At 39.6% G+C, this 59,887-nt stretch overlaps 1 protein-coding gene across 1 annotated transcript; it reads left to right on the forward strand.

Annotated features, from left to right (window-relative positions):
- The first annotated feature begins 2,503 nt into the window (after positions 1-2,503).
- KIAA1614 (KIAA1614 ortholog) lies at positions 2,504-38,273 on the forward strand. The gene is made up of 9 exons (XM_029283200.1): positions 2,504-3,455; positions 5,534-5,597; positions 13,257-13,400; positions 15,561-17,143; positions 21,678-21,861; positions 27,991-28,249; positions 30,558-30,685; positions 32,261-32,445; positions 38,051-38,273. The coding sequence occupies exons 1-9, from the start codon at positions 2,504-2,506 to the stop codon at positions 38,242-38,244; spliced, it is 3,693 nt and encodes a 1,230-aa protein (XP_029139033.1). The 3' UTR covers positions 38,245-38,273.
- Positions 38,274-59,887: the final 21,614 nt, after the last annotated feature.

Consider the following 59,887-nt stretch of genomic DNA (forward strand, 5'->3'; position numbering starts at 1 on the left):
AGGTTTTTGTAAAAAAAATAATAAAAGGAAGCTAAACTAAAGAGCATTCCTGAATAACACTCAGAGATGGTCTAACTTGCCCTCACCCCTCCTCTTGTCTGCTGTCTCAAAATGCTCCTCAGTAGACTAGGAAAAAGATGTGGCCTTGAAGTATAGAGTTACAGACTGTAAATATGTTAAGAACATTCTTTGGCCAGTCAAGGGGAATTATATTTGAATGAAATTCCCTGGGCCACATTGGTACCTTTTTCCCACCCACCCCCCCCGGCCCTCCTCCTCCTCCTCCTCCTCCTTCCGCTGGACGGCTCCACTGAGCCGTCGCCATGGCAACTCAGAGCCCTGCTAAACAGGCAAGGCTTTGGGAGCAGCCTGTTCTTGTGGTTAGCGGGAATGATTGTTGGTTGGATTGCCTGGTATGCAGCTTCCAGCAGTCCAAACGCCCGTTCTGGCTCCCAAGGCGAAGGCTTTCCTTGTACACAGCTGGCTGGCTGGCTGGAAGAAGCAGAGGGGGGGGAGGAGGAGGGGGGAAAGTGGGAGGAGAGGTCATACTGCTGCTGAGAAGAGTTACTCCAACTCCAGCCAAGGAGGCGGTTCCCCCCCCCCCCCACTTTTGCCTGCCTTCGCATCTCGCTTTCTTTGAGGGAGGCGACGGGCCGAAAGCCCCTGCAGGAAGCAGCGTTTCTCTGCGCGTCGAGACGGGCTGAGGCCTAAAGGGGGCTCGCTTAGTTCACTAACTTTGGCAGAGCCGTAGATCCCCCGCCTGAGGATTGGAGGCTTCGGCTGCTCTGCTCTCTCGCCTGTTCTCGGCTCCAAACGCCGCGTTGAGGCCTCTTGCCAAGGTCCCGGGCACTTTTTCTAATGAGCGATCCGAGCGTGGGCCGTCAGAAAGCGGGAGACAAACACACCTCGCTCGGCAATATTCATTTGAAAAGATGATCCGCATCTCGGAGAGCCGGAAGGAGGAAGCTCGAAGCAAGTCCTCTTTTTCTTGAGAATTAATTTAGTGCCTCCTTTCTTCAGTTAGCCGGTCTCTGAGAAATGGGCAGCCATTCTCACAAACCTTTTTGCCTTGGATGAACTTAGTCTTCCCAAGAAGGTGAGTTTTCGGAGCGGGCGCTGAAGCGCTCCTTCCCCTTTCTTTTCCTAGGAAGGAACTTCCAAAAGCTGGGTGAGTATTTCTGTTGGTCTCCTTAGGAGATGGTAACGTTGTTGCTCTTCCACTGAAACTTTTCATCTCCTGCTCTTTTCTTGCTAAAGTGCATGGAAAAAAGTTTCCCCTAGTTAGAATCTGGGCAAGGATTGGAAGGAGAATGCCCCATAAGTTTATAAATTAAGGATTTATGCTCAGTAAGGTTCCCTAATCAAAAGGTGTTGAGTGTTAAACCAATAATTTTGCAGTCCTTTAGAGAAAAGGGAGTCTGTTTAGTGCTACAGAGTTGATGTTTTGCTTAGTTTGGGTGTAGGCAAATTTCCTCTCTAACTTCTTTGGGAGGTAGCCTGGCCCCAGAGACCGAGTTGCTGAAATTATTACTGGGCCATATCCAATATTTACAAGAGTTCAGCCCTTATTTCTAATCATGAAGTAGAATTCCTATAAAATGTTCCTCTCTTTTGCATTGCTCCTCGGCTTCAATTCCACACTTTCACATCTTGCTCCTGAAATATGCTTGAGAGCACACTTCCTTTAACTGTTTTCCAATAACATCCCTTGTTAAGCTGCTAAATATGTTTCATCCCAAGGCATCTCAAATGTCTTACTTCTGAGCCACTCTACTTTTGAAGGAAGCTATTTTAATTACCTTATTATAAGCTTATAACCTTATAATATGGTGGCCCCCAGGGCATTGTGTCCAATGGCCAGAAGCAAGCTTTTGTGATGCAATAACTTCAGATACACATTTGCTTCAATAACTATAGATATATACTCAGAACCATGCCTGCCTGCTGGGTTGTGGAGTGTAGGAACTGAATAAAGGAAAAGTTTAGGGCCCTGAAAAATAATAGGGCTCTGGTTAGCAGAACCAGAGCAGACTAGGTAAAATATTAATATACAACATAAACCTACAAAATTGGAAGCTTTTAATTTGTATAAAGCTGTACAGGTTGTAAAGTTCAGATTTTCTTGGCAAAAATGTAATGTAACGTTAATGTAGTTATTTAAATATTTTAGCAGGCAATAGAAGCATTGTTGTCAGCAATAATGAGAGAGGTCTTTAGGGCACCAGAGTTTTCCCTTTAAGGAAATTAGAATACAGTGTACATAATTAATGACATGTGAATTTGCTGGAGTTCAGATTATATTGTACAGAACTTTGCATACTTTGGGGAGTATTAGTATTTTTAGTATACAGCTCTGTGCAAAGGTCTTTCCCCAGACAGAAGGTATCAGCCCATTCTAGCAGATATTAACTTTGGAAAATGTTCTCAAGCAAAGCAAGCAGGTTTTGCTCAAACAATTTTTGTTTTTCCCCCAGAAGGTTTGTTATCAGCTGGACACAAGACCATGGAGGAAAATTTCTCTCCTGAAGAAAGAATAGGCAGCCTAAAGCAGTGTGCTAAAAATACTTCTAGACCCAAACAGCCTGACAAGTGCCCTGAACACGTAAATAATTTTTCTCTTAGTGGGCCAACTTGGATTCCAGTGGGACACAAAGGGTCTGTAAGTAAGTCCACCTCTGTTTTGGAGTCCAAGGTTAAAGCTCTTAAAGAGAAAAGGAACCTCATAAACAAGCGAACTGAAGCAACATCCCAGGAAGAGGCTTCTCTAAAGAAGCTTAAAGCATGCGACGGAAAGCCACCAACAGACCCTGCTCTTCAAAATGCAGTAGTGGAGCCACAAGCTCAAATCCGCACTTATTTGACAGATTTGCTGCTGGACAGCACTGAGTACCCACATCAGTTGCAGGAGGAATCTCAGGGAACAGTCCTTCCAGAGCCATACATCAATGATTTTGACCCACAATCTATGGAAACAGGAGAGCCCACAGGCATGAGCTTACCAAAAGAATTCAGGAGGCTGCCCGGAAGAGACATACCAGATAAAAAGTGTTCTTTAGAAAATGCCACAAACAAGACATCTTTAAGTGCCATCTCTGGAATTGGCTCTTTGAAAGACCTTTCCTTTATTCCAAAATCTTTTGAAGAAACAAATGGTAAAGAAAACCATCTAATTCGCCCTAAGGAGTTTGACGGCAGTTCTTTTATGAAAAGGAATGACACGTCTGAGATGGCATCAGCTGGGAGGATATGGAGAACAGAGAGCTGGGACAGTCTTGGCAGTAGCAGCAGCAATGTCAGTACTTTATCTTTAGCAGAGAGAGTGGAAAGAAACCGGTCTAAGTTGCAGGAGATGCTGAGCACATCACAGTTGAACAGCCGTTGCTCACAGGAACCACATACTTTGGATACTTACCGGAAGGAAACCCAAAACCTTGGAAATAATGGGCCTAATAATGGTATGTTGATGTGATGAAAATGGGGTGATAAAAATGGAAGTTTGGATAGGTGATAAAATGTCTCAGAAACTATTACAGCAAGAAAATCTGTAACATAACCAGCTCCCTCTCCTTTTTTTTTTCACAGTTCATCTTTTGGGTTATTCTACTGTTGGGTTTTGATCTAAACTTTGGGGATTTTTTACCTCTTTCTCTGGATCTCCAAGAGAAGTAAAATCTGATGATAAAACCAGAATCCATTTTACCTTGCATTTGACCTTTTCTCGGGTGTTTTATTCTCATTCCTTACATTTATTAATAATAGTCATTGATTTTCTGTGGGATTGTAACAAAGAAGAAAATGTGAAAGTAATTACATGTTCATTGTGGTTCTGACCAATCCCTCCATTTAAAAAAAGACAAAAAAATGTTTGGTTCTAAACTTAATAGGTAGGGAAAGGAAGGGCAACACATAAGACGTTATGAACTTGAATCCTGACATTTCCCTGTGTATCCTTCTCATGCTATATTTGGGGAATACTTAAAAATGTCAACAATTGGTTAAAATCTTTCTATTCTTTCTAATGGACATGGTGACACACACACACACACACACACACACACATGCAAAAGAGTTTTCAGCACCCTTCATATAGGATTATGAGATAAGAAAGTATAACTGTGCAGTTACTTGAGAAAACTTTTAGATTGATGTTAAAAATAAGTGACTAACAGTGTGAACTACTGTTTGAATTTTTATTTATTGACTTGACAATTGACATATAATGTTCTATCTAATTTGATACTTGCATGATGCTTCAATTCATACCATTCGAAAACTATTCAAAATAATTGCTTCTGTCCACGTCCAAGCATTCAAACAGCCGAATGTTTTCCAGGATTTTACCTAAGACTTAAAGAAGGCACGCAGTAGCCTGAAAAAAAATGAGCTGCTTTAAATATCACAGTGTAAATTCTGAAAGATCTGAAGCACTTCTGAATAATTTTCAAAGTATCAACAGCTCTGATAACAATTTCAGTGGGCATATTGGTAGTCTAAAGATTAGTGGCAAGGTAGCTTAGAGGTGAAGACACTCGCCTCCCATTTGGAAGGTTGAGAGTTCAATTCTAGGCAGTGACAGATGTTTCTTTATCAGAGCACAAAGAAATATCTGCTAAGTGAAGGAAGACTGATACAAGATGTTTTACTGGTGGTATGTTACTCCAGAATTGGTTGCTGAAATTGACATTTTATTATTTAAATATTTTTGTAGAGGTAATGGGTTGGATAATTTTATCCAAATTTGATAGCAATATGGTAAAATTCAACAATCTTTGGAAAATTATTTATAATAGATTGACACACATTTTAAAAACTGAATTTCAAATCTTCTATTTTTCTATTACATATTACTAAATCTGACATTCCCACAAAGTATAGTGAATTAGCTCTGTATATAGCAAGTGCTGTAAGGGTACTATTGGAAAGTATGCTAAATTCCTACTGCAGAAGAATGGTTAATTAAGCTGTGAGAGTATGCTTCAATGTTTAAAATAACTTTGTATTTCAGAAGTAAATCTGATATAGACTTTAAGTAAACTTGAACACATTTTGGAGTTATAATGTTATATATCAGCTTGTACTATATGAAATTTAAGTTTCTCTTTACTCTAAAATCTTTTTCTCAGAAAAAATTTACTCTCGCATTTTTTATTTATATTGTATTCTATACTGTTGCTATTAATGAAATATGGACATGGGTAACCTAATTCTAGGAAATTTAGACATTCCCTGTTTATCTATTTTGTACTTTATTTTTCCTTTTTTTCCTTCTTTCTCCTTATCTTAAAATTTTTAATGTAAATAAATAAATGATTTAAATAATTATTGTTGGTGGCAAATACCTCCTTTGTAGGGAAATTATTGAGTGCGGATGGGCAAAAAGATCACTAGGTCCACATTCACATGAAAAAATGGATAAAATATATTGGCATTGAAGAACACTGAAACAAAGAGTATCTTTTGAATATCCTGCTATGTTTCTTCGGATTAAAATTAACAAAATTAATTAAGTACTTCTTTTGTCACATGATTACAGAGATTGTGCCAAACGATGGAGCCTGGGATTCTAATGTCTCCTTACAGGATTCTGAAGACTATCGGTAAGATTCCAGAGCTACTAAACTAAGGTTGTTTGTTTGTTTGATTATATGCCATGAAATCATTTTTGACCATGTAGATTTTTTCTATGAAGATGTGTATCTAACATGGTCTTTCAGGTCTTCTAATAGTGCATCTATTGCACCTAATTTAGTTGTAATTATGTCTATTCTGCTGCTGATCGCCCCTTTTGTTTTATTTCTTCCACCTTTCCCAGCATTAGAGCCTTTTCCAGTATTTGCATAATGTATCGAGAATAGGATAATTTGATTCTGGGGATTTGTGTCTTGAGTGGGTTGATTTGTTCAATGATCCATTTATTTGTTTTTTGGGCTGTCCACAATATTCTCAGGAGCCTTTTCCAATACAACGTTCAAAAACATCAACATTCTTTCTGTCCTGCTTCTTCAAAGTCCAACTTTTAACTAAGCTAAGGTGTTATGGGGTTTTCCAGTTCTCAGTTAGGGAAAAAAGAGTTTTTCTAAATGACAGTGGCCACTATACTAACATATCTTAAAACTCATTAACGAAGGCAAATATACGTATCCCAGGATCCAATCTGAGTCGGGAACCGGGACCAGAGATGTAGTCTTCCAGCTTTCAGACTCATGCTGAAGTCCATCCTCAGGGAATATCTCTCTCACCAGGATGTGTGGTCACCAGGACGCGTCCTGGTGAGAGAGAGAAGTTCCCTGAGGATGGGCTCCAGCACAAGTCTGAAAGCTTGGAAAACTAAACCTCTGGTTCCGGTGACTGATTCAGATTGGATCCTGCAATATTTTAAAAGTTTTTCAGCTTGGCGTTTGCCCTAAATATGCATTTATCAAAATACATGCAGAAAAAAATGTTTAACTTCTTTCAGGCCATATTAGGAATTTTGAAAAAAGAGAGATTGATAGTCCAAAGGGCACAACTTAGTTGTTTTCTAATGTTCCACTCCTCCTTGTTGCTTCTGATTGTTTACCTAATCCTGGGGGGGGGGGGGAATAGAACTCTATGTTTTAATACAGAGCTGAAAGACTTTGTTCCTGCGATTCTGGAGGGATGGAAACCACCTAATATGTCCTTCATCATTGCTCCTTTTACAGAGACGCACAGATTTATCCTCCCTCTGATCAGCAGATACCCTGGTTATTCAGACTTGACCTATGTCCAGATGCTGCTGATAGAATTATTTTATTACAGAGCATGTGGTTAGGTTTTGTACAGCAGCATATAACATCTGCTGGAATCTGCTGTGCCAAGTTCCTGCAACACAGATGCATTTTATGTGGTTTTAGATTTTATCATGTTTTATGTAATTTTACACGTCACATTTTATATGGATTTTAGATACCATCACATTTTTCTAATTTTAGACATTACCACATTTTATATAACTTTAGATACTTCCTTAAAACCTAAAAGTAGATTGCTCCTTTTGGACTTTGCTCAAGGATTCTAGTAGGTTGTTTTATAGATATATTTTAATTTTGTTTTAAAATTTATATATTGTCTCTTAAAATAAATTTATAAGTACTCACAGAACACTCAAGGGCACATTGTACTTCTTTCAGAGTGTAATGAATTGACTAAACTGAAATAATTGAGAAATGAATGGGAGAAAATGTTTGCAAAGTAGCACCATAGAACAGCTATAGGCAAAGCTTTGATACTAGAAAGCATGTACAGAATGTTGAGAGCATGTAGATTTGACTCCAGAAAATGATAGAGGACAGGAAGACCTGGAGGAACGTTGTCCATGGGGTCACGATGGGTCGAACATGACTTCACAACTAACAACAACAACAAGATTTGCTTGCAGATTGGCCTCCACATAAGGTTGGCAGGCCCAAAATACTGGCATCACTATGAACTGTCAAAGTTGCCTTTTCATGAATGGCATCTAGCTCCCTGGGATGTCATTCCAGATTATTTCAGTCATTTTATTCTGGACAGATAGCATCACTTCCAAATTAAGCACTGAATTGCAGCCATCCACTTTTTATGCATATTAGCAATGTTTAAGGAACTTAGGTCGAATCCACAGCCATTCTGTAAATGAAGATGTTGTCCTAGTTGATATTTTGTTTTGTATCATACCTGTTTCCCATTTAATATTTTTGAACTAAGAAACAGCAACAATAAAAAATCAGGATAAGGAGGGGAAAGAGTTAGAAACACTTAAGGTGTTTATGGACTCATTTTCTGAATTTGGGAGACAAGGGAACATTGGTGTAGATATTTGTTTATTGAGTTTAATGTACTATCTCAAGATGACACTTCTGTAACTGACGTTCATATCAAATTTATGAAAATGATAAGAGGTTTGTGTGGAATATAAACAATTGCAAAATGAGCAAAGGGTAGTATTCTAGAAATAAAGGACATGCAATGCTGCAAATACTTAGCATTCATTTCTAGGAAATGTATGTAGAATATATGAATTGAAATATTTTTTAATATATAATCAAATGTTAAATCAAATATACTGTAGCTCTAAAATTATATAATTCATGCATAGCTGTCTGTCTATCCAAGCACCCTTCCATCTTGAATTTATAAATATCTTCAATTTTTATACTTGAAAAGCAGCAAGGCTTCTAACAAAATATATACATGTGTATCATTTCCCTTTTAAATCTAAAGTGTAACATTGATTAGACTAAGCAATACTTGGACTTTGAACATTTTATTTAAGATTTTACAAAGTACTTTAAATGCAATTTTAGTATGACTTCATATGATAATCCAACAAAAAGAAAATTGCATTGTGTTGATAGACTAGACACAGTAAAATTACAGATATTAGTATCCAATTTTATCCAAATTGTAGATAAAGAGAAATATTAGTATCCAATTTTACCCAAATAGTTACCTAATATATCCAGATTACTCATCCGGTCATAAAATGGTTACCTTCTGATGGCATGTCCTTATCTGTTTTTAACATTTTATTAAATTTCAAAAAAGTATAACATACAACAAAGCAAAGAAAAAAGAATTAAAAAGAAAGAGGGAGGGATAGAGAAAAAACAAAATTGGGGTGTGTTTTTTATAATATGTTATATTATCTAAAGACAGTACTTCTATTATCATAAACAAGTCAAATCATTAAAACCCAGGGTTTAATGGGATATCCTTATCAATAAGTAGCAGAATTTGATAACTTGATAGGTAGCTTTCATATTTTGTCTCATATAAAGTAAAATGTACACTGTAAAATATCTTGGGCAATTTTTAAAAAGTTACTGAAGTAATATTTCTTTTGGTTAGAATAAAATATGCAGCATAGAAAATGCTCCTAAAGCTCCTAATTCAGTTTTGCTTGAGTCAAATGGGCATAATCCCCATATAAAGGATTTTTTCTGAATACACATTCCAAGATTGTTGAGGGTTGGCTTAACTCATTTTGAAACTCAGTAGTGTCGATTCATTGCTTAATTATTTCTTTGGCTTTATCCAGCTCAAATATTAGGAAAAACAGGTGACAAAAGAACATAGTTTACTTGTAATGTTCACCCACCATTTAGGTATATAATTGTCCCTTGTGCCTACTGTAAACAGCTCAATGGAATCCTCTCTAGCAAACAATGTTACCTTGTTGGACTCAGGAATCATGCCTGCTCTGTGGCAACACCATTCCTGTAGAACACCATCCTCCCTGAGACCTTGAGGCTGTGAGGATGGCCACCTATTTATTAGCTCCATGTCTCTCCTGGTTGGTTAAAGCATCTTGGGAGACAGGTAATTGTTTGGTTCCAAGTGGTTGTGAATTCAGCCTTGAGTGAAGGGGTCATTCCACTGTCTCTTAAAGAGGCAGCGGTCCCTTTGGTAAGAAGGTTCAAGAGAATGGGATTGGGCTGCAGCTTCAGAGGACCCTGGAGTAAATGATTTATGTGCACTATAATAAATTATACTGTAATCTGCAGCTGACAATTTATCATCTGAGTAGGATGAGAATTGGCCAGAGTGGTCACTCAGAATAACTTCATTAAGAATAAATAAATCTAGTCTGAATGACATTTGCACAATCCATATGGTAGATTATTCCTATTGTCTAGGGAGGACTTTGAAGACAGAGTAGGCCCTTTGCCAGCTCTGGGGACCAATTTTGAAAATGCATAAATGACCTCATTTGAAAGGCCCATTTTAGTCTTTAAATCGCCTCTGATAATCATGTAAGTTTGCAGGTGCAGATCTTTTCAGTGTGTAATATTATGTATCACTCTAGGTCAGCATTATCCAAAAATTATTGCTGTGAAGAGCTGAGGCTAGAAGCAGTGGCTTGCCAAATGCCACAATAGCTGGTTTATGGCCAAAGCAAAATTTCAATCAAGACTTCTTGAATTATTATGTAACATCAACTCCAATGATAAATCATTCTGTAGGCCTAAAGGAAACAAACATTTTGTGTGAAGAGTCATGTATAATTGTCCATTCCTAAATTCAATGATGCAGAAATAACAAGATCTTTGTTGTGTTATTACAATACAAGCTTCGCCCTTTTGTACTTGTGTTGTGACATTGCAAAATAGATTTAATCACTTGCCCCATTCCTGTAATGTTAGTAGTAGTCACATTCTATGATCACTAGTCACTGGCTGCGTTCTATTTTGCATAGCATTCCATGGGCCCTAATCAAAAATCAGCAGGGCAGAGTTGGACTGGGGGAGGAAATAATAAGGCGACGAGTACAGGTTAGAAATTACTATGTAATAAATCTAAACATATTTATTTTTGATGCTCCCAAATCATCCAGAAGAAATGAATAACATTCTTAGCACAGAAATCGACATGTTTCCATGTATTAATGTATATTCAAGTATTATATATAATTGAAGTTGCAATATATATTTGAAATAAAAATCAAACATAGCCACTATCCATCAAATAGGGCATTTGAAAAACTAGAAAATGTCCAACTTGAAAGGCAGAAAGGTCAGTTCTAAAATATTTCTGAAATTTGACTTTATATGAAGTTCATCCTAAGTGTTTGATCAGAGCTAGTTTGATGTACTGGTTAAGACAACAGGTAAGAAATTGGGAAACTGAGTTCTATTCCTGTTTAGGTATGAAGTGAGCTGAATTTCTCTCAGCCTTAGGAAGTAGATAAGGGCAAACCACTTCTGAAAAAATTGCCAAGTAAACTGCAAGGACTGGCAGTTGCCAGGAGTCAACACTAACTTTAGAGCAGGAGGTCCCAACCAGGGGTGCTCACACCCCTTGGGGTTGGAGACGATATTCCAGGGGGTGCGAAAACTTGGGTTTTCAAAATTATAGTGTATATGCATAATTCGTTGCTGTTATTTCGAACTTTTGTAAGGGGTGCAAGAATATATAAGAAGCGTTCTAAGGATGCGGGGTATAGAAAAGGTTGGGAGCCACTGCTTTAGAGGTATTTTATTGTCCCAAACTAAATAAAGAGAGCTAAGCAGAGCTAATAAAATAATATCCATATATTCATTTCATATAAAGAACAATTCCAAAAATCTGACTCAATTGTTTCTTCTTCCTCTTATCTCTAAACCAGACACCTACTCAGAGTTAATAAAGTATACATAGCAGCAGTGCAGTGCTGCAGAGATTGGGTGTCTCTCTGGAGAGATGTTTGATTGTTTCTTTCTCTCTTTGTGAATCCCTATAAGGAAGTAATCTACAGTACACCATGAGTTCAATTCCTGGCAGAGATTTGAGCCCCTTAGAAGGATCCCTGGCTACGTATGCCTGATGAGTCCCAAGTAAGGACAACAGCTGTCATATGCTGCCTCCTGGTGATCAGTATAAGTAAACCACCTCACAGGGTCCACTGTGTTTGAAACTGGAGAAATTCCTCCCCAAGAAGGAAAGTGGAAGTCACATAAAATCTCATAAAACAAGGGCATGATATATGTGTCTTCTGTATGGTCTGAGAGAGTACAAAAAAGGCAAGTAGATTGTACATGTAATTCTAAAGATGAACTCTACGAAAAGAAGCTTTCTAAAACTATACATTGAAGAAGATTGGAGATCTGGATAGTACAAATGACGCTAGAAATTAAGTCATAATATGATCTAGACTAGAGCCTTGTGTGTGTGTGAGAGAGAGGGGGGGGTATTTGAAACAAAGTGTTTTGAGGGAAAATGTATCATCATAGTGTTATTTGGGATGATAAGGCTAAGTCTCCCATCTAGTTAGACTTCTGGAAGACACCAGAATGGCTTTCGGACATTCTTTCTCTCAGCATGACCTACATCCTAGAAGAGCTATCCATTCTACCTTGAGCTGCTGAATAAAAGGCTAAATATTAAATAAACATACATAAATAATCAGTCCCTCCTGGATGCATTGGAGGTGTTTCTTTGGGATCAGTGTCTGAAGAATTTAAAGGAAGTATGATATTTCAGATAGGTTGCCAAGCATCATTGGAGACATGCTTTGTCTGTTCATGTCTGAACGAGACCTGCAAAAACAAGCAGTATGCATATTACTAGCCTCCGTGGGCAAACACATTCTAAGCTGAAAGAGTTAAACTTGGATCAACCAAAGTGACTCACTAAGCTGATTAAAGTAATTATAAAGATTATGATCAAGACAAATGGGAAATGTCTGAGTATACTGGTAAGCTTGGTAGGGGAGAAAATGGGTCACATGATAAGATGGCAAATCACTATAGGGCAAATGTTTAAAGAAGCAGCAATATGTTTTAGGAATAATGAAAAGCTGAGGTAATATTGGTAGGGGAGGAATTAATTCCCTGAAGAAAGAAGGATAATATAATAATAAATTTATAATTATAAAAAGACATAGTAAATGAAAATATTGTACTATTCTGTTTATATTTTGCTGGTTAGACAAGCCATACCTTACAAAATGTAGAAATAGGCAATATTCAGAAGTTCTCTTTTACATTTGATCTGTGGGAAAACCATTTGTTTTTCAGTTTTATCCACTATTTTATATTTGTTCTCTTAAGAGATCTCAGCATATTGTGCTTGGTTGTCTCTTTGGCTGTTGTGGGCATATATAGATAGTATTGTCTGCAAAATACCTGCCAAAGAACATTTCTATGCATAATTGAGCCTGCAATAATGGTCGTAAGTCATGACTGCCATTAAGTGGCTTACCATGTGATCAAATTGATCCTAAGGCCTTAACAATGCCACAGTTGTTAAGGTAAGCCATTGTTTGCTATGTGACAATTTTTGCAGGAAACTGGAAGTAAATGTCCGGTTTCCAGTAAATACGTTGTGAATTGCAATCACATCACTGCGGGGCCTACAAACAGCCATAAATATAAATGCAGGCTAAGTGCACATGACTTCAAGAGGAGCCCAAACATTGGAACTTTGAAACTGGCTCATAAGTCCCATTTTTAGAACCCTGGTGACTACAAATGATTGCTAATTTTTATATATATATATCAAATGCCTGCCTTTATGTTTATTTTATTAATGTTTTGCATATATCTTTCTCGAACATTTTAGCATTGCTACTGTCTTCCTACTGTTGATATTCTGGCTAGCCTGCTGTCAGATCATTAATCTGCTTGAGAATATGTTGGCCATTAAAAATACCATCTTCTACAACTATGTTGTCTTTCCACAATGCTGCCACTCTCATCATTAAATCATTCTTAATCTGTATTTTCCTCTCTCCCCACTAATCCACCATTGTTTGTTCCCCATTGCCTTGCCTGCAGGGTCTTTGTTCCTAACCAAAAGCTGGAGCTGAGCCCCAGGCATGAACAGGCCAAGCAGCTGCTACAGAGAGCTCGTATGAAGGCCAGGACAAACCCACTCAGAGCTAGCCATAACATCCTACTTACTGCCCCCCCAGAAAAGAGGTAAGTGTGGTCATTTCCATTTGGTAGCCTTGAAGATCTGGACTGGATTGACATGAAAAGGAAGAGGCCAGTTAAGGCTGTGTGAGTTATTTTTCCAGTATATGCCATTTGGTTCTAGTTGCTTTCCAGTCTCTTTGTTCTTGACATCTATAACCATATTTCAAGTTTTCATCTTACAAATGAAATGCTGCACAAAAATGAAAAAGATAGATTAAAGAAATGTATGTGTGTTGATTCAGAGCTCAAAAATTATGTACCTGAAAGAAACAGTGAAAGTAAACATACAACATTTGATTCAAATATTGCTATAGAATAGAGTGAGATTCAAATGAAATTATTTGTCCTGTGGCTTGATGTCCTTTGCAATATTATTTAATGATGAGGATACATAAGACTTAAATGTTTTCTGAACATCACAGACGTTTTATAAAATTCAGTTTTTCAAAAATAGTGGACAGTTTAAACTTTATAAAAATTGCTATTTGTATTGTGAACCACATGCTTTAGTGCTTCAATTTTCTTTCTGCACAAACCTTCTCATGCATCAAATGCATCAACATTTATTTTAAACACAAATAAAACAAATATTTATTTGCTAATATTTATATCTCATTCAGTTCCAGAGACTCTGGGCAGCTATCATCCAAGTAAACTCATTAAAATAATCATTGTGACATAATCACTGCAATAATATAAAGATAAGGAATTGGCAAAAACAAATATTAGAGATAATCCTTGTTGCATATCTTAACAACTCCAAATGCTAATACTTAAAAGCATCTACAAAAGGAGGAGGCCATATGGATTTCAGGAGATGGTATATTCTACAACAGACATGTCAAATTCGTGATGTCATGTGACATCGCGCAATGTATCAGGATGGTTTTGCCATTGCCGGCAATGGGGTGGGCGCGGCTTCCGGATGAACGCGTCTGGCCCGCAGGCAGCAGTTTGACACCCCCGTTCTACAATGACAAAGCAGCTAGTGAAAAAACTGGTTTCCATGTTTTTTTTCCCCTTTCCCCTTCTTTAAAAATTGACAGAACACTTCAATTCCTGCAAAAAATATTTTGGAGCCCAGCTAATTGTGAAAAACAAATTAATATATAGCTGTAAAATACACGTCTTTAAATGCATTCACAAGCATTGCCCTTTCCTCACTGTAACATATATTCTACCAGAGTCTGATAATTATTTACTTTTGCCTATAAAAGTAAATAGATCTGAATTTGGTTTGCAGCTGAATGTGAGCCCTACTTGAGACTAATTTTTGTCCTCAGATATTACCTGATTATGTCTTATATTATCTCCAAGCAATTTCAACTGTTTGTTTTGTTACTTTCCACAGCATATCCCTGCCATTTTACAATCCTATGTTATTCTTCATTTAGAAGTATACATGCATCTTGCTGATTTGTTACACATTATCAAGACCAGTTTTAGAATGTGAGCAATGCTCCTGACCCAATCAGTTATTTGAGTCAGCAGTTTCCCACATTATTAGGACTGTAACAAAATGCTAGATCTCTTGTTGATCTGATGTATATTTTTTGTTTTATTTTTGTTCACTGGCAAAATGAGTTTAGGTAGTGAAGACCTGAGCAATGTTAGAAAGCTTGGTTTTTCATTAGGCTGCAATGGGTGGCCATTAAGACAAACAGTGCCTTCTGCTAAAGCAGTGGTTCTCAACCTTTTTAATGCCGCGACCCCAACTGGTCGTAAGTCGAGGACTAAACCGGTCGTAAGTCGAGGACTAAACCGGTCGTAAGTCGAGGACTAAACCGGTCGTAAGTCGAGGACTACCCAATCAGTCGTAAGTCGAGGACTTTCCCTGCCTGGGAGCACCGCGCATGCGTGGTTCCACCCCCTGCGCCGGCCGAGGCGTAGCTGGCAAGCGGCAGAGACGGAGCAGGCTGACCACCAGCTGGCCCAGCCCAAGGGAGGTAAGGCACCTGCCAGAAAAGGGGGAAAAATGGCGGACAAAAAAAATGGCGGACAGCCTTGCTTGGTGACCCCCTTGAAATGGTCGATCGACCCCAAATGGGGTCCCGACCCACAGGTTGAGAACCACTGTGCTAAAGGTTTATAGATAGATGAAAAGAGTAACAAAGTGGATAATTTCACCAAGTAATAAAAAAATAATCCTTTTTTGTTCATTAGGGATACCTGTAGATCCTCTGTTGCAGATGCAAAAGATTTTGTTTTGAAGGATGAAAATTTACACACTAGTGGGAACCAGAGTGATTCATCTAGTGGTGAGTCCAGCTATGGGCAGCAGAGGAAGCAAGGACTATCGTCTCGAGTGCGTTTTGAGGATGAATCTGCAAGGGACGCTGAAGTTCGCTATTTGGAACGCCTGCAGCAACGTCAGAAACGGCCCTTAGATTCAGTTCTGTTATCTCTTGGCCAGGGCCCACTGCTCTCCAAACCAGATCTTGCTGGCTATATAAACGGTGACCTCCAGCGTAAAGAGAGTAGCATCAAGAAATCTAGCTGGGAACATCAAAGCATGGGACAGGGAGCAAAAATGCGTACTCACCAGAGCAATGGAGGATGTTTTGAAAAAGTCAATAAAGAAAGGAAGTGTAGTGCCTGTGGGTCTTATATCAACAATTCAGCAGACACTAGAATCAACCAAAATGGGAATGGCAAATATGAAATTGCCAATGTCCTTCCTGGAGGCAGTGATACTGTTCATACTAACGGAAACAAAGAGCTTGGTGCTTCCCAGGAGAACTCACGGACAAAGCCTCTAGGTCCCAAAAGGACTCCATTGTGGATCCTTCCTTCTCGGCAGCGTGTTTTTGCAGAATGCATCAGGGAGACGTATATTGGTGAAATTACTAGTGCTGAAGATGTGGACTCAGCTTTAGGTAGCACCACTGACACATCAGATAGCTACAGGACAGACAGTGAAGAAGCTGGCATCAGCAGTCGGCAATTTGTAATCAAAAATTGCCATGGTGTCCCTAGGCCATTGTGTTCTTCAGAGAAGAAAGCCAACACTGTTAACAGGGACAGGGAATGGGGAAATGGCAGCTGCAAAAATAGTAAAGAAATTATTTGGGGTAATGTTCCTAACGTAAGCAGATTGGAAATTGGGTCAGGTACTGACGAAGCACAAATTTGTAGCTTGCAGGGGGGCTCTGAGGTAAAAGATCAGGAGACTCAAACAGCCATTCCAAGAAGCAACCAGCTACTGAATCTGTGTCAAATGGAGAAAGAAGACAAAGACAAAGCACAAACAAAGGTACATGGTGCCCAGTTGAGAGAATCTGTATCTTCCATCTATTCTCAGCAGTTGCTTTTTCAAGGTGGTATAAAAATTCCTATGAACAGACCAGTCATTAATTTATGCCAAACCAAGCAACATACAAAGCAGATGGCCACTACCAACAATTTAACGAATCTAATACCAGCACCCCCTGCTACTGGAAAAGTCCACTCCTCCCCAATGTCTTACAGGAGAGCTGTTTTAACAGGCAGCCACAAATTGATCAAACAGGATCCTGGGCATATAAATAAAGAACTATCAGTTTCAGCTGCCTCTCCTGGTTTCCAGGATGTGGGTGTATCTGGGCTAGAGGAGCATAATGGCCAGCAGAATCCAGGGATATTCTCTGAACATTTGGCTTCATCCTCCAATAATCACAATAACATATCTACCAAGTCAGAGCCCAAAACCATAATAACTGGCAGAGATGAGCAACTTCAGGAGAGTGAGAAGATGGGAAAAAATCAAGGTAAGAGATCATGTTGACTTGGCTGTAAAAAAGGGAATCTCTCCAACAAGGACATTAAAAATGTGTGCTCAAGTTATTGTTTTATTGAAAGATAGCTATTTGGTCTGAAAGTGAGTATGTATTTGGGATATTTCCACAAATTTGAATAGGACGAAATAGCGAGGGTATATAAGAGGTAAGCAACAGTGAGAAAACGAAGTTAGTAAAACATATTTAGAGTAGTTGGAAGAATATTTAAAAGAATGTAAAGCCCATATCTCATTAGCATCTACTTTCCAAAGTAGATAAACAAAATCTTAAGAATGCCCCAAAGCAAGACATAAGGGCCATAACTTTCTTTTTCTGTTGATTTCCAAGATGCTGAGGCATGCAGCTGGATTCTGAAGATATTACAATGGGTAGCCATTGATAGTCTTCTCCTCCATTAATTTGTGTAATTTGCTGCTAATTCTTGTCGTAACATACCCTGTTTTGTAATTATGCACTACATACACTATGCAAGTACATTAAACAATGCAGTTTTATTGAGTATTTTGATGGTTTCCCAATTTTATTATTACAATCAAAATGATTAGAAAGGTAATCATTCATCATTCATCAAAGAATAAGAGCTAAAATACATATTGCACATCTGTCAGATTATGGAAGATAATTAAATTTTAAGAGTTCAATATCCAAAGAGGTAGTTAGCAGCATCAGTCCGATGTAGCAAAAAGAAAGAATATGATAGGTCCTTAAAGATTAACTGGTTATTAATCTAATAAAATGATTATCTTTTCATGGATTATAAATGCAAATAGTAGTAATGGTATTTTTATTTAGTAGGCATTTAAGCATAGTACAAAGAAGGAAATAATTTGTAATATTTATAAACCAATGTAAACAATAAAACAATATCATAATCAATTTAAAATATCAAATCCCAACACTATCATACTTTAATTAACATCATCTACTGATATTGAAAAGTTCTTTCAATTGCATAAAGGTCCTGAAAAAAGAAGCATTTTAAAGTATTTTTAAGCCTTGGAAGATCAGATCCTAAGTGTAGTAGTTCAAGGGGGAATAACTTCCAAATAGGAGGAGCTAGATGGGAAAAAGCTCAGAAACATGAGATGGCTGTTCTAAGGCAGAAAAGAACTGGACAGCGCTGATTCTATGTGTGAACTGAACACACAGAACCATGATTTCATATTAGGTTAATCAAGAATTGGATGTTCTTGTCAACACAAGCAATTTAAACTGATAATGTTCCTGAGGTCCTAGCCAGTGTAAATGACTGATGAAAAAAAAATAGGGGTGATTTAAAAGAGGTCCATAAACTACACAGACCGTTCTAGACCCAACCAGAGGGCGTGGAGCAATTTCGCGAACAGTAGTAAGAAATAAATGAATTCAGAAGTTGTACATAAAAACCCTTGTAGTTTTATCTTTAAGTAAGTTTCTCATTAACAAGAATTCCCAAGTATTTTCCCACAGAAGATGCCTACAATTGAAAATTCTCAAAAAATTTTAAAAAGAGGAAAAGAAAAAGAATTCAATCGGGAAGAAAAACAATAGTTTGTTTTTAAATCTAATTTAAGGCTGGAGGAACATGTCCATCTGAGTAAAGTAGTTGTAGAGGGAAAATTATAATGCATCATCCTGGACTGGAGCAGAATAATACACTTGGATGTCATTGGCATAAATATGATAATTATTTTTAGTTATTGATGAAAAGAAAGCGGAAAATCTTTATACAAAGGGGTGCCTAGAAAGGAACCATGATGAACACTGTCAAATGAAGGAATGGTTGACAGCAAAGATTCTCCTACTTAAATGAAAATGTATGATGGAAAATGTAAGACTGGAATCATTGAGAAACTGCAAATCATTGATAAGCTAAGTCAGTCCCAATCCAGTGGAAAGATCTGCACAATGCTTTGATTGAAATCGGTTAGTAAAATTATTTGCTGCAGGGATAATCTTAGGCAAAAATAAAAGTGAAGACCCTGACCAAAAATAAATAAATAAATAAATATTCTCCTCCCCTCCCCTCCTCTCACCTCACCTCACCTCACCTTACCTTTCCTCAAAATTAAAAATAATACAAATATTCAAATACAGGTAGTTCTCAACTTAGGAGAGTTATGACCCCTGCCCGAAGTTACAGCCATTGCAATTCTCCTGCAGCCATGTGATCAACATTTGGGTGCTTGGCAGCACGCTGGCTCTTACAGCTGGATGGGTGCTTCAACTCTTCCCTACCGATCTCTACCCCACGTCTCAGCTACCCACCTGGCCCACTAGCACATGCAAAGTTGCTGCTGCCCTGGAGGTCTCAGCCTGCTCCCTGCCTACTTCTCTCTATCCCACCACATTTGGAAGGCCCTGGCCTTCTCCATGCCCCACCATTCCCAAGTCCACATAGCTTTGCCTTTTTGTGTAGCTTCTAACAAACAGCTAATGAACACAATGTTTCTGAAGGCTAGGAAAGCCTGTCTACCCTTCAGAAACATTGCCCCTTCCCTAGCTTTCCAGCCAGAAAATATTTCTGAAGGATAGAAAGCATAGCACACAGAGGAGAGGGGGACTCCTGGAGGGGGGCAGAGAAAGGAAGCTTGGATTCTGAAGATCTGAGCTTCCTTTCTCCAGCCCAGTATAGCGGTTCCTTTCTGCACACAGAGGGAAGAGGAAGGGCCTGTGGTGGGTTGGAGAAACAATGTTTGGATCACAAAGATCTAACTTTCTAGGTTCCCTTCTGTGCTTAGAGGGGAGGGAAACTTCAACACTGGACTGGAGAAACAAAACTTAGATCACAAAGATCTGAGCTCCTTTTCTACAGCCCAGTGCAGGAATTCTCTTCTGTGCATGGAGGGGACTTGCCTGCCCACCCGCTTAATGACTGCAACTGAAAGAGCCAGGATTGTGATTGTTGAGTGAAGCTCTCATCTGGGCATCTCACTTAACAACGACAATGATTAGAACCAAAATTCCAGGTCATAAGTTAAGATTACCTGTATTTGCTTCCCTCACCTACATTCAGTTAACATGTTTTAGTTCAATCCATGTTTAATTTATCAGGGTTATGATTGTTTGCTGCTCGGTGTCATCAGTTTGAGACGGGTGGCTGTAGAAATTGAATCAATCAATAAATCATCCTGCTATTTCTGCTTATTCCATTTGTAGGAGGTTAAAATTTTGCAAAGCAAAACCTTTTCTACTTGAGTGTAGGAATTGTACATATTTTCAAAATTAGATGATCTAAATTGTAAATCAAGAAAAGGGTTTTTTTTCCCACAGAACACCAGCCCCCAGGATACCATATGGGGCCACACAAATGGTAATGGAACTTTCCCCATTCTTCTCCTTATGCTAAGCAGATGCAAAACATGATCTCATTTTTTTAGACATCAATGAAATTTTATATACTAATATTTTCTATATAATATTTTACACTTGCCAAACTGTAAAATTAATTGTCCAGTTTTCTTCAGTCATACATTTCTTGCATTTATGCATCCCTCAGTCTGCAAACTTGAATCAGGATGGACTTACTTATTTCCCAACCTTTTCAGAGAATTTTAAAAAGAAACTTCAGCTGAAAACATTTTAATTGGATTTTTTTATCAACTAATTTTTCTTCAGGCTTATTTACTCCTCTATTCCATGGAAGAGAATGCTTAGAATTAGCTGCCAGAAATTCCTCTATATGCTTATAGGTTGTTTATGTTATCATTCTGAAAGCCACAACTGTTATATATGTTGTGATGATACTGATGGTTATGTAGTTTGCATAAGTTTTATAAGCAGGAGAGTTGTTAAACTATTGTAATATCCTAGTTAAGGTGCTATCTTCAATTATGAAAACTAGCATTATGTCTTAAAGAAATCTTGATATGGAAGATAGGTGAAAATTAAGAATATGATATAATAAAATGACTTCTTTTACCAGTAGAAGAGAATATTTATAGTCCAGGGTTGAACTATGGCGTCCTTAGTGCTCTCTGACCTTGATTGTTTTCTTGCAGATGTTTCATTACCAAACTAGGTAACATCATCAGTGTGACTTCTTTTACTTCTTCTGGACTTCTATATAACAAGTCCATTTTAAGCTTGTTTCTAGAGCAATCTGGAAATCAAAAAGCCAGAAAGTTTTTGTGACAATTTAATGCCATGCCTATATTATTGTCAAATTGGATGAATTATTACTATATTTCTAAAGAATGTAGACAATTCAGAAGGATGTAATGAAATTCTCAGTATCTTCAAAGAACCTCTGTTTCTTAGCATTCTGTGTTGGGGGAAAGAGGTACAGTATGTGTAAATGTAAGATCTCTCCCTAGATTTTCCAATTTGTATCGTGCCACTGTACAAGGCTGGCATCTGATATATGTTAAGAACATTTTCTTTGATAAAAGGATGTATATCAGACATTATTTTATGTGCTAAGCCACAATTACTTGTTATGTCCTGTCATACTAGCTGAAGGTGGAAGTCCACCCCAAAGGTGTTCTAAGAACAGCAATTGGACGTATCTGTATCGTTGCAGTAGGTCCATCATCCTCAACATGTGGTGTTCCCCCTGTTGCTCCCAATGTCATCAGTTCCACTGCTATTAATATCTCCCTGACAACTGAAGAGACCAACTTCACAATCTCCACTCAGTCAATCAGTAGAGAAGCTCCAGTAGCAGCTATGCCGAAGATAAAACCTGGGCAAGCAAATATTATTCAATGGTGAGTAGAAATATATTGTTAGAAAGGTTAAGTGGGGATCTCATAGAACAGGGCTGTTTGTAAGATCAAATGTCATTTTTCTAAAGCTAAAACAAATTAATACATTTCCAAATTAATCCCTCTTTACATGTTGGAATTTCTCAGCCAGCATGGTCAAATGATCTGCTACTGAGAGATGCTCTCCATCAGCCTTCCTAACTTGATATTCTTTAGGTCAGTGATGGCGAACCTTTTAGAGACCGAGTGCCCAAAACCCGTCCCACCCGCTCAGCCCCTGCCCCCATTCCATCCCCCACCCTACCCCCACTACGCCCTCATCCCACCCGCCTACAGGACCACCCACCGCCTCCATAGCCCACTGTAGCAGATCACCCAGGCGGCCCAGCAGCGTCATGGCAGCCATCCCCTCCACCCACACCCCGCAGCATATCTATGCGCGACGGTGCGTGAGGGTGGAGTCTTGTCCCTGCTGCCATGTGCTTGGGTGCACTCCTCCATGCGGACCATGCCCGGGGGTGACTCTCAGCCGGGGGCTGCTGGTAAGGAGGGGGCCATGGGGGGAGGCAGGGCTGGGGCAACGGCGTGCGTGCCCACAGAGAGGGCTCTGAGTGCCGCCTCTGGCACGTGTGCCATAGGTTCGCCACCACTGCTGTAGGTTAACAGAACTTTATCTCCCACAAGTCTGGCAAGTGAGGGGTTATTACTGCCACTTAATAATCTCTTTTGATGAAGGTTAGCCAAAACTGGTTTTTAATGACCAAGACACAGTTTAAGCAAAACTGTTTTTGCTTTGTTCCTACCACAAGCTGTTTCTTTACAATGGCATATACTAAAGAAGAGCCAGTGTTGTAGTGGTTAAGGCACCAGGCTAGAAACCAAGAGACTGGTTTAGTTCTATTCCTGCCTTAGACACAAAGCTGGGTGATTATAGGTGAATCAATCTCAGCCCTAGGAAGAAAACAATGGCAAACCACTTCTGAAAAACCTTGCTAAGAAAACGTGAGGGACTTCTCCAGGCAGTCCTCAAGAATCAGACACAATTAAACAGAGGAAAAATATAAGAAACATACTAAAGAAAATAAACAGCAGCTAGTTAATTTACAGCTCCTCATCTCATCCTCATAGCTCTCTCCCTCTTTTTTGTAAAGGAAAGGCCTCCAGAGTACCAACTTGTTGGAAGTGGAAAAGGTTGCCAGGAAGAAAGTAATTCTATTTGGTGTGGCTAGCAAGCTTAACCAAATGCTTTTTAATTTGTGTTTTCCCAGTTTTTATCCTTGCAACAATTTTGCAAGGTAGAGTTAGGATTTGAGGTACTTCTCCAAGATTACATAGCATCTGAACATTATTTGTGAAAGATATACTTTCCATGCAGGATACACATTTCCTTCAAAAGGAACCTGGACATTTTCAGTTAATTGGTAGAGTGGATTGGTTGAACCTCCCTATGTCTTGCTACACTGTCTCATATGGTGGGAGGTGCTCGTAGGAGGGATGAACAAATAATGCTGGGAATGTATGCCAAGAATAATTAATTACTCCCATCAGGGTCATCCAAGGCTTTTAAACCACTACAGTTAAAGCAAACAGGGACCTATATTGGCAGCAGCAAAACAGGAAGAAGATGAATAGGCAGATGACAGCTTTAGTGACAATAGCAAAGGCATTGTTACACACTGCACATGATAAGGCAATGGTAAATAACTCCTGTAATTTTTTCAAGAAAACCGCATGGATAGACAATATAAAGTGACTCGTAATATAGTGCCAGATGGTGGCCCTTTGGATTGTTCTTGAGCAGGGCTTTTCAGCCTTTTCACCCATTGTACCACTTTTAGGATATGGCAATATCCGAGTACCACCAGTCGCCTAGCAAGGTGTCAAAAACTTGATAACAAAAAAAAAAAAAAAAAAAGGAAAAAAGTGATAAAGTACAGGTAGTCCTTGACTTACAACAGTTCGCTTAGTGACTGTTCGAAGTTACAATGGCACTGAAAAAAGTGCCCCCCAAGGCACAGCCGAGCAAGACACCTGCCTGCCTGCCCGGCCGCGCTCTTCCTCCTGTCCGAGGTTTTCATTGTTGTGAGCACTTCTGTTGAGGATTGGCAGTGGGGGTGGGGTGGGGGGGTGCTTGGTTTTTATTCCCCCCATCTGCTGAGTGGTTGCAGCAGGTTTTGGTCACTTCACATGACCCTGGGACACTGTGACCGTCATAAATATGAATCAGTTGCCAAGCATCTGAATGTAAATCACAAGACCCTGGAGATGCTTCAACATTCCAGCTAATTGGCGCTTCTTCTGGGCTCAGCAGAAGCCCCAGGATCAGCACCGAGCTCCAGCTGGAGCCTGGTGCTGATCCTGGTGCTTCCTCTGAGCCCTGACAGCCCTGCAGCTCCAGCCATCTCTCACTCAGGCTTGTGCGGTGCTGCCACTGGTTCAGCTCATTTCCCTCCCCCGCTACTACTTTTCTAGGATGGTCGTGTACCACCTGCCAGGTGCCAATGTACCACAGGTGGTACCTGTACCACTGGTTGAAAAGCCCTGTTCTTGAGGATCTTTCAGAGTGTTAATAGTGTAGTCATGTTAAATATTTTCTGATATCTTGGTGCTGATATTGTTATGCAGGAAAAGCTCAATCTGAGATCAACAGATTATGCAAGCTTTCTTACTTGAAGTTGGACACTAGAATGTTAGTTCTAGTGTTAGTACTAGTTGGAAATAGTAAAGAGGAAAATGTAGTTGTACTGGCTTAGGAAATGGGTAAGTGGGAGAATGATTTGTCAGTTTCTTCCAATCTAATTATTTCTGAATTACTACACAGTGTTTAAATAACCAAAATTATATCTACGTACCTGGACATCACAGTTAAATAAATCAATTTTAAATTAATCGATTAAAATGACCAGGCTCAATTTATCGTATTTTCAGCACGTTATGCAAAGACCTGGCTCTCTGACGAAGTCTGTGGTAGGGAGAAAAGTTGAAAGAAAGGGAAGAGAGATCAGCAACAAGATAGATGGAGTCATTTGCAGGGGTGATGGGTGCATCATTGAAGGGCCATGTTGGGGAAACATTATCCTGGAGAAAGTCTATTTATGTGTTCACTAAGAGTGAACCTCAAGTTCACATCCAGATTCAGCGATAGTTTCATTCCATACAGCATTAACCTTGTGAACTCTCAAGCTTCCTCCTTCCATTATATATTCAAGTTGGACAGTATTTAATATTTATTTGCTATGTATATGTAGGGGTGTGGGTCTATACATATGTTGTACTTAGTATGTTTAGGTGTTGTGTCATGTATGTGTTTCACTTTGAGAGTGGGCAACTAAATTTCATTTTTGATGTGTGCTGTTGTGCCCACAGTAAAAAAAATGACAATAAAGGTTATCTTATCTTATCTATGTTCATAAGGCTCCCGGGTTCTGTCCTGTAATTCACTGTGCTGGTTTTAACAGAACAGAGTAACAGAGTTGGAAGGGACCTTGGAGGTCTTCTAGTCCAACCCCCTGCACAAGCAGGAGACCCTACCATTCTGGACAAATGGCTGTCCAATCTCTTCCTAGGACCCTTTTTCTCCCAGGGAATGTAGGAGTACAGACTGAATCGCACTTTCAGTTTGTTAGCAACAAATGCTTCCCCCATGTCTGCTTTCAGCTCTCTGTGATACAATCTTTCCTCTGCTGAACTCCACGAGGCCTGCTGCAGTTCTCTCCATGGGTGCTTTCTGCTGTTTTTGGGTTTGGCTTTTCACTCTCACAGCAGGCAAGTACTGCCTTGTTGGTGCTGCCAGCAGGCTTAGAGCCCCAGTTGCCTTCCCTGCTGTTTTTTCCCCTCCCTCTTAGCTCTGAAATCTGCTTTGACCTACTTCTCCCTTCCTGCCCAAATCCTCAGAAAGTTCTTGTTATGGCTAGATATCTCAGTTCACAGAAATTAAGCCGCCTCTTTCTAATCCAGGAATTATATCTAAAATGCTAAAAAGGCATATTATTGGTTTCTTCAATACATCTAATATATATTTTGATAACTCGAGTAGCTGCGTTAATAACATCAACAATGTGATTAATTTGGACTCTACTGCTTTCTTATTAGTTAACCAGATAAATAAAATAATTTGATCTGATGAGATTCTGTCCAGCATTGCCAGAAACAAATTAATCTAAGCCAGCACAAGCTTGATAGATTTACTGAAAAGTAGGTTGAGAATATAGATGAGAGAGAGAGAGAGATTATTTTGTATACACAGGGCACAACATTCTATTTTTTTTTAATTAAAAAGCATAATTTAATATAATGGGCTTATTTCTTTCTGGCCAGTTTGTACAATTTGGTTGAACAGTTGTTATTTCTTTAAAACCAGGAGTGAAAGGGTGAAGTTTGATTCTCAATAGCATCTCTTACTCCAGTGGTGACTCTTAAGTGTTGTCATTCTGGAGGCTAAATGTCTATAATTTAGTCTTATAGAAGGCAAAGAAAATAAACGATTGCCTCTGGGGACAGCGTTACTCTGTTCATCCTTGACATAGTGTCACCTGCCTTGATAGAAGTAGCTATTTTGGAAATATTTTGTAAGACCTGATTTACAAATCTGAGAAATGTATATAGAGGGGGGAGTTATCAAGTCTGAGTTTTCAGGAGTAAAGAAAGAAACACATTTCAAGGCAGGGTGATGTAAAGAAACATATTTATATTTATTATTTGTTCATTTATTTCTTTATTGGATTTGCAAGTCACTTGTTGTGCAACTAACAGCGCAATGTAGCAGTTGGATCTACACAGTGTTCAGCTCCCATTGAATTACATGGGACACTGGATTGTAAGAAAGATGGAAGATTGCTATAATAGGAGCAAATAGGAAGAACAACACATTGAAACTCACAAAGCCTGTCTTTCCTGGGCCATGTGGGATTTCCTTCCTACCTAAAAGATCACAATGATGTACCATTTGCTCTGTTGGCTTGTTTTAAAAAAAGAGCCTCAATTAAAGCTTAAGCTCTTTCAAAATACCTGCTTGATGTTGAACCCCTTTTCTCTGTCTCTCAACCTTCAAATTTCTGAGTGAGACACATGAATTTATTTCTATTGATAATGCCTTGTTTTCTTTCTTCCTTTCTCTTCCTCCTATTTTCAAGCTGCTTATAATTTCTTTGGGGTATACCTCTATCCTTGACCTATGTGAAGTTCCCTACATATTAATGATACTACATGGTGTACGTCAGCCTTTCCCAACCTACTGTTCACCAACTATGTTGGATTTCATTTCCCATAATTCCTAGTCAAAAAGGCTGATTTTGATAAGCAATGTTCTGATCAAAAGCCCACTTGCTGCAATGTATTTTTGAGTATTCACTTTTTTGACAGCACCCCAATATATTACTCTTCTTTGACAATAACCACAAGGTACAGTATATAGCTGTCTATGAAGCATGTTTACCAGAGATATAGTAGAGTATAGCTCTTTTAATTAGTCAAAATATTGATAAGATTGGAGACCAAACCCTTACACTTTTCAATACCGCATATATCTTGCTCTGCAGTTTGAAATGGAAAAATCCTAGTTATAGTAAAATGAAAAACTTAATTACACAAAGAATGAACTTCACAGAAAAATAAGCTCCAATTCTCCAGTTATAGAATTTCTCTCTATAATTTTTTAAGCAAAAACAAAGCAAAAGTGGTACATAAATAAAATAAAAATAAATTAATATTAGCTGGGAAAGGAGTTTTTTAGGTTAGAATTGTGAAATATATTGATAATAGTAATAGTAGTTTCTCTGTTTCTTGGGTATTAATGTCGTTAATTTGAAAGTATAGATAAATATGTCTACTTGGTCTATTAATTGTTTATTTAATATTTGTAAATCCTTTTAAAACCCTTTTATCATTTATTGTCCTTGGGTTTTTTGTGTGCCTTCAAGTCAGGCAAGATTTTTGGAAGTGGTTTGCTGTTGCCTTCTTCCTAAGGCTGAGAGAGAGTGACTGAAACTTAAAATCTCTCCTGGTTTCTAGTGTGATGCCTACTAACCACTACACCAAACTGGTTCATTGGGGCGCTGCAAATTGTAAATAAAGTTGAAGGTACTCTTGCTTTTTAATTTGTAATTCTCTTGGCTGGTTTGTTTTGCCTTCCAGCAAACACTTAGAGGTCTACCCGCAGCCAAAGAAACAGCAATCCACCAAGAAAGAAGTCTCTTCTACATCAGGTTTTAAAAAATTCTTCACCACTCTGAGTCAGAGCACGAAACAAAAATTGGGCAGATTCCGATGTTATAGCATGGAACAGATTTCTATGCTAGAATCAGGAGCTGCCAAGCCCAACATGGAAACTGGTCCAGATAACATTTGTTCTCCGAAAATAAAGAAAGTATCTTCCTTACAATCCTTGCAGATGGTGAGTTGAAATTGTGTTTTTAATTCGGTTTTATAACAAACCTGGGTATTTTACAGCTTGTGTTGAAACTGTGTTTTTATTAGAGTGCGTGACAGACCTGGGTATTTACAGCCTGCAGGCACCGTCTGGCCCATAAGTGGCCCCAGTCCAGCCCATGGCATGGGCAGTAGCAGTGGCAGTGCATTGGCGGCAGGAGCTTTGGGCTGTTGGGCAGCATCAGTGGAAGGGGGCAGGGGGGCTTTAGTGGAGGGCAGAGTGCTGGCGGTGGTGGTCTTCCACAACAATCCCAGTTTCTCATGTGATACTCCTGTTTTATGAGATGAGGTAGCAGTAAACTACGTTAGTTTTTATGGTACAGTTTTAAAACTATTTTCCAGAGGAATATTAGCTTTACAATGATGACTTATTATCAATAAAATATTTTTTGTTATTCAATGCATTTTACATTACACAGCATCATGAATGTTTAAATATTTTAAATCCTGAAGTCCACCTGTAAGCCCAGTGTGCATCTAGAAATCCATTTCATTTTTTACAATATAATGACACCACTGAAATCCATCTTAGACCACCTTAGTTTGTACTGCTCCCAGTTCTTTGAGTGATGAAGTCCAACGGTCCTAGTTATTCACTGATTCAAACACTCTGTATATTGATTCTCTACTTTTCTGTTGTTCCTGCTTTTCAATTATTTTTTTCTACCAAATCAAAGGAATATTACAGAAAACAAGATCATTCCATTATCCAAGTCTAGCTGTCCATGAATAAATATAAGGCACAGCAAGAATCCACTCCGATAGGAAATGATTTAACAAGACCATCTCTGAGGATCATGAAAGTGCTGCTGAAGTTCTATATGTCAAAACAATGATAATAATTGCAGAGTTTCCGGGGTGGGGGAATACTTTTCTTCAGTTGGCAAGTGAGAAGGGAAGAACAAACAACTGTATGGTTGTTTGCCAGATAACATTATGTAATTTGTTAGGATGTTCTAGTGGTATTGTATAATATAAAACTGGTTTATTTGACCAAGATTAAAATAGATTAGTTGCTATTTCTGGAAATTTTAATGGATGTTTATTTTCTGGCCAGGACTGGAAAATGATGTTTTAAGGTTTTGTTTATAATTAAAAGTTATATGGGAAATTTTTTATTATTTTAAATTTATCTGAGTAAGATTAAAACTGTTAGGTTATCTGGTACCTTTAGTGTATTCTAGATTTGAATGATGAGTTTGGAAGAACTGTTTTATTATAGAAAATGAGATATACCTTAAAACAGAGCTTCCCAACCTTTCTGGTTGGCAGCCCGGAGGGAAAGGGAGGAGCAGGGAAATGTAGGTGCATGTGTGTGCATGCACACGTGCCACACTTGCGCAAAATGGGCATGCACATGGTGGCGGCACTAGTGCCCGCACGCATTTGCAAGTGGGTCACGCACACCCACGGCTGGTCATGCTGGTGGTGGCGCTGGTGCCCGCATGCCTATGCAAATGGGCCGCTAGCGTCCATGCGTATGCGCAAATGGGCCCGCTAGCCCGTGTGGCGGCACTAGCGCAAGTGGGGAGAGTATGTGCACATGTGCGCGCACTTGCCAGCCATTCCCGCAGCCTAGTGGCCAATAGGCCACGGACCAGGTTGGGGACCCCTGCCTTAAAAGGAAGAAATTCAAGAGGGTTTATTAGATCAAGTTTATAATAGATAGGCTATTATTTTTGTTAATAGACCGTTGCTGATTAGGATGGATGATGAGGTTATAAAGATTTGATATTAAGAATGAGGTGAAAACATTGTTCTATTTTAACAGACGTTGATAAGTTGTTAAAATTATTTGTACATGCTGGGACAAAGGGGGAAGTTACTTTTCTTTCTCATTCTAGGTTTTTTTTTCCTTCTTCACAGTTTTTTTTTATGCTTTGTGTTAGCTTTTTCTGCGTAATGTAATCTTTGATAAACTTATTATAAAATAGGAAAAAACCACTGAGTTATTGACCCCTACTAAATATCTACTATTTATCAAAAGTAAAAATTTCATAAGTCCGTGTGCATGGTATTTAATTATGTGATTATGTTGTGGCAATACAATACTCTTGAAACATTAGAATTTAGGTCTTTGAAACATATTTAATATGTTACTTAATGAAAACAAATCCAGTAGCACTGCCCCCCTTTTTTGTTTTTGTTTTTATCTCTTTTGGTTTTCAGAAGGATCAAGCTTGCAGTCAGAAAACTTTATTCCTCTTTGTCCAATATATCTGCAGTTTGATTCTTTAATACTCATTCTGATTTGCAGTATTTCCTCCCACTAGGTGTCACCTTTTAGCCAACCAAGAAAAGCCTCTTCTGTTCAAAATCTGCATTCCTTTTTGGGCAAGAATAATCGGTCCAATGTCTACCTGGTAGGGGAACCTAAGGATGAAGAAGCTTCTTCTAACAGGTGGGAATTGGGATACTTTAGGTGAATGTTGTGACCATATCCTAAATGGCTCTTTTTATGTGTTGGATGGTGGATAATCACGTAATCTGTTTTTAGACACTGATTGCAGCAACTCACCTCTGTCTGTAGACCCTGTAGTAGGACCTTCACATATCAGTTCACAGTATCCTGAAGAGTGGCTAGCTTTTCTGTAGTAGACATGAATCGTCCTTCACTGCTGTTTCTCAGGAGAAATGCAGAGTTTTTAAATACATCCATACTGAAGTTAGACTGCTCTGGTCGCATCATTCTGTTTTCTCTCCATGTTTCTGTTATATGTGATTTTTCATCAAGGCAGCTTCATCTTGTTTTCATTTTAGTATGCAGAACTAATCCATACATGGACATTTGTATTTTCCAGGTTCAGCTATAATGCTAATCTACTGCCTAATGTTCTATGCACAGAATGTGGGCTTCTGGGCTTAATTTCTAATACAGATGTAAATAGGTTATGGACGTTGTTGTTTAGTTTTCAAGTTCAAGTTCACATTTAGAGTGACATCTATTTAATAGTAACTTTGTGAATTCAAAGTGAACCTTGAGTTATTAATACTAATTTTGATTTATAGGGAATTATCTGTTTCATAAACAGAGTGGAATTGCTTTATTTTGCTCTATCATAATTATAGCAACCACATCAGACATTATGATTGCTTCAGTATACCTTCCTGCGAAGAAGAAAACTTATAATGCTACATAATTCAGTGTGAACACACAGCATGTTTGAACAAATCCATACAAATGTGTCTGAAAAGGTGTATTTTAATATATATTTTCTCATTCTTGAAATACATATCAGAGTATTTGAGAATGTGAAGTTTGGTGGCTAAATAGTCTGATTTGCTTGCTATTCGTGGTTATGCAACTGAAATCAAATTATATTGGGAATTCAAAAAGATGGACTCTCAGACATCCCTAAGCAGAACGCACAATTGCTAGAATAACATACATATTTTGCTTTTTACAATCAAATGCTTCTAGAATTGACTTCAAGCAATTTTTAAAAAAAAGCCCTGATATAGGTGGATGATGTGGTCAGAATTTTAAACGTAGGATAGCAAAAAGTACATTTGCAGAGTTGAAAAGTTACTAATGAATAATGCTGTAAACTTAGCATATCTCCTTTGTAGAAACTTCCTTTGTGCACATGGGGACATGCGTAGACTTGGTCTCCAAAGCCAAGCAAGATAGTTTCCAAACTACCTTATGCTATAAGTGTCGGCTTCACTTTTTTAGAGTTCCCATCATCATGTGAGCTGTAAATCTGCTTTCATTTAAAACCAAGATGTTATAAAGAAGTTAGATTAGACCAGGGGTAGGCAACCTTGGCTCTTTTATGACTCATGGACTTCAACTCCCAGAATTCCTGAGCCAGCCATGCTGGCTCAGGAATTCTGGGAGTTGAAGTCCATGAGTCATAAAAGAGCCAAAGTTGCCTACCCCTGGATTAGACGATAAGTGAAACAACCACCACCCTGTTCTTTGACTTCAGATTATATATTTGTCTGAGTATGACAATATTTTCCCCATTCTTAGGAAAACAAGGACTCAGCACAGAAGATCCCTCAGTGTGGAGGACATTGGGTCCCCTAACTTGGCGAGAACCGTTGGGCGGGTGGTAGCGGTTTTTCCAGATGGAACTAGTCAATTAGAATTGCAGCGGTCCCAACAAGGCAACTTTGGATTTCGTGTTTCCTCAGGGAATGGTCGTCCTGATACAGGTAGGAGTTTGGTAACCAATGGCCTGAAACCTTGAACAGGTAGACCCCTGGCTTACTTTTTAAAATTATGGTGCTGGAGCATCACTATAGTTTTTTAAATTGTGCATTTCTTTTTCTTTGCTGGCGTGGGGAAGGATGCTGGCTTACATTTGTTTTATTTTACAATTTGTACCCTTAATCTTTCAGCTGAGAAACAAAAACAGACGTAACATTACGAACTTAAAAACTAGCATTATATATTTTTAGTACTAAGAATCCAGGAATAGTCAAAATATTTTGTCTTTATCCACTGTAGCTTTCCAGATAAAGGAAAGGAAGCGGGATATGTAATACTTCATCTATATTAGGCCTTCAGTTGGTTTGGGTGATAGAAGGGAACTCTTATTCTTCCACATTTATTGTATTTATTGTCCTTGATATTTTGATGATCTACAGTCAATTAGGAATGAAATTCCTAATTGGTCACAGGTCACATATAAAATACTTCATTCCTGAAAACATATTGTATCTTAACTGTATCATAAAAGCATATTAGCACAATATTGGTAGATCTGCTATGTATATTTACTGTATTAAATATACATTCTTCCTTTTTATTTTTAAAGTTATATAAAAAAGTACTAGGGCACGATTTTGTCCAATTATACAAATAGGAAGTGCAACTCATGCAGGAAAGGTTCATGTGGAGGCACTACAAGAGATAAAAAGAAAGTTTGGGAATAGATACCGCAGATTTATCAGGCATTATCTATTCCTATTTTAGAACCCCTTACTGTAAAAGATAAAGCAATGGTATTACACCCATGCACGCATGGAAATCAAAGTCATAATTTGAGTGAATGGAACGCCTATGGTGGGCACAGGATGCAACAGAGAAACTGTAGGGCTGTAATAATATCCAAAATGTTCTTTGTATATACCCTGACAAGTTCAGAGAGGCTGTGATTCCTAAATCATAAATGCCAGTGTGTATATGAGAGTGGAATTATAACCTTCCTGAAATTCTTCTGCATGACTTTAATTCCTCTTCTCTTGCATATTCTCATGACATTTATGAACATGCCATGACCCCGCAGAGTAAGAATTGCCTATTTTTCTTTATCAGAATGTCTACCACTTCCTGAATATAGGACTTTGAAATAGGAATTCTACGTCTCATTACAACTACAAGCCAAAGAACCGGTCTACAAGGACTGTTGATAGTCTCTGGAAGCTCAGTTGTTAAAGCAGGTCTTATATATATTATTCCCTGCTCCCTATAACATCTTCCAGAGGGAAATTTGCTCAGTATTCTGAGCAGCAAAGAGATGCTCCTCCTTGTGATAGATTTTTTTTACCCTTCTGCCTTGTCTTCTTCTTTTTCATATTATAGATGGAAAAACAGGAAGGGGCATTCCTCAGAGGCATTCTTAAATAACCAGTTTCAATCTAGCCCTCTTCATTGATCTGTACATTCTAAGTTAACTTAGACTTAAAACATTTTTCTGGACCTGGAAGTTATTTTATTTTATTTTGCACATGGACTTCTGCAGCTAGATCTTATGCCAATTATGATATTGTTGCTTCTTTTACAATTGCTTTGCCCTGAAAGCCAAGGATGGTAATTTCCTAATCCAGTGGTTCTCAACCTTTTTAATGCCGCGACCCCAACCGGTCGTAAGTCGAGGACTAAACCGGTCATAAGTCGAGGACTAAACCAGTCGTAAGTCGAGGACTAAACCGGTCGTAAGTCGAGGGCTACCCAACCGGTCGTAAGTCGAGCACTTTCCCTGCCCGGGAGCGCCGCGCATGCGTGGTTCCGCCCCCTGCGCCGGCCGAGGCGTAGCTGGCAAGCGGCAGAGACGGAGCAGGCCGACCACCAGCTGGCCCAGCCCAAGGGAGGTAAGGCACCCGCCAGAAAAGGGGGAAAAATGGCAGACAAAAAAAATGGCGGACAGCCTTGCTTGGCGAACCCCGTGAAATGGTCGATCGACCCCAAATGGGGTCCCGACCCACAGGTTGAGAACCACTGTCCTAATCACAAATTAGCCACAAGATATATATACCCAAGCGCTGTTTTTGTAATGCTAAAATTATCCTTAGATAACTTGTCTGAGTTACAGCAGCAAAACACAGTGATGTTGCTCTTTCAAATAAAACAGTTATCCCACAACACTCAGAAAACCTAATTCATTTTCTAAAAAAAATTCCAGAACATCAAAAAGCATCCTCTCAAAGCATACCATTTTTTAACGTGGCATCATCTGCGCTGCCATGGCTGCATGAACCCTTGCAATTCTTGCTATTTATGATTTGGTGTAGTATTGAAATTGACAAACCACATGTATATCCAGGAAACCATGCAGCCATACCAAAAAATAGGAATGCTACACAAATGGAAGGTAAAAGCAGCCCTGTCATTCAAAACCAGAGTTGCCTGTATCAGTTATACCAGTGATTCTCAACCTTTTTGTCACCATGGACCTTTTGTGGCCATGGACCACGGCCACGGACCTCCAAGACTTAATTCAAGATTTAAATCATAACATTTCTTCAAGCCTTCATGGACCCCCTAAAAATGACATTGCAGCCCTCTCCAGGGATCCGCCAACCACTGAAATCATTTCCCTGTTATTTTTTGTTTCTGAAGAAATAGATTTGAAATATTCAGCCACATATGTGCTCCTCACTAGGCTACAAATCTACTTTGATATCCTGCTCTACAGCACTAGTTAAAAGTAGGCTCTGGAACACCACCAAGTATTTGGTAGAATCTCACTGTTTTTATGTTTTCTGGTTTTTTTTTCTTAAGAGAAAGACTATCTAAAGTAGGTCAAATGGCGGGAATAATTTGGAACATGTGTTCTTAGGGATTTTTTTTCCCCCAGGCAAGCTCCTGGGAACGTTGCAATGTTTGTGACTGAGTTGACAAATGTTTGTCCTGGTTCCAAGAATACACTGTTTCCATTACACCTCCACCCTAAAAATATTTCAAAATAAATTGGAATATATCTCAATTAAACAATTTCTTGTTCTGAGCTATCCTTTCCCAGGAAGCCTTGACTAACTAATAACTACATTTGACAAGTGGATTTAGACTATTTTTTCTTAGTCATTGTGCTGCTTCTCCGGATGGATTTTTTTTTCCTGTTTGCTTGTGCTAGTACACTTGAGTCCTCATTTATAAATTGCCAGTAACTACCTATAAAATAGCTTCCAGCACAAACAAAAACATAAGTTGTGTATTGATGTCCTGACAAATGTGAAACTCATTTTAATAGCTTGGCAACGTCCATGTTAAGAGAGCAAAACATAATTCCTTTATGTTCTGCTGTATTTGGGGATCTAGGGTTATAAACTTTTTGGATTTTCTAATTTAAAGTATAATAGAAAATCCTGCCTTATTTAAAAAAAAAAGGGCTCATCATTGCAGAAGTATTTTTTTTCATTTATTTAAAAGGTGTGTATTGCTGCCCATCTTGTATAATAGGAACCTCCAGATTTCTAGGAATTTTAATCCAAATTGAAGGCTGGGCACCTTGAATTAAAATGAACAATATTTCTGAATAAAGACACGGAAGTGTACAGTTTTCCAGCAAAGGATCGAAACTGAGTTCTGGCAAGACCAAGTGGTTCTGGGTTTGGGGTTCTTTGGACCCTGAAAAATTGCCACCTTCGGTCTTGGATGGGGGGGGGCACTGCCCCAAACAGATCCTGTGTGTAATCTGGGGGTTCTCCTGGACTCGTGACTCCTGCTCGAAGAGCAGGTGGCAATTGTGGCCAGGAAGGCCTTTGCACAACTGCAGATTGTGCGACAATTATGCCCTTTCCCTACTCACAGTCACTCATGCCCTAGTCACCTCCTGTCTTGACTATTGCAATGTGCTCTACATGGGGCTGTCCCTGAAGAGCATCCGGAAGCTCCAGTTGGTGCAAAATGCAGCGTACATGGTTTTGTGCAGACCTCGGTGTGCACATGTGTCACCTCTCCTGTGGGGAGCTGTATTGGTTGCTGATTTGCTTCCGGGTGAAATTCAAGATGCTGGCTGTCACCTTTGAAGCCCTTCAAGGCTTGGGTCTCTTGCCGGTCACATCTACTTGACCCATTAGAGCAGGGAGGCAAGGAATGTTGTGGGTCCTTTCCCCTAAGGAGATGCATCTGGCGGGACCCAGAAGAAGGGCCTTCTCCATGGTGGCTCCCTCTCTCTGGAACATCATCCCCCAGAGATTAAATTGGCCCCTACTCTGACACTCTTTAGGAAGGCACTGAAAACGTGGTTCTGCCAGTGGGCCTGGGGAACCCAGAGCAGGATGGAGCCCATCAAACGGCTAGTATGAATGTGCCGGGGTGGGTGTGGGTGGGTTATTATTTTATTATTTTTATTCTTGCTATTTTTATTCTTTTTATATGGTGTTTGAGTGGCCATGTGCAAGTAGGCGGCAATATAAATTTTCTAAATAAATAAATAAATAACCCCAGTTTTGGCTGACATTTATACTGTGATGTAGAATCCGTGGCATTATGGTTAGTGTGCATCACTTGACCTTTTAGCATGAATGGGACTTGAAATTTTGCATTTTAAGAACAGATTTAATGTGGCAACTGCATGACAAAACACAGTTTATTTGGTCAGAACTAGCATAATATACCGATTCCCCTTGTTTTAAACAGGTTATGGTCTTCAAAAATCTCACATAAGGTGAGACATTAAACCAGTGGATAGAAATGGCCAGTTGCAAGATATAGTATTAACATTTTGTAACCCAAATGTGCTAATAAGGCACATTTAGAGGCCTGTTCTTAAGCAGTACATCACTCCAACATGTTTTCTAGTGTATGGTGAAAACACTTTTTCCATTTTTTCTAATTGATGAATTTCTAATGCATGGGTTGGAATGCATCACGGCAGTAGAAACAGTAATAGTAATTGCACAGTACAACAGTAAATGCATGAAGGCAGAAAAGGTTTTGATGGCAAAAAGTTTTGGCATGCTTCTAGATTTTTGGTGCAAGTTGATTATGCTGAAACAAACCTAGTGGCAGGTGTTTTTTTTTTTTTGCAATTTCTTGTTGCAAAAGAAATCCAGCAGATTCTTGAATGAAAATGCTCGATTGCATAAAAGCAGATTCACACAAAGCAGGGAAAACTGTGATTTTCTATAACAAGTTCTAAATCTATATAAATAAAAATGTAAATGTCCGTTTGTTCAAAATCTTAAATCTCCGAAAGTTCTTCACCAATTGCTTTGAAATTTTGACACAACGTTGGATTCGAATATGCGCGTGTTTTTATATACCTATATTATATAGATGTCACACCTGTGACAGGTAAAAACATGCTTTTTTTGAAAAACAGCACCATCTGTTGGACATAAAAGCAACACACACTTTTACCAGACTGAGCCACAGCAACGCGTGGCCAGGTACAGCTAGTGATTAATAAAGGTCTAATAAGCTTAGGTTCATTGAAGAAGTGTTATATCTTGTCTCTCAGTTTTCCCTCAAGCTCTTTTCTGGTTTTGCAGAAGGAACGTTTCCCCCGTTCCACAGTTGCAACATTTCAATAAAAGGCTACCGTACTAAAGCACTAAATCCAATTTTATTTTTATTTTATTTTCTTAACAGGTATCTACGTCCAGGAGATGGCAGACACCAGTACAGCTAAACTCTATGCTGGACTCCTAGAAGTTGGGGATGAGATACTTGAAGTAAACGGTGCCAAGGTTGCTGGGCTGGGCCTAGCCCGGATCAATGAACTGCTGCTGTGGGCAGAGACGCTCTCCCTGCGAGTGCTGAAGCAGAGGCCTCTTCGGCAGTAGCAGAAGAGGAGACCCTTGCGAGGGAAGCTGGAAGGGGCAGCTTGCCTTGTGAACAGGGCAAGACACTTCTGGTGCTTATTACGCCTACCTGAGACTTGGGAGTTCGCATCCTTGTCTCAGTGCTTGGATGTGGATGGAGGCACAAACCAACCCCATGGGTTATTCTGTAATGGAAGCTGGCGTCTGTTGAATATTTAATTTATGCAAAGATTGGTCAAGGAATAGGAATTAGTTATCTGGCACCTCCCTATGCAAAGAATCGGGGGAGGGGGAGGAGGATCAGGTAACAATTTGTGGTTAAAGACTGATCTTTTGACCACCAATATCCCCACAAACTCTTGACCTAAAAATTGGAGGATGCTGGATCATCTTAATCCTTTAACTTGTATTAAAGTTAAAGTACCCATAACAAGTTGGGTGTGTTCATAAAAAACTTTTTTAAAACATTCAAGCTGATAGTTTTTCTAGAAATGCAGACGTTATTGACTGAATTGGAGAGCTGCTAAAGCATAAGTAATCCCTATTATGGAAATCTTATCTCTCCCCCCCCCTCTTTATTTACAAGGAAAGATTCTATGACTTGAGAGACTTTAAAGAAGTTAGATCTCTTTACCAGAAAATCTACAGTTCCTTTACAAACCTTAAGAGCCTTACAGGCATCCACAAATTCTGAATCAGTTTATGTGCTACTATATATATATATGCCCAAAACTCACTCATGCCGCAGTATTAGTAGACAATTCTATTTGTTCTATTTTAAGTGTTTTATGTTTGCAGTGAAAGCTATTTGACTTTGGAGTTTTTGCTCCTTCAGCAGTCCGGAGCTGAGAATTCCTGATGTTGGCAGATTCCCATAGCTTCTTAAAAATACTGAGCTTAATTTTTGGAGAAAGATTTCTCAGTTACTACCAGAGAAATTCTCCAGCTTGCCATTTTTCAAGTCAGTCTGAACTTCATATTCCTGTATCACTCATGTTCAGCTCTTTTCAAAACTTGCTTCTCATAAAGCGGTAATCCTGGGCCTGGAATGTACCATTCTAGGATGCACATGGAGTTCACAAGATGAAATGATCTTTGATTTGGTTGTTTGAAGAAATATTCAGTTACATCCATTTCTAGCTGCAATCTGAAATGGTAGAGTTCACAGCCAGGTCTGTCACCACTCATCATCTTTTGTGTCTATCTTAGAGCCATCTTCTAGTCTCTATAGTTGCAAAGACCAGGTTATCTCATGAGCTTTGTACCCAGAACATGATTGTGACAGGAGAGGCTTCTCTTTTTGATGTATTCAGCCCTGACCCACAACCATGGGTTGCTTTTGACAACACTGGAAAGCCTCTCTACCTTGTTTCACTGTATTTCTCTGATTAAATTATTTATTAAAAGCAGTTATGAACTCTTGGCTTGCATCCATGATGGTATAGCTGATTTGTGAAGTGAATGAATCATATAGGGTTATATAAAACCAGGATGGCCTACCTTTAGAGGGTTTCCACCCCAACTAATTTCAAGAATGCCGTGTAAGCAATCAGGAAAGGGAGTGGTGACCTAATCCATTTAGCCTTGGCCTCAGCCCATTGCTGCTTCATGTCCAACTAGGCTATACTTTCCCCATCAGATTAATTCAAGGGGATGTGGCCTTCAACATGATTTAGAGGAAACCAAAGTATTTCTGCATTCTTCCCAAGGGAGATAAGAACTTTCAAACCATGGCCTTTTCTATCAGCTGAGAAAAGGAAGGAATGAGTAAGTAGCAATTACCATGGGCAGGCAAATTCAAAATATTGTTGTGTTTGGGCAGAAAACCTAAAATACATATTTTTAAAATATTCTTTATATTTCAGATAAAGCAAATTTCAGTGGGAACAAAATCAAGCTCACTGAAAAAGAACTGAAACACTATGGTTATAGTGGGAGGACTGTTGATTACAAATCCTGCAGTAGCACCCCAATATTGGGTATGATTAACTTCGGCTTACAACCATCAAGCAGATTCCTAGACAGGAGGCCTTCATACCCTTTCTAGGTCATTATAGCTTCAAATGGTTATGAAATGACAGGTTGTAAAGTGAGGACTATCTGTAGCAGACCATGTGTAGCAAACCAGCAGGTCAAGAACATGAAACGTTGGATAGCACTTGGCAAGGACATGATCCACATCTACTGGCTAAAAAATCTTAACAGTAATACAAAACACCAGTGCCACAGATGAACCAGCCACTAGCTCCAATGCTGGGAAAGGTGGAAAGAAAGAGAAAAAGATGACCAGAAGCAAGGTGGGTGGACTCAGTTGTAGTGGTGATGAGAGCACCATTGAGTGACTTGAAACAACAGATTAGGGATATTACCACCCTGTTTTAGACGTTCCCACCAATCCTTTCCCTAACTTCCTTTTCTGTTCTATTCCTTTCCTTCACGGCCTTTCTTAATTTGTTTTCTAGAAGTTTAATTATTCCTGCTGGTATTTGTTAGACTGTCTCAAGTTCCACGTTGTCACACAACCTGGCTGCATGCCCTCCATTACAGAACAAAGTGATGTGAGTGAGCATTAAGTCCTTTTTTGGCTTCCTGCCGCAAAATCAACTTACGTGCCTAGCTCTAAAGCTGTGCACTCCCCTTGTAATTTGATGAATAAAATGTAGGGCTTTGACAGAAATTATTCTTCAAACACTAGAGGGAGGGATTTGTTAACTTTTTTAGCCATCCCTAAACTATAAACATGCCCCTTGCTTGTAGAAGAGTATTTACAATCTTTATTCTATAGCAACCAACTACGTCTGCAAATTCTATCCAATTCTAAAAAATAACAATAAATATTTATAAAGAAAGGAGCCTTGCATTCCCTGCCCTGCATGTAAATGTATTTGAAATTTGCCAAGATTGTCCTTTCAGAAGGGTTTACTGCCTATGCAGATTTCATCAAGTTCAGTAAGATTATTTGTTTATTTAAAATTACAGATTCATTCTAACTTTTATAGTCAGTAGAAAGCTTGATAGTTCAGATTTTCAAATTGCGTGGGGTGATTACAAATATAAAAAGCCAAGTACTGATGCTATTAATTATATTACAACTCTTGCTCTGTTGTGAGTTGACAAGGGGTTCTTTTGAATAAGAATGGAGTCCTTGTCATATCCAATATAACTCAGGGGGATAAATAGACAATGAACATATTAGAAAAAAAATTCAATTAACTGTTGAACTCACTCAGTGTTGAGCAACTTGGTATAAACACTAAGAGACAGTTTGGTCTAAATCACCCAAAATGTTTCACTGGTGAGTAGGTAATTAATGGGACCATCAGAGCTGCTACTGTAGCTACATAATTGTGAATCCTGGATAATTATGATCTTTCCCTTTGTTGGATCTTTTCAACTCTCGTGGTATCACAATTTGTGGGCCTGGCAAACAAGAACATTGCATAAACATGTCCTGGACCTGAAATATTATTCGTGCATTGAAATAGGCAAACAGGTTCTGTAGTAAGAGGTCATAATGAAGAATTCCTAGATAGGGAGTGTGACTTTAAAGTGTACCTATAATTTTTCATTTTATTATGAAGGAAGGAATAATCTTACATTATACTTCTAATCATTAACTGATGACACTTTCTAGAATGAGAAGCAAAGTTTTTAATACAGAAGTTGTGCTTTAAAGCCAGATTACACCCACCCCCTCCAAAATCTGTTAGATTCTATCTATCATGGTTCCGATAGATGAAACCTTTTAAAAGAACTTCAAGGCAAAAAATTATTCCTCAAAGAACATTTTATTCAGGTAACAAAGTATCAGCACTTACATAGTTGAACCCAAGACTAAATTTCCCTCCCTGATACAAAGTAACAAGTTGCAATTCCCACCCCAGAAAGGCTGTCATAAATCACATTCACCAATTACTCTAAAAGTTGGCTCTCCTTCCAACTTTTCAGCCCGCCAAAACTTTATCTAACACTGGCCTTGGTCCTCACCCAGCTGCAAATGTTATGGCTAACTTAAAAAGCTCAAGCATTCCTCCCCTTCCCCCCTTCTACATCTGAGAATCCCAAATAACAGAAAAAAGCACAAGGAAAGCAAAAGGTAAAATGGCTGCAATTTCTCAATTGTCGCAGGGATGACACTATCATTAGATCTACCTATCCAACCAGAATAACATTTAGTTGCCTTTCAACTGGTATTTGCTACCATCTCTTTCCCTAAGAAAATACTTTTCCTTTTCTTTTAACTGAGAAATATAACCAGACCTTGACCCCACTATCTGGGTAGTCAATCTGGAGAAGCCTAGGCTTTCTGAAGCATGTTGCAATCTCAAGTCACAATTGACACCTCCCCCCTCAAAATAGCTATATAAAATAAGGTTTATTTAGCTGCATAGCATTTATTAAGAATACACCACAGACAATACATTTACTTTTTCAAATTCCAGAAATTCAGCATGTCTTAGGATGGAGTTAGCAGACTTTGCAGAAATGCCAGGTTAAAGTTAACACACAGGGAGAGATACATAACTTTTTAAATATATTGCAATTATAGAAATCCTTTAATATCTAGGCATAAATATTACAGTAACAACAACAACTTTATTTCAGTTTGGAGGAAAAAGAAGAAAGAAAACAAAAAAGATCTAGAATAAGAAATATTTAAATATTGAATTGATTGAATTGCAACAGTTAAATAGGTGACTCTTTCAATGTTATTTTTATTTCAACTTTTCCAATATAAATTATTGATGCTATGACAAAGAAAAATCAAGGTCATTTGCAACAATACTAGAAATGTTAGAGTTAACTGAGTCTTTAAATGCCTGAGAAACAAGAAGGATGCAAGTTTCTAAGTCTAAAATTGTATAATCAAGCAGCACATTTGAGACATAGTCCATTTATATGGGAAGATCCAACAAGACAATGGATATAGATAGAAACCATGTAACAGCTTGATAAATCTAAATATCAAAATCACTTTTCTTGCTAAGGAGTCTATAAAATTAAATAATATAAATAATACATTCACAAAAGTTATGTTTCAGGTTTGAAAAATGTGATATGCAATGCTGAGATTATCTCCCCTCTACATCCTTAATGATCTATCTGGGACTTTAAATTAAATATAGCAATGTTCAGTTAAAGTTTTTAAGAAATCACAGCTTTTACAGAACAAGAGATTTTTTATAATAAAAATATGCAATATAGTAAGGGAGAGATTGAATCATAAATTAGTTGTCAATTATTTTGGTTTGCATTTATCTTGGTTTATATTTAAATATTTTGAATAATGACATAAGATTCCGTTTGGGTCATGGACAAGATAAAATGGAAATAATTCTGGAAATCAGGCTGTTGTTCTATATACGAATTGCAGATTTATATTTTGGCATTTAACTCCAGTAAAACTAGAGCAAACATCACATATTATTCAATAAAAATTTGGACAAGTTGTCAAGAGAAAGGATTTTTTCCCCATATGGATATGTGAAGGATATGTGGAAAAGGTGTACTTTTCTGGAAGAGAATATTTTAAAAAGTAAGAATTATAAATAAAGAGTAGAATGTACCCAGAATTCAATTTTTTTTTACATATTTTCAAGGGATTGAAGGCTGAATCCTCTATTTAAAAAACTTGTTATAAATATAGTTCTGGGAACTGAATAAATAATTGCTCAATAGATAATTTAACTTTATAGATAATATAACAAATTGAAAAATGCCATAATAAGGTATGGTATGGGCCTTGTTATGCAATAGCTGTATACTGTTTTATCAGTCTGTTTCTGGTAGGATCAAGGAACCACTGGTTTTTCTAATCTTTAACTGGGCAGCTTTTCCTTCCTTCCTTCCTTCCTTCCTTCCTTCCTTCCTTCCTTCCTTCCTTCATTCATTCATTCATTCATTCCTTCCTTCATCTTTCCTTCCTTTGCTTCACAGTGGACACACAAATTAGCTGAGGCCAGGAAGATATTAAAATTATCTTTTAACATCCCCCCCATTTAAAACTAAAGTGTTTTTACTATCAGAACAAAGACTGGAATAAGCTTTCTTGCTCTCAAAGTTTATGGCCTAGAGCAGGGCTTTTCAACCTTTTCACCCATTGTACCACTTTTAGGATATGGCAACATCCGAGTACCACCAGTCGCCTAGCAAGGTGTCAAAAACTTGATGACCCAAAAAAAAAAAAAAGGAAAAAAGTGATAAAGTACAGGTAGTCCTTGACTTACAACAGTTCACTTAGTGACTGTTCTAAGTTACAATGGCACTGAAAAAAGAGCCCCCCAAGCCACAGTTGAGCAAGACAGCGCCCGGCGGCGCTCTTCCTCCTGTCCAAGGTTTTCATTGTTGTGAGCATTTCTGTTGAGGATTGGCAGCAGGGGTAGGGTGGGGGGTGTTTGGTTTTTATTCCCCCTGTCTGCTGAGTGGTTGCAGCAGGTTTTGGTCACTTCACATGACCCTGGGACACTGTGACCGTCATAAATATGAATCAGTTGCCAAGCATCTGAATGTAAATCACAAGACCCTGGAGAGGCTGCAACATTCCAGCTGATTGGTGCTTCTTCAGGGCTCAGCAGAAGCCCCAGGATCAGCGTCGATTCCAGCTGGAGCCTGGTGCTGATCCTGGTGTTTCCACTGAGCCCTGACAGCCTCGAAGAAGCGCCGATCAGCTGGAAAGCGGCACTGATCCTGGCGCTTCTGCAGAGCCCTGACAGCCCTGCAGCTCCAGCCATCTCTCACTCAGGCTTGTGCGGTGCTGCCACCGGATCAGCTCATTCCCCTCCCCCACTACCACTTTTCTAGGATGGTCCCGTACCACCTGCCAGGTGCCAATGTACCACAGGTGGTACCCGTACCACTGGTTGAAAAGCCCTGGCCTAGAGATCCAGTTTGATGTAGTGGTTAAGGCACCAGACTAGGAACCAGGAGACTGAATTGTAATCACATTTTTGGCACATGGTTGGGTGCCCCTGGGATCAGTTCCTCTCTCTCAGCCCTAGGAAGGAGGCAACAGCAAGCCACTTCTGAATTCTTGCTGAAAAAACTGCAGGGATTTGCCCAGGCAGTTGTCAGAAGTCAACATTGACTCAAAAGCACATATACAATTGGAGGGAGTGGCAGGGGTCATAAAAACCAAATAGACCAGGTAAAATGAAGGGGGTACTTGAAGTGCCAGTACAAAAAGTTGCCTGGACAGATTTTTTTTTCACAACCTTTCGAATGTAAAGGGTTCCTATTTTTGTGTTCTGCACATAGTATTTTATCATACATTTAATTCTTCTTTTCAGGATTCTCAAAAAGTGATCAAATTTCAATCTGTGCTGACTTAAGCGTGCTATGCATCCAGTCGCTGTGCCTGTTGGAGCGTCTTTTCCATTTTCCCCGTTTTTGGAGAAACTTGTTGCAACACTTCTCTTTGCATCGATTGTGGAGCTTTCTTGGCAACAGCTTCTTCTGAGATGGCTTTATGACTTCTCTTGTGAATGAATTGCACCCAATGACTGCAGGGGATCTCTGGCTCTACAGTCTCTCCCCACTAGCAAGTTCCTTAAATAGTGTCCTTTCTCTCTTGTTGCTCCCTCTGGCAGCACCATTTGAGCTGCTGTTTCTCACATACGTCTTCTCTCTCTCCTTTCCCCACTTTGCCTCGTTTGGCTGGCTTTTTTCAAAGCTCTTCCAGCAGGGCCCAACGGCAGGCGAGCATCTTGCTGCAACTGCCAGAGGCTTCCAATAACACAGAAGAGAGTTGTGATGCAGCCAAGAATATTGGGCCGGCAGCCAAGCCAAGAAGCCACCTGCCCAGCCCCAGTTGTGCTTTAGCTCTTCCAGCTGCCTGCCTCCCCCCCCCCGCCCACCAGTAAGGTTCCTGTTCCCTTGATGAGTAACTTTACCTTTTGTTCTTCCAATGCTAATTACTTCAGTGTGTCTGGACCGGTTGCCCGCAAAGTGTGTGGAGAGGAAGCAGAGCGCAGGACCGCCTTTGGCTTCTTGTGGAGCTTTTCTTCTGGGAGCAGAGCTTGTGAACTGGCACATAATTGCTTCCCACTTTTCCCTTGAATGACATTTGGCTTTTGCCAAGCGAAGCCCTCAGGAGGGCAGAGAACTCGAGCCCTCTAACTACCTTTGGAGAAAGAGTGGGGGTGGAGGACAGGATTGCCATTGTAGAGTTTATTAGCAACTACTGTGGTGGACTTGGCTATCCTATTTCCACTTCAGAGAATGTAAATCGGTGAGCTGAAAGCTAAACAACTTGTCCAAAAACTTGATTGTAAGGCAAAGGTGACAAATAAAGTCCAAAATCCAAAACTGCTCTTTAAACCCACTTTCCTTTCCAACAATTGCTGATCTCACAAACGATGGGTTATTTCCCCCTTGCTCTCCAGCAGCCATCTCCCCCTCAAATTCTCTTTCTTCTTGGATGCACACATAGAAAGGGTAGGATTGACTGACTCATACGGACACCTAGGGAGAGAGGAAAATGCACACCAACTCAAATGATGCCTTGCCTCTTTGTCTGGCATTTCAGATCTGTTGGAGTTTAACAACAAAAGCAGGAATAAGCCAGATTTTGCTGGGAAGACCCTGGATCGGTGCAAATACAGTAATTCTCTCCTTTATCACCTATTCAGGATAGGCTGGTTATCCTGTGGACTTCGTGTTGCCTTGTGCCTCGCATCTATGGCCCTCCAAAGGGCTCCAAGATCACACTACCAAAATTCAGCAGCAACACAGTCAGATATTTTTTTTAAAAAAAGCCTCTTATTTTGCAGAGACCTTTATTAATATATAGGGCTGTGCAAGTAATTTGAAAGAGGTGCTTTGCAAAGCACTTGTGTGTATGAGAAGAGAAGCAGTTCTCCTTGAATCAATAAAGCAGCCCTGTCCTTTTGAAAGCTTGCTTGGCTATTTTGAAGACAATTCTGGTTATCCACGAGTGCTTTGCTGGCAATCCCAGACATGTGAACTGGTCTGTTTTATTGCAATGAGAAACACTGTTCTCCTAGCATTTTTGTGAAGTATCTTCCTCAGATGCTTTGCACAGCCTGCTCCTATGTTCAGTGGACCTAGAGATGTGAGGCATAAAAAAAATAAGAATAACTGCAAAATGAACGGTTGAGGGTCTTTTGAGACATGTTTCCCCCCATTAGTCTTGTAATCAGAAGAAAAGAGTTTCAAATGTCTTATGCCCCAGAATTTCTTCCTCTCCACAAAAACTGCCCCCCACCCCCCTGCTCTCCCCATAACAATCATTCTAATGTTGCTCTTTTTACAATGGCTCTTTTGTTTCTGGGTGGGCGTCCCCCTTGAGATTTCTCCACGGGTCCCTGCCACGTCATTTGCATTACGGAAACAATTCAGCAGCCCAAGCAATGTTCCGCTCACTTAGCTAATTTGCAAAGCACCCGATTGTCATCACTCTGTGGGAGATGTGAGCAAAGGGATTTTTGTCTTCTGGCCTGTGACCCAGTCCAGTCGCAAAGCAATAGATCTGTTTTGGTTTCCCCACACATTCTAGAGCCCTTCACTTGTAGTCACACAGATTTCTTCACAATGTGGAACCAGATTGCCACTGCCATCAGCAAGCAGTGTTATTCAATTTTTCAATCTAGTTTACAGACTGGAATCCATGGTGGGGTTGCATCAAAGCAGTTTAATGCTGCTTAGGTTTCTCTGAGATCAGTCAAGGTCACCTGTTGCCCTGCATGTTGCACCCAGATAGGTTTTTTTTTTTTTTGCTACTTAGATAAGTTTAGTAAGTACCTTTTTGTTGTCTGTTTGCTTAGAGGGCGGATATGTAAATGAAATTATTTACAACGTTCAGATCCATGGATGATGGTGGTGAACAGGCACAAAGGCCAGATTGGTCCATTTAGGGAAGTGGTTCCTTAACTTTTTGTCATTGCTCTTTTTAGAGGAATACACCTCCTCTAAAAACCCAAACACCAAAGCAGCACAAATGAACAATGAAAACAATACAATGGAACCTTGGGAAAGGTGACTTTATTAGATTATTTCACCACAAAATAATTACTCATGAATGGTGAGGGTAGGGACTCTTAGCTGAGGAAAAATGACAAATGGGCGGGAAAGCCAAATGAATGCAGCCTCTGCTTCCGAAAAGCCTGGGAACTTTGAGTGGTCGACTATGGCTTGATAAGTGCTATTTGTCTATTGAATGTTAAGCCTTTCTAGAAGATACAAATAAAGCCCTTCCTCCCACCTCCCCCCCACCCGCAATTCAGTTATCCTTTTCTCATCTCCATTCACTTTTACTCCCCATTTTATATTCCCTTCGCAGGGCAGCTGCCCAGTTCCTCTCCGTATTTCTGTCATGCATATTACAACAGTTTGTGCATACCAGATGGAGAAAATGCGCAGATAACAATTGTAATAATGGGGTACTTTATTTTTCAGGAAATCAATTTTACTCGGTAATGCTTTTTAAATTTTGGCCTGGCTGTACATGCTTTTGGAATGGGATTTCTGACAAGTATATGGGTACACATTAAAAACGTGTCCTAGGCACACACCTTTGATTGCGAGGGGAGCCTCTGGGATTGATTTTCTTTGTAGCTGGCAAGTCAAAATTGACAAGAAGGGGAAGGTGGAATATTGCCCAGGATTTTTGTTTGCATTGTTTTTCTTGTCTGCCTTAGGAAGGTGGCTATCTTGAACTCAGGATTGTAATCCTTTCAGGTAACTAATTTGTGTCAAATGAGTGCACACACCTTGGTTGGCATAAATTGCATTTGGGACCAGATCTGAAGAGAATCCATTTTGTGGTATAATATCCTGGTAAACTGAAGATTCAAATTCCCATTCGATGATGAAGAGGCACAAAATCTCCACCCACCGGATGCAAGAATATCTTTTAAAACAGGAAATTGATGACCTGTGCTCCAAAAGTAATAACAGAGTCATATTAACTTCCAAAATAATGTGACAATATCAGGATTTATTATTTATTATCTATCAACCCCTGAAGTGGTTGGAGCAAATGAAAAAAGCAAACTAAAAGAGACCCTAGCCTATTTTCCAACCAGCTGCAACACGCCTGCCAGTTGAAATCACAAGAAGTCAATCTTTTAAATGTTGGAGTAACATTTTTTTTGGTTTTAATATAGCCCATGACCCAACTGCGCAGCCAGGATAGGAATCAGGGCTTGACCTTTCAAAATTGTGCTATTTATGGAGCAGCTTCTTTGCCTTCACATCAGGATGTTTTCACTTATGCTGCATTCTCTATCTTCACCAGAGATAACAAGGCTGTGTTTATATCTCTCACCCAGATTTTCCCACTAGAAATGTTGGCTACAGTTTAATTCTGTGAATGTTTCTTCTGCCATGTTTGAATTCACTGCTAAGAAATTTAGAATGCAAAGCGGACAAATGGAAGGTTCTTCTCAACTTCTTTTGGGCGAACCTTAAGTAGCAATTAAAAGAAGAAACGTGTTCCCAGTGTAGTAAAGCAAATTAAAACAAACATATGCAAGCCAACACATAAGTTGCACCATCACAGCCTTAATCAGCATACTTGATTAGCTTGCCATATAATGGAGAAATACAACAGTATGATCTACAATACTCCCAGCAAAGATATGTAGGGGGAGATCACAATACTGTTACAAAAACATTAATTAATTTGAAGTTCTTTTATGTGGGACGGAGGAAGAGAAAGATTTTAATCTCCAAATTTTAGCTAACTTCTTCTCCTTTAAAAGGAATTGAAGATAGCTCAGGCTGATGGGTATTGTCTTCCAATATGCCTGTATTCATGATGCAATAGGCTGGTGAAACTCTTCAAGCCACTGATAACTATCTCTTTCTTATGATTCTTGGGGGGATACACGACACTGCCAGAAGAGGTCTTGTATCAATTTCCATAGGCTATGATTTTATGGGCATTAAGAAGAAAGATTGGGAGCAGATAAGTGTCTTGGTGAATTCTTCCAGTTGAGGATCAAGACATAAAAAGAAAAAACAGGATCTTGGATGTGAACAACTGGCTACATAGATAGTGTGGCTGAGAAGGGTTTGGGTTCCATGATTATAGATGGGGCTATTAGATGACAGACTTTTAACAAGGTTATATCTCATAAAGACTGACAAGGATGTTTTCAATAAGCACCACATGGTGCTCATCATTAAGGGTGTTAAAGAGCAGCAAATGGAAGAGGATGGCAGCAGCCCAGAACCTACAATACTGTTACATCCAAGGCCAACAACCACAGGAGAGAAAGGAAAAAGTGCAAGACTGGAGTGGGAGACTTAGAAATTGGCAGGAAACTACAAATGTGAAGCCAGTGGGGAATGATGAAACTTGGTGGGATGCCACATGATTGGAAGAGTCTGGAAAAAGACAGCTTATTCAAAAGGAACAGGCTCAGTAAAAAAAAGGTGTACTGTGCGTGCAACAACTTTTGAATGTACTTTGATTGGTCCAGAACACAGTGGCGAGATTGCTGGCAACATTGCTCCTTTTGAAGTTACTGCATTGATTACCAATCAGCTTGCCCCCCCCCCCAAAAAGGGCTGAATACAACTTACAAAGCTTTAAACAGCGTGCCAACGGGCTAGTTGAAGCACTGCCATGCCAAAATTCTTTCTTTGAGCCTTCAATGATTTAACGGTGTTCATTTTGTACCAACCCATAAAATTATAAAAATTATAAAAAAGCTTATTGTAAACAATCCAGATAGAAGATATGGACGAAGCTTTTCTGAGCCAGATGATCACATTTTCAAAGAGGTACATAATAAGGATGATAGATTTCTAGTGGACTTGATATCTGCTGGAAATCTGTGTCTGTCCTTTTTTGGCCACCTCCTCATTGTCAAAACAAGGAAAGAACAGAGTTGGATGGCATCAAAAATTAAAAATAAATGTTATGTATTTATGCATGTAAACAACAGGGAGGAAAGTGAAAGTTAATGAAACTTTGGAAGAATGTTTCATTGAGTTTCACAATTACAAGGGAAAGACTAGAGCAGTGGTGGCGAACCTATGGCACGCGTGCCAGAGGCAGCACTCGGAGTCTTCTCTGTGGGCACACATGCCATTGCCCCAGCCTCGCCTCCCCCTGTGATCCCCTCCTCACCAGCAGCCCCCTGGGAGGAAAGTCGCCCCCAAGCGTGGCCCACGCGGAGCAGCGCAGCCAAGGACATGGCAGCTAGGCAGCATAGACAAGACTCTCCCTCACGCCCCATTGCCCACAGTTGATGCTGCGGGGCATGGGCAGAGGGCATGGCCGCCATGGCACTGCTGGGCTGCCTGGGTAATCTGCGGTGGGCCCTGGAGGTGGTGAGTGGCCCTGCGAGCAGGCGGGGCAGGGGATGGGTAGGGGTGGAGCAGAGGCGGGGCAAGGGATGAAGCGGGGGCGGGGCCAGTTTGGGGGCACTCTGTCTCTAAAAGGTTCGCCATCACTGGACTAGTGGTTAGTTTTGTGTATTGGATTTCAGAAAAGCAGATTTTAATGAAATCAGATAGAAGGTGGATCAGATTCAGTGGCTGGAGATCCTGAAATAGAAGTGTTCAGGAAAGACGGGAAATCCTGAAAAATAAGCTATGGAATCATGCACAATTCTTACCAGAAGGAAAAGTGGAAGACCAGAGAGGTCACATACTGTCAGTTTTCTAACACGCTAAAAGAAAAAGGGACTTGTATAGAAAATTAGAAGAAGGGCATGTAACCCAAGGAGGATATAAGGCAATTGCAAAAATAGACAACAAAAACAAACTACAGGGACTATGTCAGAAAAGTTAAAATTGAATCTAAGCTAAGCTTGTAAGAAATGCCACCGACAAAGCAACATTTTCAGATACTCAGAAACAAAAGGGATTAAGGTTGTAGGGTTTTTGTAAGGTGAATGGGGTGAACTGGAAATGAGTGATAGTGAAAAAGCAGAAAATCTTAACTTGCTGTTTACATTAGTCTTCTCTCAGGAAACAAAATTCCAACAGGCCATCAGTGTATCACTTGTGAAAGAAGAGAGCTTCAATTTTGAATACATGAAAAAAGAATATTTCGCTAGTTTAAATTAATTTGGGTTTCCAGGACCAGATGAATCTGACCCACCTTCCATCCGAGTTCATCAAGAAAGTAGTGTAGGAGATCTCAGGACAGCTAACTATCATCTTTGAGAAGTCCAGGAGACCTGGAGAAATTCCAGTCCCAATTGTGATCATAAGTCAAAGACTACCTGTATTAACAGAAACACAGGATTCAAGTCACATATCTCTTTCTTTTCCTCTTTGACCAGGCCCAATTTGGAATACTAAGTCCAGGTCTGGGCACTGCAGTGTAAAAGGACATGGACAAATTAGAGCAACTTTAGAGGAAGGCTGTGAAGATGGTGAAGGACCTAAAACCAAATCCCAAAAAATAAGGGAGCTGCAGAAGAGATGCAAAAGCAGTATTAAGGTTATATAAATGGTTATCATATAGAAGCAGGAGACGTATTCTCCTAACACTCTAGTAGGGAAGGCAAGACCTAATGTGCTGGAACAACAGAGGATTCAGATTAGATAACTAGGAAGAATTTCCTGACACTGAGCAACCAACCAGGAGAATAGATTGCCCAATGAAGTGGTATTATGTCATTCACTGGAGGTATTCAGAACCTGAACAGCCATCCGTTCAAATTGTTTTACTATATCTTGCTCTAAACATGAGGTCAATTTAGAAAACTTTGAGGTCCCACTGAACTCTGATTTTTATATCAGGTGTATGTATATAAAAGAGAGGAGCGATTTCTTTCCCTGACAGCATCTTAAATACGTAGTAGTATCTAGCCACACTTGACCCCTCTCCCCCTGCCAAGGAAAAGCTTGTTAATACTTGGATGGAAAGAAACTCTAGGGTTGCACGACAATCTGAATAGTTGTAAAACATCCTGGAAGAAGTCAATCGTAAATGACATCTCCGTGAAGGAACCAAAGCTCAATCTTGACTTTTACTTTTAGGAGCAGCTTGCAACCCTTACAGGATTGCACAAACTGGCATTTCAAACCCTTACCTGCTATGCTACACCAGCACTTAAGGCAACTTTGCCAGGTGTAGCATTTCTATTTCCCATACGGCAAGCTGAAGGAATCACACTTGTCAACATCTTGAAATTTTCATGAGCACTTTTCTCTGCTCTATTTACATTTTCTGTCCAGCTAGGTGGGGAGATGCCTAGAACACGGCAACTGAGAGAAAAGACACCCCCACTTCTATAGCTGCTCCTAGCATCTGATCACATTTTCTTGAATCCAATTGAATGAGAAGGTAACTCTGCTCTCCTCTGTGGGATCTTCAAAGGCAGTAATGAATAGGCCACCATAATTACCAACTTAAGCCGAACAGTCGGAGAGTAGTTTAAGCAGCTTTGTACACCTCTCACCTTGCAAGAGAACCTCTCAGTCACAATTCAGCCTAATGGCCCTGGGAACAAGCTCCTTCTGTTATGATCAAAATATAACATAAAGGCCTCACACACAAGAATGAACAGCTGCCGTCTACTGCTGCAAGTAGAGTCTTTTGATATATAAAGTAAATGAAACAATAGTGCTGTTCTAAATGAATGATGAGAGCAGGGGAAGGGGAGGGTGGAAAACTACGGTATAAATAAGCAACTATCCATCCAGTGATTGCTTAACGCATGTTAATACACCACCAGTGCCTTAACATTTCTGGGAAATCTGCACGAACATACTTTATTAAGCTGTTGGGATGTTCCTGCTTGTCCCTATGTTCTATTGCCTGACATAACTCTAAGGATTCACACATTTTAAATTATCAAGCAGTCACCATTTCAGGGTTAGAGGCCACTCATATGCCTCATTTTTAATGGAAAAGGGCATTTCCCTAGCAGATCCTCCAGCAGGTATGAAGATGTCAGCTACNCCCCCCCCCCCCCCCCCCCCCCCCCCCCCCCCCCGCAATTCAGTTATCCTTTTCTCATCTCCATTCACTTTTACTCCCCATTTTATATTCCCTTCGCAGGGCAGCTGCCCAGTTCCTCTCCGTATTTGTGTCATGCATATTACAACAGTTTGTGCATACCAGATGGAGAAAATGCGCAGATAACAATTGTAATAATGGGGTACTTTATTTTTCAGGAAATCAATTTTACTCGGTAATGCTTTTTAAATTTTGGCCTGGCTGTACATGCTTTTGGAATGGGATTTCTGACAAGTATATGGGTACACATTAAAAATGTGTCCTAAGCACACACCTTTGATTGCGAGGGGAGCCTCTGGGATTGATTTTCTTTGTAGCTGGCAAGTCAAAATTGACAAGAAGGGGAAGGTGGAATATTGCCCAGGATTTTTGTTTGCATTGTTTTTCTTGTCTGCCTTAGGAAGATGGCTATCTTGAACTCAGGATTGTAATCCTTTCAGATAACTAATTTGTGTCAAATGAATGCACCTTGGTTGCCATAAATTGCATTTGGGACCAGATCTGAAGAGAATCCATTTTGTGGTATAATATCCTGGTAAACTGAAGATTCAAATTCCCATTCGATGATGAAGAGGCACAAAATCTCCACCCACCGGATGCAAGAATATCTTTTAAAACAGGAAATTGATGACCTGTGCTCTAAAAGTAATAACAGAGTCATATTAACTTCCAAAATAATGTGACAATATCAGGATTTATTATTTATTATCTATCAACCCCTGAAGTGGTTGGAACAAATGAAAAAAGCAAACTAAAAGAGACCCTAGCATATTTTCCAACCAGCTGCAACACGCCTGCCAGTTGAAATCACAAGAAGTCAATCTTTTAAATGTTGGAGTAACATTTTTTTTTGTTTTAATATAGCCCATGACCCAACTGCGCAGCCAGGATAGGAATCAGGGCTTGACCTTTCAAAATTGTGCTATTTATGGAGCAGCTTCTTTGCCTTCATGTCAGGATGTTTTCAACTATGCTGCATTCTCTGTCTTCACCAGAGATAACAAGGCTGTGTTTATATCTCTCACCCAGATTTTCCCACTAGAAATGTTAGCTACAGTTTAACTCTGTGAATGTTTCTTCTGCCATGTTTGAATTCACTGCTAAGAAATTTAGAATGCAAAGCGGACAAATGGAAGGTTCTTCTCAACTTCTTTTGGGCGAACCTTAAGTAGCAATTACAAGAAGAAACGTGTTCCCAGTGTAGTAAAGCAAATTAAAACAAACATATGCAAGCCAACACATAAGTTGCACCATCACAGCCTTAATCAGCATACTTGATTAGCTTGCCATATAATGGAGAAATACAACAGTATGATCTACAATACTCCCAACAAAGATATGTAGGGGGAGATCACAATACTGTTACAAAAACATTAATTAATTTGAAGTTCTTTTATGTGGGACGGAGGAAGGGAAAGATTTTAATCTCCAAATTTTAGCTAACTTCTTCTCCTTTAAAAGGAATTGAAGATAGCTCAGGCTGATGGGTATTGTCTTCCAATATGCCTGTATTCATGATGCAATAGGCTGGTGAAACTCTTCAAGCCACTGATAACTATCTCTTTCTTATGATTCTTGGGGGGGATACACGACACTGCCAGAAGAGGTCTTGTATCAATTTCCATAGGCTATGATTTTATGGGCATTAAGAAGAAAGATTGGGAGCAGATAAGTGTCTTGGTGAATTCTTCCAGTTGAGGATCAAGACATAAAAAGAAAAAACAGGATCTTGGATGTGAACAACTGGCTACATAGATAGTGCGGCTGAGAAGGGTTTGGGTTCCATGATTATAGATGGGGCTATTAGATGACAGACTTTTAACAAGGTTATATCTCATAAAGACTGACAAGGATGTTTTCAATAAGCACCACATGGTGCTCATCATTAAGGGTGTTAAAGAGCAGCAAATGGAAGAGGATGGCAGCAGCCCAGAACCTACAATACTGTTACATCCATGGCCAACAACCACAGGAGAGAAAGGAAAAAGTGCAAGACTGGAGTGGGAGACTTAGAAATTGGCAGGAAACTACAAATGTGAAGCCAGTGGGGAATGATGAAACTTGGTGGGATGCCACGTGATTGGAAGAGTCTGGAAAAAGACAGCTTATTCAAAAGGAACAGGCTCAGTAAAAAAAAGGTGTACTGTGCGTGCAACAACTTTTGAATGTCCTTTGATTGGTCCAGAACACAGTGGCGAGATTGCTGGCAACATTGCTCCTTTTGAAGTTACTGCATTGATTACCAATCAGCTTGCCCCCCTCCCCCAAAAAAGGGCTGAATACAACTTACAAAGCTTTAAACAGCGTGCCAACGGGCTAGTTCAAGCACTGCCATGCCAAAATTCTCTTTCTTTGAGCCTTCAATGATTTAACGGTGTTCATTTTGTACCAACCCATATACAGTATAAACAGGTTGGTTTATATATGTATGCTGTTTCATTGTTTTACTCTACTGTAATCCACCCAGAGTCTTTCGCTTGAGGTGAGTTGTAAAAATTATAAAAAAGCTTATTGTAAACCATCCAGATAGAAGATATGGACGAAGCTTTTCTGAGCCAGATGATCACATTTTCAAAGAGGTACATAATAAAGATGATAGATTTCTGGTGGACTTGATATCTGCTGGAAATCTGTGTCTATCCTTTTTTGGCCACCTCCTCATTGTCAAAACAAGGAAAGAACAGAATTGGATGGCATCAAAAATTAAAAATAAATGTTATGTATTTATGCATGTAACCAACAGGGAGGAAAGTGAAAGTTAATGAAACTTTGGAAGAATGTTTCATTGAGTTTCACAATTACAAGGGAAAGACTAGAGCAGTGGTGGCGAACCTATGGCACGCGTGCCAGAGGCAGCACTCGGAGTCTTCTCTGTGGGCACACGTGCCATTGCCCCAGCCTCGCCTCCCCGTGATCCCCTCCTCACCAGCAGCCCCCCTGGAGGAAAGTCGCCCCCAAGCGTGGCCCACGCGGAGCAGCGCAGCCAAGGACATGGCAGCTAGGCAGCATAGACAAGACTCTCCCTCACGCCCCATTGCCCACAGTTGATGCTGCAGGGCATGGGCAGAGGGCATGGCCGCCATGGCACTGCTGGGCTGCCTGGGTAATCTGCGGTGGGCCCTGGAGGTGGTGAGTGGCCCTGCGAGCAGGCGGGGCAGGGGATGGGTGGGGGCGGAGCAGAGGCAGGGCAAGGGATGAAGCGGGGGCGGGGCCAGTTTGGGGGCACTCTGTCTCTAAAAGGTTCGCCATCACTGGACTAGTGGTTAGTTTTGTGTATTGGATTTCAGAAAAGCAGATTTTAATGAAATCAGATGGAAGGTAGGTCAGATTCAGTGGCTGGAGATCCTGAAATAGAAGTGTTCAGGAAAGACGGGAAATCCTGAAAAATAAGCTATGGAAAATGCAATCATGCAAAATTCTTACCAGAAGGAAAAGTGGAAGACCAGTGAGGTCACATAAGTTTTCTAACATGCTAAAAGAAAAAGGGACTTGTATAGGAAATTAGAAGAAGGGCATGTAACCCAAGGAGGATATAAGACAATTGCAAAAACAGACAACAAAAACAAACTACAGGGACTATGTCAGAAAAGTTAAAATTGAATCTAAGCTAAGTTTGTAAGAAATGCCACCGACAAAGCAACATTTTCAGATACTCAGAAACAAAAGAGATTAAGGTTGTAGGGGTTTTGTAAGGTGAATGGGGTGAACTGGAAATGAGTGATAGTGAAAAAGCAGAAAATCTTAACTTGCTGTTTACATTAGTCTTCTCTCAGGAAACAAAATTCCAACAGGCCATCAGTGTATCACTTGTGAAAGAAGAGAGCTTCAATTTTGAATACATGAAAAAAGAATATTTTGCTAGTTTAAATTAATTTGGGTTTCCAGGACCAGATGAATCTGACCCACCTTCCATCCGAGTTCATCAAGAAAGTAGTGTAGGAGATCTCAGGACAGCTAACTATCATCTTTGAGAAGTCCAGGAGACCTGGAGAAATTCCAGTCCCAATTGTGATCATAAGTCAAAGACTACCTGTATTAACAGAAACACAGGATTCAAGTCACATATCTCTTTCTTTTCCTCTTTGACCAGGCCCAATTTGGAATACTAAGTCCAGGTCTGGGCACTGCAGTGTAAAAGGACATGGACAAATTAGAGCAACTTTAGAGGAAGGCTGTGAAGATGGTGAAGGACCTAAAACCAAATCCCAAAAAATAAGGGAGCTGCAGAAGAGATGCAAAAGCAGTATTATGGTTATATAAATGGTTATCATATAGAAGCAGGAGACGTATTCTCCTAACACTCTAGTAGGGAAGGCAAGACCTAATGTGCTGGAACAACAGAGGATTCAGATTAGATAACTAGGAAGAATTTCCTGACACTGAGCAACCAACCAGGAGAATAGATTGCCCAATGAAGTGGTATTATGTCATTCACTGGAGGTATTCAGAACCTGAACAGCCATCCGTTCAAATTGTTTTACTATATCTTGCTCTAAGCATGAGGTCAATTTAGAAAACTTTGAGGTCCCACTGAACTCTGATTTTTATATCAGGTGTATGTATATAAAAGAGAGGAGCGATTTCGTTCCCTGACAGCATCTTAAATACGTAGTAGTATCTAGCCACACTTGACCCCTCTCCCCCTGCCAAGGAAAAGCTTGTTAATACTTGGATGGAAACTCTAGGGTTGCACGACAATCTGAATAGTTGTAAAACATCCTGGAAGAAGTCAATCGTAAATGACATCTCCGTGAAGGAACCAAAGCTCAATCTTGACTTTTACTTTTAGGAGCAGCTTGCAACCCTTACAGGATTGCACAAACTGGCATTTCAAACCCTTACCTGCTATGCTACACCAGCACTTAAGGCAACTTTGCCAGGTGTAGCATTTCTATTTCCCATACGGCAAGCTGAAGGAATCACACTTGTCAACATCTTGAAATTTTCATGAGCACTTTTCTCTGCTCTATTTACATTTTCTGTCCAGCTAGGTGGGGAGACGCCTAGAACACGGCAACTGAGAGAAAAGACACCCCCACTTCTATAGCTGCTCCTAGCATCTGATCACATTTTCTTGAATCCAATTGAATGAGAAGGTAACTCTGCTCTCCTCTGTGGGATCTTCAAAGGCAATAATGAATAGGCCACCATAATTACCAACTTAAGCCGAACAGTCGGAGAGTAGTAAATATGTTTAAGCAGCTTTGTACACCTCTCACCTTGCAAGAGAACCTCTCAGTCACAATTCAGCCTAATGGCCCTGGGAACAAGCTCCTTCTGTTATGATCAAAATATAACATAAAGGCCTCACACACAAGAATGAACAGCTGCCGTCTACTGCTGCAAGTAGAGTCTTTTGATATATAAAGTAAATGAAACAATAGTGCTGTTCTAAATGAATGATGAGAGCAGGGGAAGGGGAGGGTGGAAAACTACGGTATAAATAAGCAACTATCCATCCAGTGATTGCTTAACGCATGTTAATACACCACCAGTGCCTTAACATTTCTGGGAAATCTGCGCGAACATACTTTATTAAGCTGTTGGGATGTTCCTGCTTGTCCCTATGTTCTATTGCCTGACATAACTCTAAGGATTCACACATTTTAAATTATCAAGCAGTCACCATTTCAGGGTTAGAGGCCACTCATATGCCTCATTTTTAATGGAAAAGGGCATTTCCCTAGCAGATCCTCCAGCAGGTATGAAGATGTCAGCTAC

The sequence above is a fragment of the Protobothrops mucrosquamatus genome, unplaced genomic scaffold (assembly GCF_001527695.2).
Source record: "Protobothrops mucrosquamatus isolate PMUCROS unplaced genomic scaffold, P.Mucros_1.0 scaffold35, whole genome shotgun sequence".
NCBI lineage: Eukaryota > Metazoa > Chordata > Lepidosauria > Squamata > Viperidae > Protobothrops > Protobothrops mucrosquamatus.

Bases quoted from the DNA above. Each gene is read 5' to 3' on its own strand.
- KIAA1614 (XM_029283200.1), top strand. From the start codon at position 2,504: ATGGAGGAAAATTTCTCTCCTGAAGAAAGAATAGGCAGCCTAAAGCAG. The intron at 5,598-13,256 runs GTAAGATTCCAG...CCTTGCCTGCAG, and splicing joins CAGGATTCTGAAGACTATCG to GGTCTTTGTTCCTAACCAAA. The intron at 32,446-38,050 runs GTAGGAGTTTGG...TTTTCTTAACAG, and splicing joins GAATGGTCGTCCTGATACAG to GTATCTACGTCCAGGAGATG.